Source organism: Rhipicephalus sanguineus, chromosome 11 (genome assembly GCF_013339695.2).
Source record: "Rhipicephalus sanguineus isolate Rsan-2018 chromosome 11, BIME_Rsan_1.4, whole genome shotgun sequence".
NCBI lineage: Eukaryota > Metazoa > Arthropoda > Arachnida > Ixodida > Ixodidae > Rhipicephalus > Rhipicephalus sanguineus.
This window is the reverse complement of record NC_051186.1, coordinates 89,822,979-89,883,926: the sequence shown is the minus strand read 5'-3', so window position 1 is coordinate 89,883,926 and position 60,948 is coordinate 89,822,979. Positions and strand designations below refer to the sequence as shown.

Here is a 60,948-nt window from a genome sequence, read left to right as displayed (position 1 = left end):
GACCGGATGCCTACATCCTTTGACATTTGAACCCTGCTCTATGAACCTGTTGTTAGTACAGCGACTGGTCTGGCGGCGTGCATGTAGCTTTTGCCACATGCAGGTGAAAGAAATATCATCTTTTGTGCAGCCTGTCTGCCTCATTCCTTTTAAGGTAGCACACACACGGAATACATATTTTAGAAAATATGGTAGGGGAATATAACGACCGAGTTTGTCTAGGAAAAATAAAGACTACTTTATTTGTTACAGCATGGCGACTATGTCCCGTCTTTTATTCATGATGGGCGAGAGAATTTTCGACTTTCCATATGCGACATGACGTCCGTCGGGGCTATTTGTCTGGAGCTGCACACCTGTGAAACCAACGCGACAATAGGCAGGGAACGCTCTTTGTCATTCGCAATATCTAAATAGGTTCACCATCGTGTGGGCTGTTTGCTTAGGTTTTGTGCGTTATCTGGTTTCGCTGCATAAATTAGTACCTCAAAAAGATGGCTAGAACACTTCTCGCTATTCTTCTGCTCGCCTCATCAATGATGATGTTTGAGTGCGCATTTAGCTTCTTCAAGAGGAGGACCTACAAAATTCACAAGGTAAGATTTTGATTCCGAAACTCCTTCGAATTTAGGGATGCCGCTAGAAATTTCAATAACGTCACTTTCAGTACTTGACGTTGTCACCATTACGCCTGTAGTAGGCACTCCCAAACCACACTGTAATATTATTGTAGAAACAGAGCGACCATTCGAGCATTTCAGTGCCAGTGTTTCATATTTGCGACACACTGTTACAACATAAATACCGTTATCATACCTGAGAATAATATTTTCAGGGTTCACGTTCCACGAAAGGAAATTTTTGCCCAGGCTTTCATATTCACTCGTTCAGTGAATATGCAGACGTGACTGCAGGAGGGAGCGATTCGCGCCTGAAATACACTCCAGACAGTTTTCAAGAAACACTCTAACGAAGTGGTATATGTGAGCTGTTGCAGCAATTCCTAGGTGTCATTTCGTGGCTATGAAGGTACATATTTACAACATTAGGATTTTACGAGGCTTGACAAGGTGCGAAAATTTAAACTACCAATCGCCCGAGAGTGCAAGTAAGCCCACTCCCTATGCACAAGATAATTCCGTTTGTCTATACTCTGTGGGTTGAAGTTTTACTGCGTCTTGCCAGAAGAGTCGTCGCTGCAGATGGCGAGTTGATATTTAGCATTTTTATCGCACAATGGAGCAATGAACTATTCGAGCTTCTACAATGCTCGTCTGTATTCTTAGCTGCATTTATCGAGTGACGCTGAATAATACTGTCGCACCTATTTTAAGTCCACTGGGACTTGTAGTCGGCATGAAAAATAATGCTCCCTACACAATACAAATGAGAAATTGAACTTTTTTTTGAATCCACGTGATTCTGACTGAACTAAGAAAGTTTTTACCTGAACGTATTCCACTTTGCGTACCCAGTGAGCAATGAAGTAATGCATTATGAGAATGCCTTGCTGCGAGTAGGTTGAATATTCTAGGCTTCAAGAAAGACATAAACAATATATAATAAACATACACATATTCTTGATCTACCAAAGTACGGCCCCCACTGGAACTGCTCAGATGTCCATTGCTTTAATCCAATACAGTAGCGTGGTTGGGCAAAACGGCACATCTGCATGCTTACCCACAGCGCAAAGGAAATAACAAGGACACTTGGAGAATAAATAGACGCGACTTCTCTTCGGGCCATTTAGGGACACAGACTCGGCAGAATCACAGCACGAAGATATATACTGCCTTTTTGGGGGACCGTAAATTTAATACGAATCATTCAATGCAGAACAATCTTTTCTGCAAGCTGTACAGAGCTGCCTAAATAAGGGGGCGGTATTTGAGGCAACGCTTTAGGACCCTTATTCGCCTTAAAATTTCACGCGAAATTTCACGAAAATTACATTACTTTAGAAAAGATAACAAACATTATAAGGAAACCTCACATTCGCTTTGTTTATTCGCTTGGTTTATCGAGGCTCTTGCCACACCCTTCTATGCATGTTTCAGCGCTGAGCTTGTTTTGCTTTCGGCATTGTGTCTTCCTCCTTACTGGGAAACTTCTAATGCAATGTTTTGTTGAACATTCTAGCTTGCCTTATTTTATTCAGATTACTGCACACATAAACTAGGGTGCACATTGAGTATGGTGTTTTAATATGGGTGTACCACACACACACCCTGTTCTCTGATTACAGTTCTGCAAGGCGAGACACCGGCAGCTAGCGCACGCAAAATGAGTAATGACCAAATGAAAGATTTGATACATCGAGGTGTGCATATTTTATGAACGTATACGGAGCAACCAGCGTAGACGATGAGATGACTACAGGATAACTGAACTAGACGAAATAATCAGCAGGACATGGCGAACTGTCTAGCCGCAGATGTGATTTTGTTTTCTCGAGAGAGAATGGTATACTTCGAGTTGTGTTCTTTGCAGCCCGCGTTGTATTAATTTGTGCTCGCTGGAAACCAAATCAGCGCTTCTACAGTGTCGCAATTAATATGTTACCTTACAGACGTATATGTTTACCACAATATGCATCTATTTTATACATTTTATCGGGGACATTTGTTTATTTTAACAAGAATATACGAGTACAACACGATTCTTAAGCGCTTTATACCAATAAGGCCACTTTTTCTATCGCTTTAGTTTCTAGATGTTAAAGAACCCATTTGGACGCACACAACAAGCAGGCGCACGGATGTTTTATGCGAAGTGGATGTAATCATTAATATCTCCACCAGTGCAATATTTTTCACTCGAGCGTCTTACGACCGCAAAGGAAGGTAAGTGCTCATGTCTGATTATAAGCTATGTGCTGGGATTTGTCTAGTACACATAATAGCAGCGTGAGTGACATAGTAATAAATATCGCAAGAGCGATCGCAAGGCGCTAAACTCCTGTGTTCTTATTCTATTCACAATTAGAGTGCGCAACCATGACTTGCATCGAAAGCAGGCACGCACACACACAGTACAAAGTTCTTGTTTTCTATCTCACCCTCACAGAACATCTGCCATACTGCATGGCGAATTTCACGAACGCCGAAAGAGGCACATGCTTGTGCACACACAAGGTACGTGGAGTAGTGAAGCTCAAAATTGTATAGGTCTTCCGATTTTACACTTGTTATGATGTTCTGCATTTGCCGAGGTGTTTTGTTGTTTACTGAATACGCAGCGAGTTTTTTTTTTCTTTTTTTGGGGGGAACGTACGCTTCACTGACAGGGCGCTTTGAAAGCTAGGCTCACGTTTGACTCCTCTAGCATACTACTTTCGGCAATGTAAAAAGAGGAGAAAACGAGGTTCCAAATAGACCCGCAGTAGAACTATAGAAGAATAGACCCTCGATAAAGTGTTCCCAGAACTGAGAGAGGAACCAAGTGACCTGTGCAGGATTGCTGCAAAACGGATCTGTCATGGTCGTTCTCCATTAGGCGGGGGGGAGGGGTGTTGTAGGTGAAGTTTCACCGCAGTGCCCTCGCCTCTCGCTGCAACTCCCTGTGACTGAGGTCCTTAGGAACAAAATGCAGTGCAAAGACGATGTATTACGAGGGACGATGGTGGAGGCTAGGTTGGCATGAAACGCCAGCTTGTGAACGTGCTCATCCCCTTTCAAACGACTGTGCAGAGCGTATTGCGACATGTCAATGCACTATGACGACACTGCCAATGAGGTCCATATTAAGTGGCGTTTGCTCACCCAGGCCACCTACAAGACCGCACTCGCCGCCTCGCAACAGGCGTCTTTTCTGATTTGCCGGACGCGCTTGTCGTTTAGTGCTCTATCCTCCTCGGCCCTGGACTACCCAAATGGGTACCGTTGTTATAAAGGCTACAGATCGCGGCCATTCGGTATTCGCGTGTTCAAATTCGCCTTGCCACTATAGACATATGTTGCTTTTCCTAAAGCACGAGAAGTGGCGCCGTGTGTCCAGTCATCTTCGTCATCTTCGAAAAACGAGTAAACAAAGATGGCTACGTGCTGCACGAGCGCACGGCTGCGTCCTCGCGGTAAATAAAAGTGCTCTTTCTTAGTTGTAGCCAAAACGACACCATCTATAGTACATTCCTTACCCTATAGACGTCCGAAACAACATATTGGATGTCACTTCGGTCTTATGGTTTTGTTGCACGCAGTCATACAGACTTCAAAAGTTCAGGACACCCATTTGGGTACTGTGGGTCTCAGTTGTGTTTCTAACGCCTTTGAGCTAGGTACCTGACTAGCTGACTAATCACGCTAGGCACTAGTATTTGACTACTAGTACCAGTCAATGGCGTAGCCAGGGGGTGGCACACCGGGCCCGTGCCCCCCCCCCCCACCTTTGCAGAAATGATTGTTCTCCTATGGGATACGGAGCACAAAAGGACACTCAAACACACTTACCTGCCCGTACTCCATGACGCATCAAGGGTGCGCCCCCTCCAAAAAGAAGAACAACAAATTTCTGCCTACGCCACGTGCTGGTACCAGTAGCTACTAGTACCTGACATCGCTAGCTGACTACCAGTAGTTACCCGTACCTGACATCACTGGTAACCAGTACCTGACTAGTCACGCAGCCTCACGTGGTGAGCAAGTGCAATACAAACATGAATGGAGTGCACACAATTGATCACTGCATCTCGTACTACACAATTTCCTTCCGGACGCGCAAATCGACACTACAAATTTTGCACGTTTTTTTGTCTTGCTTGCTGGAACAACTAGGATGAATACCACAGAGAATTCTAAATGCCCCTGGCTCCCAAGACAGACAGACAGACAGACAGACAGACAGACAGACAGACAGACAGACAGACAGACAGACAGACAGACAGACAGACAGACAGACAGACCAAATCTTCTGGATTTCAAATCTGACAGCGAATGTGCTCTTCAAAGTTGACACTGAACAGGGGGTAAGATCAAGCCTCAGTTGAAAGACCGATGAGCAGCCATCACCGAGCGCTGTGAAGCGGAACAGTTTAATCCCAGTTCTACCTGATGAGGTGCGATACGACCAGGTTGGACACTTCCGCAGCATGAAAAGCTCACATCTCAAATGAAGTGCCACCACCAAGGTAGCGGTCGCAAATCAACAGTGACATACTTGAAATGCGCTGTTTCTCTAAGTTCGTAGATCCGCCACTGCTTCCTCACAGTTCACACTCGCTGAGACCCAGAGTACCCAAATGGGTACCATCAAAGTTTGATACAACCTTTTAATTTTTCAGGTTCGCAATTTTTCTCCGTTTGTTTCGATGGGCATGAAGCCAATTAAAACAGTTTGACAATTTTTTTTTTCATTATTGCATTCTTGGGACCGAGGAAGCTTGAGTTTCCACGCAGTGTCTTGCTTGACTGCAAGACACTGGCTTATAAGCAGCGGCAATATAAGCTGTTTTATAACAAAATATGAATGCCCTAGGACAGTTTCATTAAATATTTCATTGTTTGCCGTTGTCGCGATCCCTGCGTGTGTTCGGGCAGAGCGCGTACGCGGCAGCTGCTGGCGTCATTTTGTCGTGCTACATCGTCTACTGCTATGGCCATCTAGGGAGCCTTTACAAGCTAGACTTTTTGAGATGTGCAATAGTTATATTTATACACGGTCACTGCAATATGCAAAATAATCCGTATATATTGAAAAGAAAAAAAAAACTACAGGTTTTCGTTTTTGCATGAAACGCTTTTTTTCTGCAGAGCGGAATAATGTCCATTTGCTGCGATTATTAATGCGTCATGGCTGCGCTTGAAATTTAGACCTATTATTTGTTGTGAACAAATGCCCATAATAATTGCAACTTATTTGCTTACCTTTAATCACTCTGGTCTCTACCATATTGCCCACAAAGCAAGAAAACTTAGAGGATGCTTGAGCTTCGCCATGGAAAGCGATAGCATAGTTTGGCGCCGTTCGAATCCACTCCCCAATCGCTAGCCTGGCTACCTATCCTACAAAGCCTACGGCAGAAAAAGTTGCGGAGTGCCCGCTACGCCATAACTCTTCCTTGTGCGAATGGGCGAAATACCCACTACACGTCCGTAGGGCAATCAACAAAATGTGCAGCTGCGCCCATTGTTGATGCTGTTGCTGATGATGATGAATAATTACGCCGGTGCGCTTTGCAAGTTGCGGGCCTTTAAACCAACCTCTATTTGCGTATTTCACGCGTTTTCTTGCCTGGGGCGATTCTACGCTTCTGCCACGCAATAATACACGAGTTTAGCTGATTCCTCGCACAACATGACATCCTTATAAATCATTTAGGAGCTGGCTCGCCAGCTTCTTAAGCTGAAGCGAAGTCCCGCGCCGTAACCAGAGGAGACCGCTACAGGCGCAGCTATGCAATAGTTCATAGCCATATCTCTCATAGTTCATAGCGGGGGACCTATGAACTATCAGGCAGTGGCTTATGAGGCAGTGGCCAGGTGCGGGACGGACCTGCAGAAAATTCGGAGCACGTGATAATCGCCGGAGACTCGAATTTAGTTAGATGCGCAGAAGCAGTCAAGGAAAGGGTGAGAGGCGACAAACGAGTTTTAATAGGGAAGTGATGAGACAAGGTAGCGCAAAACTCGCAACTAAGGCTAATGGACGTAACGTCGTGATAATCGCGGGAGGTCTAAACGACGTCTTGAATGAAGAATCAGCCGAACTAGCGACCACATTTGCGAAAGGGGTCGATGACATGCGCGCCATTTCCCCTCAGGTGCAGATAGTGGTATGCACAATACCAGAGGTACCGGTGCGTGAGACGGAGACGGAATACACTTCGATAGGAGGCTTGGTAATGAGGTGGGTTGGCGACTTGCAGGACGCGCAGTAGCTTTTTGGGGGGCACGCGGGCCCTTCGGTGCGCAGGGTAGCTTGTAATGAGGAAAACAACCACGGGGACTCTTTGACAGGCAGTATATCGAACACATAGTGTAGGGTTGCGCGAAAGAACAAGGACGAAGGTAAGTGGACAGGACGGGCGCAAAACTTCAACTGAATAAACGGAAGGCCAAAGCCGTTAAAAAGTTTGAATCAACATATTTCGCGCAACCCTACACTATGTGTTCACCTGTGCACCAACTAGCCCAAATGTGAGCTTTACAGTATATCGAAAAACCAGAGAAAAGGTACAAGAAGGGAGAAGGCGCGTGCTGCAATTGGTTACATTAACATGCAGGGTGGTAGAAAAAAAGGCAAAATGGTTAGAGATTGAGGAACAGTTAAACAAGGAACAGATAGGTGTTTATGCGGTTACAGAAAGACACCTTAGAGACTTGGAAGAGCCACCACATATTGACAATTATATTTGGGAAGGATGTAACAGGATCACATCAGAAAGGAGAGGGGGTGTTCGAATGCTAATTCATAGCAGAACAAAATGGCATAGAGTGAAACAAACGTGTTCAGAGCACATATGGGTTTCGGGCACAGCAGGTGGAAAGAAAACGTGGCTAGGTGTAGCTTACTTGTGGACGGGGAATAACTGCAGAGAAAAGAATCTGAAGATAGTGAAATGCATAAGCACCGATATTAAAGTATTTGTTCATGACGCCGAAATAATCCTTCTAGGGGACATGAACGCTCATATTCATGACCTTGACGGTTATTCAGACACCAGTGGCAAGTTATTGCTAGATCTCTGCGAGCAACATAGTCTTGAGATAGTTAACGTGGGGCCTAAGTGTGAGGGGCAGATCACGTGAAAAGCCGGAAACAGGCAATCGAGCATTGATTATTGTCTCATGGCAGAAGGAATATATGACAAACTTAGAGATATGAGAATAGACGAGGAAGGCATCAACAGCTTGGGTAGTGATCATAAAGGCATATTATTACAAATGGGATATAAAACTGAACATAAGAACATATAATCAAAGTTTGGCAGCTTGTATCTAAATGACAAACAAATAAAAAATACAGCCGCAAGAGCCGAGGAAAAAGTAGACGAACTACCAGGCAAAGACTGGAAGTATAGAGAGCTGCTACATGTAATCACGAAAGAAATGCAAAAAGAGAAGGAAACTATTCGTTGGAAAGGAAAGAGAAAGCCAAAAAGTTGGTGGAACAATGATTTATCCGGGAGGCGATCGAGAAGCGACGTGAGGCATCACGGGAGCACAGACAGGCAAAAAAGGAGAAGCGGCCACAGGACGAAGTCAACCAAATATGGGAAATATATTTAGAGCAAAAATCCATTGTGCAGAAATTACTCGAGGCAAAAATTAAAGGTGAAAGTGAACGCTGGATGACAGAGATTCGCGAAAAGAAGAAGGCCGCGCCCTGGATATTTTGGAGCCACCTAAAAGCGCTGGGTAGGAAGTCTGTCACAATGCAACAACGTTTGGTAGATGAAGGAGGAAATCAATTGGAAGGGTATGAAGCGCTAGGTTACATCCGAAAAATAACAGCCGATTCGTTTAAAAAGGTCGCCCAGGGGATGCCCCCGGTGAGTAAAAGTACGCAAAGGAGTGCAACCGACGAAGATGTAGTACTAGAAAATTTCAATTGGAAGAAGGCCGAAGGGAAAATTCCTAAGCGCACTACTCCGGGCTTAGATGGGGTTCCCGTCAGCCTCATTAACGAACTCGGACATAAAACTAAAGAAGCACTGCTGAAAGCCGTAGAAAAGTGCTTACAGGAGAGGGAAATACCAGACAGTTGGCGTGAATGTAGAACGAACTTAATCTATATAGGCAGGGGAGAAAAGCATAACATTCGCTCGTATAGACCGCTAACCATTACATTGGTGCTATACAGGTTGGCGATGCAGGCAGTAAAATTAAAATTGAAGCGTGGGTAGAACAAAATGGTATTTTGGGAGAACTTTAGAATGAATTTCGAATCGACAGGCGGTTGGACGATAATCTGTTTGTTCTTACCCAGTGTATAGAAATATCGAAAATAGAAAACAGGCCCTTATGCGTAGCTTATCTAGATATCACCGGCGCGTATGACAACGTTAATGAGGAAATTTTGTGGGATATATTGAAAGAAGTGGGCATAGGGGACGAGTGTATACAGCTTTTGAGGGAAATATACCGAGAAAATACAGTTTGTATAGAATGTGAAGGAATAAGTAGCAAGGACAGCGTTGAAATTAGCAATGGGCTGAGTCAGGGATGTCCTTTGGCCCCGCTGTTATTCATGTTGTACATGGTGAGGATGGAAAAAGCGCTAGAAGGTAGCGACATTGGTTTTAATTTGTCACACAAACAGGTCGGCACGATGGTTGAGCAGAAGCTTCCAGGTCTATTTTATGCTGATGATATTGTGGAAGGGAATTATGCTGATGATAGACTGAAGGGAATGTGAGGCTCTAGGACTAGGATTTAGTGCCACAAAAATGTGGATTGATGGTATTCAATGATCACGAAGACCATGCGGTCATAATACAGGGCCAAAAAAAACGCCAGTCCTGCGGTGAAACCACAGCACAGTCACAGCGAAAGCTGGAAGAGCGGCGTTTCTAGAGCCCGTTAAGCTCTCTTGGGGCTACAATACAAGTACGCCAGAAAGGCACCCACTACGCCATAAATCACAATTTTTGTGAAGTTGGGAAGCACCTACTAAGCCATTATTCGTCATTCTGCGGAGAAGCGAGGCACCAGCTACACGTCTGTAATTCATTATGCGCACTTTGTTGACGCGACGACTGATGACCATGAAGAATTATGGCTCAGCCCTTTGTAATGGGTTGGAATTTTTAAACGGCCCACCAGCTATGTAATTTGCATTGGGTGACGCCCGGTCGCTATTTCCATCTCCTGTCATGCTGTATAACATACATTGACGTGGGAGAGAGACGGGCGGGAGGCGAAGAACTTTACTGACACCCCGAGGAAATGGATCATGCGCTTATGGGCTTCCTTGGCAACCATCAAGTGCACTTGCGAGGAACCCACTACGCTATAAATCATTGTAATTTTACTGAGACCCCGAGAAAGTGGATCGTGTGCTTATGGGCTTCCTTGGCAACCAATACAAGTGCACTTGCGAGGAACCCACTACGCTATAAATCATTGTAATTTTTGAGAAGTAGGGCAGCAGGCACTGTGCCATTTTTCGTCATTCTACGGAGAGCGTTGGTACCTGCTAAACGCATGTAAGGCATTATGCGCACTTTTTGATGCTGTGCCTGATGACGATCCAGAAGTATGGCAGAGCCCTTTGTAATGGGTTGGAAGCATTCAACAACCTACTCGTTGCGCAATTCGCATTTTGTGACGCCTGGTTACAGAATTCGCGTTGTGCGACGATTGGTGCTTATTTTACTCTTCTACCACGCCATATGGCATATGCTAATGTGGTTCCTTCCCTACATGAAGCCTGTATAGGAGCTTTTTGCAAAGCAGTTTCAAGCACCGGCATGGCTCAGAGGTTGAATACTGGGCTCCCACGCAGAGGGCCCAGGTTCTAACCTCGTTCCATCCTGGAATTTTTAGGGGCGTAGCTCCTCTTAGTCTAACCTTGTCAAGCGTCCGTCATCTCCCGGCAGCCGGCAGTAAACGGCAGTATCTGTCCGGTGGTGGTGGTGGTGGTGGTGGTGTGCGGCGTGACCACCCTTACTGCGCATGCGGATACCCTCTCCACACACCTCGTCTCCACTCCCCCTCACCATTCCCCATGTCCTCTACCGCTCCCGCTTTCCCTCTCTACTCACCTTCTCACCTTCCCCTCTCCTATACCCCTCTGCACTTCCCCTCTCCCCTCCCCCTTTCCACTCTTCCTGTGAAACGCGGGCTAGACATGCCGAAATCGTCTCCTGCGAAACGCCGCGATGAGCACGAGCGCGTCCCCTCCCCTTCTTTCTCCTCTCCTACGCTGCCCCCCTCTCGCCCGCCAGTCGACCGCGTTCCCCGCTCGCCCTGTGAGAATTAACGGCCAGGCTAGATGGAAGATAAGACGCGCGTAGCGTCCCTCTTCGCGTTCCACGACGCGAGGTCGGTAGTATGCCCAACGAACGCCAACGGAACGCGATCGTGGAGGTGCTCCGGGTTCGCATCGCCTCATGGTCCTCCTACGCCCCCCCCCCCCGCCCCTATCTTGCCTCGCGGCGCTGCGGCGCCGACGCAGGCAGCGTCGCGAGGCAGCGTCGCGGCAGCGTCTTGATTGAAAAAACCGACCGCTCGCGCTGCACAACCGTTCACTGACCACCCCGTATATATAGGCACTGGATTTTGACCTCCAAGGTAGTGCGTGTGTGCGATTGCTCCTGTGCGTGATTAAACAATGAAAATTCACAGCGTACATGTAAAATTAAAGTGAGCTGCAAGTCGTCATAACTCTCATCGAACCTTTAGTATAAACGCGCCCGATCTCACGTCGGTGATGATGTACTGGGCAGAATTCACGGAAGATTCACGGTTTACCGATGAACCTCCGCAGCTTCGCCCACTCATCATAATTCACTCCGTGGATATGCTGTGATTTTTTTTATTTCGTGTTTTTTTCTTATTTCGAGCGATACTGGTTACGGACACCGGCGGCAGCGGCGGCGGCGGACAACTACGGCGCTAAAAACGGCCGGTGAAATGATCTCATAACAGCTTTCGCTGTAAAACACCGAGGGTAAGCGAGTATAAGTACCTCGGAGTATGGGTAAATGAGGGGGACAGATATACGGAGGTACAAGAGAAAGCATCGGTAGCAAAGGGAAAGAGGAATGCTGCAATTATGAAGCACAGAGCTTTATGGGGATACAATAGGTACGAGGTGCTTCGAGGGCTGTGGAAGGGTGTGATGGTCCCGGGCTTACATTTTGTAACTCAGTGGTGTGCATGAAGTCAGAGGTACAATCAGGGATGGATGTAAATCAAAGGACGGTGGGCCGCCTTGCGTTGGGTGCTCACGAGAGACGACAAATGATGCTGTAAAGGGTGATATGGGATGGACAGGCTTTGAAGTGAGGGAAGCTCAGAACAAAATGAGATTCGAAGAGAGGCTCAGGAAAATGAAGAAGAGTAGATGGGCAGTGAAGGTTCTCAGGTATCTGTATAGAAAAAGCGTTGACACGCAGTGGAGGAAAAGAACTAGGAGGCTCACCAGTAAATATACGGCTAGCAGTGCGGGCGATATGGCAACAGGGAGCATTAAGCGGAATGTCAGAGAGGCGGAGAGGACTTATTGGATGACAGCGATGGAAAAGAAGCCGGCTCTGAGTGACTACCGAAAGGGAGAAAAGCGAAATAAGGAGGGAAAGATTTTATGATAATTCAGAGGAATGCGCTTTACTGTTTGAAGCAAGGTCGGGCTGCCTTAGAACGCGTAGATATAAAGCGAGATTCAGTAACGAAGAAGAACAATGTACATGCTGCGGGGCAACTAAGGAAACGATGCAACATGTACTGATTGAATATGGCGATATTCACCCAGGTATACGTGTGGGAACGAGTCTACATGAAGCCTTACGTTTTAGGGACAATAATGGAAAGCTGAACACGTCCGCGATAAAAATAAGAGACGGTTAAAGTATTGGTGGCAGTAAAGTAGAGATAAAGTACAAAAATAAATAATGGGGAAAAATAAGGTCATTGTCCCTTAAGAGGCAGAGAGATCGACCGTCAATTTATATTTTTTGTATAATAACATAGATTTATTCAGTGTAGATAAGGTATTAAGGCAACTTGAAACAAGGAAGTTTTTTTTTTTCTTTTTTTTACTTCGAGCCTGGTTGCAGACATGTCACCGCCCCGTTATAAAGGGGACGCTCATAACATCCATCCATCCACACACCTGCTATCCTCCGATTCCGCATATTTCTCTGCACACTCGACGGGCACGCTGTTCAGCGCAGCCACCTCTCATGAATACCTAGGAGGCGATGCAAGCGGCTGCTACAGCTCGTAGGGCAGCAGCAGCGCGGGCCCGCCGGCAAGACCTTGCGGTGCGAGCTCGCGAGGTCGAAGGAAGACGCCAGCTTCGTGCGGACCCCGAGAAGAAGGCTCGCGAAGCGCAGTCGGCACGGAAGCTGCGGCAAAATAACCTCGAAGCGGAGCTGGCGCGGGAAGCGGCGGTCAAGTGCCGAAAGCGGTCGTACGCCGAAGCTAGCGGCGCCAACGTGCGCTTGAAGCGCAAATTCTTGATGGATCGTTCGGCCACAGCTGCAAGGTATGCGACCGCTTGTGGTCCGAAAGATTCACGGCTTTTCCCGATCTTCTCCAAGCCAGCTCCTCAATCATCATTTCCTTCGTGGATATGGCGTGATTTTTTCCGAAATATTCGAAAGCACAGGCGTGTCTCTGTAGCGGAACACGTCCTTGGCACGCAGAAGTTCTGGGCTGAATTTTCACTCGAACAAACATTTTTTATTATTCTTAATTTGAATTTATCTCTAATTTTCGCTCACGAACCGCACTGATTTTTCGTTTCGAACCAACGACCCCGTTACCGACGCCGACGCTGGAATTTCTGCGAAACGAGCTGTTTAACGCTGTTGCGCTAGTGAACAGGGGAGCCAATCAACCAGCGACTTGAGGGGTCACACAGTCGGTATGCATGACTACCCGCTAGGACCCTGCAGATGTTGCTGCGATCGACAGTAGCAGTGGCCAGCTACTGCACCAGGGTGGTTAATACTGTCCTCGTGAGGAAGTGCGTCACCGGCACTGGTCACCAAGATTATGCCGCGGCTTCCCGGCTTGCTCAACCCTTTCAGTCCCAAATTATTTCTGTTATGTCCTTATGTCCGCTCGGTGAGGCCATTGGTCTGTGGGTGGTAGGCTGTGGTCCGGCGGTGGCTTGTTTCGCTGTATTGCAAGATAGCCTGAGTAAGGTCAGCAGTAAAGGCCGTACCTCTGTCGGTAATGAGGACTTCTGGAGCACCATGACGCAGGACGATGTTGTCGACGAAAAACTTGTCTACCTCGGCGGCACTGCCTCTGAGCAGGGTCCTCGTTTCGGCGTAGCGGGTGAGGTAGTCGGTGGCTACGACGATTCACTTGTTTCCGACAGTCGACGTCAGGAACGACCCCAGTAGGTGCATAACTATTTGCTGGAACGGTCGGCGAGGTGGTTCGATGGGCTGCAGAAGTCCTTTTGGCCTTGTCGGCGGTGTCTTACGTCGCTGACAGTCCTGGCATGTCCTCACGTAGCGAGCAACGTCGGCAGTAAGGCGTGGCCAGTAACGCTTTTCCTGTATCCTCGCGAGCGTGCGGGAAAAGCCGAGGTGGCCACCCGTCAGGTCGTTCTGCACGGCCTCCAAAGCTTCTGGCCGCAGTGCCGAAGGTACAACGATAAGGTAGTTGGCCTGGGCAGGAAAGAAGTTCTTCTTTACGAGGACGTCGTTTTTCAAGAAAAATGACGCCAATCCTCACCTGAATACTTTCGGAACAACGACGGTCCTGCCCTTGAGTTATTCGACAAGGCCTCTGAGTTCCGAGTCGGCTTGCTGTCGTTCAGTGAAGTCGTCGGCACTTATGTTTCCAAGAAGCAGTCATCATCGTGGTCCTCCTGCGGCGGTGCGTCGACGGTGGCACGAGACAGGCAGTCGGCGGCGGAGTGTTTTCTTCCGGACTTGTAAACAACGGTAATGTAGAATTCTTGAAGTCTTAGGCACCACCGTGCGAGGCGATCTGAAGGACCCTTCAAATTGGCTAGCCAGCACAAGGCGTGGTGGTCGCTCACAACATTGAAGAACCTGCCGTAGAGGTAGGGGCGAAACTTGGACATAGCCGAGATGATGGCAAGACACTCCTTTTTCGTTGTGGAATTGTTACCTTCTGCTTTGGATAGGGACCGGCTAGCATAACTGATGACCCTTTCTAGTCCGTCGGTCTTCTGCACAAGGACGGCGCCGAGTCCTACGCTGCTTGCGTCGGTGTGGATTTCCGTATCGGTGTATTCGTCGAAATGCGCAAGTATCGGAGGCGTCTGCAGGCGTCGTTTCATTTCTTGAAATGCCTCGACTTGCGCAGTTCCCCACTTGAACTCCACGTTGCTCTTCGTGAGGTGCGTTAGTGGCTCTGCGATCCGTGAAAATTCCTTGACGAAGCGTCTGCAATAGGCGCACAAGCCGAGAAATCGGCCTACGGCCTTCTTGTCGGTGGACAGGGGAAGGCAGCAATGGCAGCTGTTTTCCGCGAGTCCGGGCCAACTTCAGACTTCTTAATGGCATTGCCAAAGAAGAAGAGTTCGTCGTACGCGAAGCGGCACTTTTCTTGTTTTAGGCTGAGTCTGGAGGTCATGATTGCTTGAAGTACAGCATGGAGGCGCCGGAGGTGTTCGTCGAAGTTTGATGCAATCACAATGACGTCATCCCAGTACACAAGGAACGTCTGCCAATTCAAACCAGCCAGCACTGTATCCATAACTCGTTGGAAAGTCGCAGGTGTCGAGCAAAGGCCAAAAGGCATGACCTTGAACACGAACAGGCCGTCCGGTGTTATAAAGGCAGTCTTTTCTCGGTCTTTCTTGTCGACCTCAACTTGCCAGTAGCCGGTTTTGTGGTCCATCGAAGAAAAGTACTTCGCGTTGTGGAGTCGATCTAGGGCGTCGTCTATCCGTGGGAGAGGGTAAACGTCCTTCTTTGTGATCTTGTTCAGGCGACGATAATCGACGGAAAAACAAAGGGTCGCATCCTTCGTCTTCACTAACATCAAGGAGATGTCCACGGACTCTTGGACGGCGGCATGACATCGTCGCGTAGCATTTCGTCGACTTGTTTCTTAACGGCCTCCCGTTCTCGCGTTGAAACCCGCTAGGGACTCTGACGGAGAGGTCGAGCGTTTTCTTCTGTTATTATGCGGCGCTTAGCAAAGGGCGTTTGTCGTACCCGCGATGACAACGACAAACACTCCGTGTATTCCTCCAGAAGGCATCGAAGCTGTTACTGTTGGCGAGCGGGAAGACGGGCTTACGTCGAAGCGTGGCTCAGGTACTAGGGTCTTCGTCGTAGCTTCGTCAGAATGTGAAAAGGCAAACGCATCGCTGGCGCACTGCAAAAGAAAACTAGCCAAATTTGGCGTTTTAGGTGCCACAATCCTCCTTAATACTACCTGCATCTAGACAGTAGTCCCTTAGGGTGTAATGAGGTTGGTGTAATAAGGTTCTGCGTCCTGAATTTTACTTCGTTACAAAATTATGTGGGATATAGGAGGTAAATTCACCATCTGACGCCATTCGTCGAATGCAGTTCTCGAACAAATAACTCAAATGTCACGTCTCTGGCATGTTTTTTTTCTATTTTTTCCGAAGCTTTCTGTAATGCCTTCAGTGCTGTCGGGCATGTACGCCGCTGCGAGGGGGCGAGGGGGGAGTAAAAGATAGAAAAAAATAAAGGAACAAACTAAAAGGAAAAGCCTGCGAACCCTCGATATGGCCAATCGGCACTGCACGCACACTCAGTATACTTTTGTGTACAACAAAATGGCTAGAAACGGTATGCTTCAGAGCACTGACTAAAATACTGTGCACAGATAGCCCAAAGAAAAAGATATACGCTACTCTCCTCGAGGCGGCTCCTCTCAACGCGTTCTGTATGCGTTCCGAGAGGAAGCGAGGGAGCGCCCTTTGATCTTGGCGGCTGCGGCCCATTCCGGCCCCCCAGCCGCGCTAGCCGCGAGCTCAAGAGCAACCCAGACGAGGCGCTACCGACAGGCCTCGGAAAGTTTGAAGTACCAGCCATCGCCGAAGGGGGGCGAAAAAATCGACCCCGTCGCAGCTAAAAAAACAAACCATAGTGGCTCCGTTCAAATCTGCCCTCGGCGACGCCGAAAAATCCGCCAGGGACGCCGTAATAAAAGCAATATTTAAGAGAAATACAGCTATCATTGCCGCATAAAACTGCTTTTTCTTGTGTAACTGAAAGTAATGTTTCAATGATGAGTAAATTTGTTTTTAGTGATTGAAAACATCTCTGCCTTGTCGCCCACCGCTGACGGCCGGCGCGCGGTAACGAGCAAGCGGAACGTCGCTGTGACCAATGACGAAGCGTAAAAAGTGCGCTGCTGCGTCTCGGGTGCCGCAGATAAAGCGCAGAATATGCGCAGTTACCATCCGATGGTTGGCAGCTGGTTTGTTGCTCCCCGGTTTCTTGCGAATTCTATTGTTAATGTTGTCTAAAATACGCATGAAAGTTTTTTAATTCACCGATTAATCATACTGCAATTATGGTGAGCAGTCGGTGTGCTACTGTATGGTGCCGCAGGAGCTGCGATACCAGCGAAGACGTCAGTTTCCACAGGTTCCTCGACGATGGCAGGTACACGTACTTTCAAGCTCAGCGTTTTCCTTTCTGCTTTGTGACCTCGTTAACATATCACGCTTCACTGTTCTCGCTTTTGAGTTGTATGATAACACGTGTGGACAAAGCTGCTATTTCACTTGTACTTGCAAGGTCTGGTGGGCTAAAATGAACGAGTGAATCATGCGATGGCATGAGCACGACTTGGCCAGAAAGTTGATGAAGCCTACTTTCCAGTGTAGATGTCACAATAAGAGAATGACCAGGATAGAAAATCGTTTCTGCCTTCTCTGTATTTCTGCGCCTCTTTGAGGCCTTGCATATATCCCATTTATGGGTTGTTTCATCGGTATCACGTGTTAAAATGCTCATGTTTTCTGCCATTCTGTAGGCATCCACTATAATGTGATTTCTTTGCGTTAACCCGCTTGGTATTCTCAGCCTGACCGCAATATGTTGTAATAACATCAAACCCGGGGATCTTCAGGCGTACTCGTTGAAAGCAAGTACTGAAACTGTAGCAAAAAAAATGCTCATGCTTTACGCCTGTCCTACAATTCAAGTTGGTTATTGTGAGCGCTAACTGACGGTGGAAACGGGCAACAAACGTCATCTAATTTGTTTTGTCTCTTTGAAGTACCGCGAGGGCTAGTCGTTTACGAGCTCACGATGTCTGAGCAAGGGCCTTTTAACGCTTGCTCACTGTCAATAAAGATTATCGTTCCTTCTACTCACTCGTGAATTATTCTTACTGGTACCAGTTGCCAATGAATGCCTTTCGGTTCCATGTGACCTTCGTACGCACAGGTACTACGTTCCGAAGGGCGCTTTGGCGTGCTTCTGGGCGTATCGACGCGCTCAAAACAAGTGGGCGAAAGATAACGAGACCCCCGTAGCCCTACGCGAGTCCCGGCCTCTTTCGTCCACTCCTGTTTAAAAAGGATAGAATAGAAAACCAGCCGAGGCACCCGCGTATGCGCATACGCACCAGGTACGGAATACAAAAGGGCAGCCATTTGCTTTTTTTACCTACAAAAACAACAAATTTTGTTTTCCGCTTCCTGTTTACGCAGCGCCATCTCTTGGGTGCCTTCGGTAGTTCCATGCGCTACCGCTGCTTATCTTTCGTACCGTTGTCAAGGCTACAGTTTCCCTTCTCTAAACTGGTTCTTTATTCTATGCTACTGAAGCGAAGCTTCACGACGCATGCGCGCGCGAAGAAAAAAAAAAGAAAATAAAGAAACGCGAGGACAGAGTCATTGAAGTTCCTAATTGCACGCAGCGGCGTGATTTCGAAGCGGAGCCGTCGCGGTATTCGCCATATCGTACGTTGGCTGACGCCACTTGTCAAGTGATCAGCTGTGTCGGCCGTGTGTGCGCGTTTTGTGCCTGCAGCCTCACTGTTTTCTCGCCGCTGGATGTGAAATGTGTGGTTTGACGACAGTGCAACATGCCGCACTGCGAGTGGGATAATCGCGACGGCCCATCGACTCAAGCGAGCGTGCCGCTGTGTATTACCAAGCAGATGATAGGCACCCTGCGTCCGCGGCAGTCAGAAACAAAAAATAATGGTAAGTAATACTTATGTTCTCTCTGTTTGCGCGTCTTATCGTCACTCAGGCACCTGTAGGTGTCGTTAAGCTCACTTCGTCGCGTGAAACGTGCAGTGAGGAGCAAAAAAAAAAAAAGCTAACATAGCGACGATGTGTGATGCGTGTTTTGAAAACGTTGTGAATGTAGCTCGTGCTTCGCACTACCAGTCAATCGACACACGAATTCTCTCTGAAAAAGTCGTTTGCACAATATAATTTTTTTGCTTAACGAAAGCATGAATGAAGCAGAATGCTTTCGGGGAATATACACTAAAGCAAAAAGAAGGCTGCGGGCATCACGTTACCTTGTGGTGAAATGTGCATAAAGGCCAACTTTGTTTCCTGTTTATTCTGTTCTCAAACTACATTTGTTTCTCTTGATCCTTCGTCTCGGTATCGATTTGTGCGCATTGACGTGTGACATATGCGTGCGCTCTCGTTTTGCAGCATCTACCTTGGATACTGGGAACTACCCTGAACATCCTTCTGCGGCTATGCAACTGTGAGAACCCACCGACGCGCAGATTATCAGCAAGTGAGGAGTCTTCTCGACAACAAGTTGGATTGCGCACTCTGCCTATCTCCTGAAATACCATACTAAGGTACAGTAAAATAGAATATGTAGGCACATAAATGTCATTATCTGGATTCATTTAGCTAGAAAGAATAAATCACGTTAAAGCGATATAATGAAGGCCATATTATGTGACAGAAATCTGCTAAGTGACAGTGTGTATTGTGAAGCGCATGCATTTTATGATATCGAATGAATGAACGTTTATCCCAGCAAAATACAAGAAATGCGCCTCGAGCAAAAGTCTACAATGGTAGCTTAAGAAGTGCTTTAGGCACTGTTGAGCAAAGAAATAAAAGACATAGCAGCAGAAACATGTGCGCATTCAAAGGCAAAACACATACGCAAACTGCAAAGTGACAAAAAGAAAAAAGGTGAACATTTGCGCTAGTTAAAACAATGAAAACCAGAAAACAGTGAAAAGAGAAAACAATGAACAGCCGTTGAACGGCATGGAATGAATGCAATTTCATTAGTGACATATAAGCAGTGGAACTTGCCAAGGTTACACGTGCATATTCTTCGCCATTAGGAGATGTGCAAGGCTAATTTAATTGCATTGCTACAAGTCAGTTGAATATGTTTTGAACCACGTTGTTGAATCCCCTTGTTTTTTCCCTCTGTATTTTGCTGTTTTGCATTATGTTGCCATGGTTTTTATGATCAATACACAGTATTATGACTGTTGACACTTATGGCGGTCGACTGCTGACCCGAAGGTCGCGGGATCAAATCCCGGCCGCGGCGGCTGCATTTTTGATGGAAGTGAAAATGTTTGAGGCCCGTGTACCCAATTTAGGTGCACGTTAAAGAACCCAAGGTGCTCGAAATTTTCGCGGCACTCCACTATGGCGTCTCGCTTAACCATATCGTGGTTTTGGGACGCTAAACCGCAGATATTATTATTATTGCTGTTGGCACACTTTGACAAGGCGAAAGTGCTGTTCTTGTGTCCAGGCCTTAGTTTATCCTCATTAGAAGTGTGCTGCTTTTTTTGCCATGAATCAATACCAAGTTGCCCAATCTTCATTCCTAACCAGAGTAGCTGCCGTTGATCCAGAAGACCTTAGCAACATTCACACCCCTTTTAAAGTGTATTTGTAATGATTACTTCACTTACATCAAAAACTACGCAAATGATGGTAAATATGAGAAGAGTGCACTTCTGGTGTTGTTCCGTATTTTTTTTACCCGCGTGTATTTTCGACCTGTGTACACTAAGAAAAAAGCTCACAAGGAAATATTAGCAGCATCTCAATTTTGTGTTTATCTTGTGTTTTGTCAAAAAGTCTGCAATAGGATAGCCAAGTGCGTGTCTGGTTAAGACATTCATGGTTAAGACATTCATTTTATGGATGCAGAAAACTTTATGGGCTTCTTTTTTGTGTCATTTTCGGCAATACACGTCTGCAAAAGCAGCAGTAGTTGCTCACCCACCTGTTTGTGCTCAAGAGTCTATTGTGAGTATGAGTGTCGGCAGGATTTTGTCTTGGGGGGTTCAATCTGGTGTAACAGCAGCCGGGTAAGCGGGAGACCACTGGCGTATCCTGGGAGAGGCCAAGTGCTGGCGTGTCTTTAGAGGGGGCAAGTGCCTGTTTTGAAACCTCTTCCAATGCCCATGATTGCGAGAACACTCCACGGTGCCGCACTACACACTATGCAGAACATCTCGTACATCTTACTACATTTGAGCAAACAGTGGGATTGAGGCTGAGTGTTATGCACAATACTGCGTGCAACCTTTCCGATATCGTGTGCATTTTAAAATTTCGCATTGGGCTAAAAAGAGACTTAGTGGGGCCAGCGTTATTCAGCAAACTTAAGTCCTAACGGGACAGTTGCGTGAATTGGTGTATTGTCGTCGTTAAACATGGTGTGAGAAAACCACAACACAGAGAAATGAACGGGACAGGACGATGTGCTACTAGCAACTGAAGTTTAACCGAAACCACAGAAAGATATAAACACACACTACGAAAAAATTACAAGAATAAATAATCACACATCCACAGAAAGAGCACAAACATGATTAAAAAAGCCAAACATGTGCTAAACTGCATTTGTTAGCAGTGCGTCGTCCTGTCCCCTTCGTTTCTATGTGTTGTGGTTTTGTTTTTGCGTTTTGTTTAACTATGAACTTATGTCCCAGCTGTGTTACAGCCTCTATACGTGTGTGGCCTATTTTTATTCAACCTCATGACGTACCAAGTCCTAGGATTCAATGTGCAAAGCCACCAGTAACTATATAAGGAAATTTTTTTCACTCACACAACATTACAGACTAAACAGACGCAAATACCCTCCACCACACGACAAATTAAACAAAAGACAGGCCGTAACTTGGAGATTACTACAAACAGACACTTACCCCAGCCCGGGGATCCTACGCATCTGTTATCCGAGCTTGTACCCGACGGACGCGTGTAAAGCGTGCGGGGAAAGAGCCACACTGCGGCACATGCTTTGGGAATGTGCCGGGAGAGTTAATGTCGCTGCCGCCGCTCACTTCGCGACGCATGTTAGACAGGGGCGAATTGCTACCACCGCGCGAGGGCAGGGGCCGACCGCCGCCGCGGCTGTGGTCACTGCTGAGGATCGGCTGCGTCGGCGTCGCTGCCGCTGGGAGGCGGCACTCACCAGCGACAAGCTGACCGACCAACTTTGGGCCGTCCGGCAAGCCGAGGATGCCGCCCGGGTGCAAGGGCTTCAAGCCGTCACCTGACGCCATCATCGACGGAGAGTGGGACGGGACAGGGGTTAATCCCCTCTTCCCCCCGCCTCGTCCGGACTTTTAATAAAGTTTATTCACTCACTCACTCAATGTGATAGCGAAATTCCAAGTTGACTTCGCAGCTATGATACTTGTAATAATTTTCACTGGGGTAATTATGCATAAGTCACAAAGTGAGGAATAAAGATGCAGAACTTTTGAGTTGCAGATGGCATTGGCTGGCATGAAAACATTGAAACATAGCTGTACTAATTATGCATAATAGAAGTACTGGTACACTGCAGTCATGTGATTATGCCGACAAGTTCGCAAGTACATGTCTAGGTTAGTGGGTTAGTGGGGCTCTTCTTAGAGCATAAAATTGGTTCTAGTCTTGAATAGCTGCCACTGCTGCCCGGTGTTTAGTATATGTAATTTTTATGTGATTTTCTTCGTGTTGTCGGTAGTAACTAACATGAACAAGGAAGTTGCGAGACTGATCAATGATTTCAAAGATGAAATCAGAAATGAGTGGAAGCAAATGAAAGAAGCGCTAGAGCGAGGCATCCGATCAGAAGAAAGAAATTTGCGCGCGGAAATTGATGAAATGAAGAAGAGCATGGATTTCTTCAGCAAGACCCTAGATGACACCAATGAAAAACTGGTGGCAACTTTAGCGGAAAATAATGCGCGGAAGAAAGAAAACTGTGTGCTACAGCACAAAGTTTCTTCTTTGGAAAAGAAACTGGCGGACTGCTAATCAGGCCTCTTGCAGTCTGAGCAGTACTCCCGAAATCGAAATTTGGAAATTAAAGGCGTAACCGACAAACCGAATGAAAAGCTTGTTGAAGTACTCCAAAAAATCGGAGAGGTAGTTGGCGAGACTGTAACACCTGAGGACATAGACGTCTGCCACAGGGTTCGAACAAAGCAGGCAGGTCAAACCAATATAACTGTTCAATTTCAACGGAGGTACAAACGCGATCAACTGCTTCAGAAGTCGCGCAAGAAAAGGCTAACAAATGCATCCCTCGGTTTACCTACTGAATCTCCTGTGTTTGTAAATGAACACCTTTGCCCCGAAGTGAAGAAAACGCTGGGAATGGCAATAGCGCGCAAACGGGAACACAGCTGGAAATTTGTGTGGACGAAAAATGGCACTATTCAAGCACGCCGCACAGAGACTTCGCCTGTTGTCCGCATAATGCGTGAAAGCTATTTGAACAAGATAACGAGCACATAATTTACAGAAACTCCAATATATTCATGCCCAGAATAGAGATGGCGCCTTCAGGCTATGTAAGTCCAGGCGACATCATTATGAAGCACAACATTACTAACAAAGAAAAACTGCTAAAAAATTATGCATCTAAATGCAAGGTCACTGTTGAACAAAACGGATGAGGTCACTGTGCTAATAGAATCATGTAACGTCAATTTTGAAGTTTTGATGTTTACTGAAACCTGGTATAATGATGACTCAGAGTACTATGCACTTCAAGGATACGAACACTTCAATGTAAATCGTAAGGAGGGCAGAGGTGGCGGCGTTGCGATTTTAACTTCTTTAAAAGGTTATGATATTCTTCGAGAATATAGCGTCGCTACCGAAAATTACGAAGTTCTATGCATTAAAAAAGAAAAGACGGTATTTGCGGTTTTATATCGACCCCCTAATGCCAACCACTCTGACTTTTTTCAGTTTTTAGACAATCTGCTGTTATTTGTAAATGAAAATGGCTACCTGCTTACACTTGGTGGGGACTTTAATATCGACATGACGACCAGTTCAGCAGCTACTACACAGTTTTTGTCAATCTTGGAGTGCAATGACTTCTACAGAGTAATCAAATCACCTACGCGTGTAACTGCTACTACGTCATCGTTACTAGATACTTTCATAATAAACTCGATTATCGATAACTCAAAATCGGGAATCATAAGCCATGACATCAGTGATAACATGCCCATATATCTTTTCCTCGAAAGAAAGATGTCAACTAAAAGCACGTTCACTGGTAATGCAACGTGCCGCAAGATATCGGCTCAGTTACTTGACAAATTCCGAGAAGCTGTGCGCGAAACAGACTGGACTGACATATTTTCCATTAAGGATGCCAATGAGGCATATGACAAGTTTATGAACAAACTAAAAATGCTTTACTTTAAATCATTTCCGATTCAGAGCTACCGAAATCAAAAGCCATCGCGCAAGCCCTGAATTTCTAAAGAATTCGTAAGACAAATCAACAAAAAGAATAAACTTTACCAGTGTTTTGTCGAGTCAAAGGACTTGTCGAAGTGGAAAGAATATAAACAGCTTAGAAATAAATTAAACAAAGAAAAAAAAGGCAAAAGATGACTACTACACGCCTATATTTAATAATGATTGCATGCGCAAAACTAAGAAAGTATGGGAAAAAATAAACGATACACTAAATCGCAGGCCAGCCACTACACGAATAGGTACACTGAATATCGATGGTACTTCTATAGGCGGCACAGAACTTGCGGACCTATTCAATGATTTCTTTGTGAAAGTGGGATGCGTAGATCATGATATTCAGCCCACACTGCACCTAACCTCGTTAAGGGAGTCTCTATTTCTAAAGCCTACTAACACTTCTGAGGTGATTTCGACATTTTTATGTCTGAAAAATAGCCGCAGTAGGGATATGGATGATTTAGAAATCAGACCATGTAGGTATGCCATAGACCTTCTAGCTCCTGTTATAACGCACATTTTTAACGCGTCCCTGTCGACTGGAGTTTTCCCTCGCAATATGCAAGTAGCGCGAGTAATAGTTATACATAAAGGGGGTGATAAAAGCCATATTGGCAACTATAGACCAGTTTCTATTCTTCCTATATTATTGAAGGGCCTTGAAAAAATTATCAACGTCCGTATTGATAATTTTTCGCAGAAACGTGACTTGCTAACTGAATGTCAGCACGGTTTTCGAAAAGAACGGTCTACGGAAAGTGCATTAAATATGCAAAAGGATCTCATTCTTCGGAACATTGAAAAAAAGCTTCTAACGTTAGGGTTATACTTAGATTTTAGCCAAGCTTTTGATAGAGTCAACCACCAACTGTTGCTTACGAAACTAGAAAGATACGGTTTCCGAGGAATAACACATGAACTTATTCGCTCTTATTTAAAAAGTCGACATCAGTTTGTTGAAATTAACGACAACAGGTCACAAACAAAACCTATAACAGCGGGTTTGCCTCAAGGTAGCATCCTTGGCCCGATATTTTTTTCTTTATTACATTAATGATATTGTAGAAATTAGTGATATGTGTAAGTTTGTCGCATATGCAGATGACTGCTCCATTTTGTTTACAGGAAAAGACTTAGAAGAAATAACGCCTATAGCTAGCACTGTCTGTAAGAAAATACAACGCTGGTCAAAGGCAAACTGCTTGATTCTCAATGAAGCCAAAACAAAATGTGTCATTTTCCGTGCCCAAGGAAGTTCTACTACATTCCCAGATAACATTGTTCTAGGTCCGTATACGATTACCATTACGTCCTCTATAAAAACACTCGGAGTTATATTCACAGCGCACATGTCCTGGAATGATCATGTTGGCAATGTTTGTGCAAAAGTGCGAAAAGTTGTTGGTCTTTTAAATCGCTATCGAAATACATTACCCTATAAAAATAAGCGCCTCAATTATCATGCTCTCTTCCACTCACACCTCACTTACTGCTCACTCATATGGGGTAACACCACCGCACAAAATATTCGGATGCTGGAAACACTTCAAAAGAAAGCAGTTCGAGCCATTGCAAATGTTTCTTTCTCCGAACATACGGAAGAGCTTTTCCGGCAAATTAAAATAATAAAAGCTGGTGACATTTGGAAACTGAAAACTCTGCAATGCTACAAGAGTGCTATGCTAGGAAAAATAGATTCATTTCTAACCCTCGCAGATCTACAAGAAAATAAAAGTACATATTCATATCGCCGTCAGGCCCCATCGCAAATCCCTTTTTCGCGTACTAATTATGGACAACAGCGCCTTTGCCATACACTGCCTTCCCTGCTTAATCATTTCAACAAACAAAGTGTTGATGTGTTACCGATAAACAAAAATAAAATGTTGGACCTGTTCCTGTAGCGGCTCAATGACAGCATGTGTTCGGAAGGAAAAAATCAAAGCGGTTTTTTTTGACATGCTGCTGCTATCGTACATTTCTTTCTTTGTTATAAAAAAGTGTTTGTCGGTTGTACTTTGTAGTTGCTGTATACTTGTTTTCATTTATACACTTCCCTTCCTTTCATCCCAATGTTCATGTTATATTCAGTTGAAATGTTATTATTTCTTTAATGCTTTATACTTTGTAACATGCTTTCTTCCATTGTTTTGAAACCAACATCACCACTGTCTGCCTGGGGGACCGGAGCTTTGTCAAGCCGAAGAACTTTCAGCTTTTTCTCCGGTTCTCCCTTTTTCACCTTATGTATGAAATGGTGAAAATAAAAGATTTTGATTGATTGATTGATTGAAATTTACGATTGTTTTCAGATATCTGTGAGTAAATATTTTTGTTTATTTATTTTATTTAACAATACTGCCAATCTCTTCAGAGATAATAGCAGGGAAGGCACATGAAAAATACTATATGTTTGCACAAGATAATATATCGTTATACTCACAAAAAAGTCAAAATTACACACAAAATATGTACTGCAATATATGGAGACAACCTTGTCGCTTTATGGGCATTGTTGAATGCTTTTATGAATTTTGGTAAGTGGACCTACAGTCAACAGTACAGATCTATTTTGAACTTTTCTGCAGGAAACTTAACTGCACAATCATGTGTGACATATTTTGACGCCGTATGGCAATCTAACGCAACAAAAACCGTACAACCTGCCTGCCATCATGGTTGCATATGTCTCGAAAGTGATGCTAGCCTTTTGTACTAAATTAGTTGCCTTGAAGTGTAGGCTGACACCAAGTTTCTCGGGTATCTGATTGCTTTGGATTGTACTTGCACGCTGGCATGCTGAAGTGCACATGTCAGTGTGCATTATGATACGATTTTACACCCTGCTTTCATGTTGCTTTACTGCTGTGAATTATGTATAGTGCTCAGGTTCTACTGTGTATGTTGTTCCACGTATTCAGTATTGGGAATATGTTGCGTGTACCTCGATAGAAATATATACATCCTTACATTGACAAGAGACGGCTACTGTTTTGATTCCAATAAAATATTGCAACCACTGGTTCTTGTATCAATTGAAATATCACTACTTCTCGCGCATATAAATGAAAGCACTGAACTTGTGCATGTAAAACAAATTGCTGAAACACTGTCTGCTGAATATAACTGGTTGTGTTTTATTACCAAACAAGTTGAACAGATGTTTCACACATTATGACACATTGTAGAGGACAGATAGGCAACGGAATGTTAGGCAGAAATCACAGTGTTCTAAGATAGATTGGGTGAACTTTTATCCATAGTAGCATAATTCAAGGTACCTGTTGTATAAATAAAGTTCAACATAATGAGCAGGTGGTCGAAGGAAAACACATATGATAAAGATTTCCCGTTTTTGTGCATATTTGCTACAGCCCTCATGTTTCTGTGTTATGAGTGCGAACTTCATAATTGCGAACAGGCCAACCTGTCTGCTGCTGTGAAAATACCACACTATTAATTGAAGATAACCATTATTTTCTGAATAACCACTGTTTCATTGAGGAAGGCGGCAATACCTAATTCTTAATTCGTACAACATCATCTGTGCTAGAGGAGGGCCAAGTACGCATGGACAATCACAAGAAAGAAGTGCAAGCATATTAACTTTTTTATTTTGCAGGGGACCTGTCCCTGGTAAACTTGGGGAAGGTTGTGCTTGACCTTGGGGCAAGCGTCGGGTATTCGCTTTAATGCGGAGGCGTGGTGCCTAACAAAAAGATTAATGAGTAAGATAGTAGGTAGTCTTCGAGTATGAAAGCAACTAAATACTGAATATGAGTTATAGAGTAGAGCTATGCACGGGCCGTATTTCCGAGCCCGAGCCCGGCCCGGGCCCGTTGACTTTGTCGAAGGCCCGCCCGAGCCCGACGGCAAAGGGCTGCGAGCCCGCCCGGCCCGGCCCGACGTAAGAAAACACAATCCCGAACCCGGCCCGGCCCGGCTTTTTGACGGTTCGTTGCGAAAACAAAACATCGTTTTCCGGTAATTTGGCATTTTATTGAGCATATCAAATATGATGAAACGACATACGACGAACAGTCTCTATTACACAGATTACAAAATACAAGTAGACGGCCTCATGCCAGCAACAATGGAGTTCGCTCGCCAAAGCCGTCACGTGTATGGGGTATGCCCATGCAAGCGTCAGCTTGCACGTAGGCGATCTACGTCGGCTCGCTCGTCGCTGTCGCGTGCATTTTCACTCATATGGGATTTGGCCTTAAATCTAACGCGAACAGTCGCGTGGCGCCGTCACCAGCTCAGGTGGTGTTGCTTCTGTTTGTCGGAGTGCAACAGAGGCAGTGCTTTACCTGCTCCCCTTTTGTGTAAAGTAGCGAATGGATAGGAGAAGCGGTAAAGGGTGGTCGCGGAAAAGGCGCTGTGTGTGTGCTGGAAAACAATTCCCGCTCATTCTCTATATTTCGGGCTTGAGTCGGGGTTTGCGCCGGGCCCGAGCCCGCCCCGATAAAACTCCAAGTAGCCCGAGCCCGGCCCGGGCCCGAGGTGAGAACATGTCGGCCCTCCCGAGCCCGGCCCGCGGGCCGGGTCGGGCTCGGGCTTTCGGGCTAGCCGGAGCCCGTGCACACTTCTATTATAGAGAACCACTGTATGCAGCGCTAAAGCGAGCATTGCGAATAAGCGCGAATTGCGGAAACAGATTATCGTTCAGCTGCTCAGAGCGAGCTGCTGCCCCTGCGTGCAGCTCGCGACAGTACGCGCGCATTACATACACTTAATGTAGGCGCGTTACAATGTTCTTGTAAGTCGGGCATCTGTGTGTGTAACTTTCATATGAGAACGCAGGCGGCCTTCCAACCGCTCAGAACACGCTGCCGCATCTGGACGCGCGCAGTTAGCGGCTGCAGAAATAAAGACAATTGCACCACAGCATACGCTCATGGAATGCACATACGTTCGCTCATCTGAAGATACCTTTGCCACACTGGTATTCACGAATTTAGCGCGAGCGAAGCATTTGCGATACATGGAGAAGCACTCAAGAGGGGACACGTTTATAATTTTTCTAGCGGCATGACACGGTGAACCGAAGAATTCGTAGCCGAGGGTGTTTACGTCAGCTCGGCCGGCATGACGCCCCACAAATTATGTATTCACCGTACGCAAGCGCAAACACACGCCGATGGTACAAGAACAGAAGTTCGATGTTGCGCCGACGGGTTAGACCCTTTGTACATACATTGGTACTTATGTAAGCCCACAAAGAAAGCACGCAAACAAGTGGTGGCGCTGTGGAGTAATGGTTATAGTGTTTGCTTTCGGTGCGTGTGGTCGCGCGTTCGATTCGTGTGTCGTGCGTACTTGTATGAAAATGTCATGATTGTGCATAAATACTTTGATGTCTATTTTATATGTCCTAGTGATGAATAGTAACGGAAAATGTGCGGTAAACGTAATATAGTGCCCAACATACATTTTTTTTTCATTTTGCAACCGCTCTAGGGCCTCGTAAAAAGGAGGCTTTAAAAGCTCTCAAAATAAGCAGAAAAAACTCTCAATGCGCTCTGTTCAAGCCCCCAAAATGTGGGCATGTTGACATGGATTCGTATCCGGCGGTGTCGTTTTGTCCGATGATAGGCTTATCGACTTGGTTCTTAAGTCGATGACGGCGCCGTGATGGTTTAAGAAGTCCATGCCAAGTATGACGCTCCTGGAGCACTGTTGCAGGATTACGAAACTCGCAGGATACGCGCGATTATTGATTGTGACTCTGGCTGTGGAGACTCCAGACGGCGTTATTAAACGGCCTCCAGAGGTGGATTTCGGGGCCTTCCTAAATTCCCAACTTTCTTCAACTTCGGGGCGAAGGGCCCACTGACGGCAGAATAATCAGCTCCAGTATCGACGAGAGATGTAACGCTGTGGCCGTCGACAATAACGTCGGGGTCGCTAGTTTGTCGTATTGCGTTGCTGTCAGGTCGTGGCATCGGATCACGGCTGCGTCGGTTTGTTACGCTGCTTCCATGTCGCGTCGTCAGATCTTCTTCGGTGCGCGATGTTTCGTCGTCAGGAGTCTGTCTGGTTCGCGTCGTGTGCTGAAGGTTTCGTCGCGGCGTCGTCGTCGTCGGCGGAGGGTCTTTGGTAGTTCGTCGTACAGCAACCGCACCTCCATCCGTTGCTGCTCTTAGTTTTCCGGATACGGGCTAGGTGACCAGACCCGAGTTGGGCAAGTGTAAAGTTGTCAGGGTGTCCACTGCGCTCCTGCGAGGTAGTCAGCGATGTCACGTGGCCGTTCACCTCGTTCTGGACGTGGCGCGTTGATGGCAAATCCACTCAGGCCCATCTCACGGTAGCGGCAGCGGCGGTAGTTGTGACCAGCCTCTCCACAATGGTAGCAGAGTGGTTGGTGGTCGGGAGCGCGCTAAACGTCGATCTTCCTCGGCGTGTATGCCTGGCCGGCTGGCGGGCCGCTGGTGGCGGCGGCGTTGGTGTCTGGCGGCGGAACTGCCACGGTGGCGCAGCGTCTTGACGTGGACGAGGCGGATGGGCGTTGCGTCGGGCTGTAGCAGCGTAGCTCATGCCTTCCGGCTGACGCTACGGCGCTTCGGGAAACGATGGCCGAATTTCCTCACGGACCATGTCGGCCGTCGAATCCACATGAGGCTGCGCCGAAGGTAACAGCTTGCACAGCTCCTTCTGCACGACCGCTCTGATGGTTTCCCGTAGGTCGTCGGTGCCTAGCGAGTGCGCTTCGGTGTAGCCTGTAGAAAGGGTTGAGCGGCTGTATTGCTTCGTCCGCATTTCGAGTGATTTTTCAATGGCTAGCATCCGTTAGGAATTCGGTGACTGTCTTCGGTGGGTTCCACAAAAGTCCTGCAAAGAGGTCTTGTTTCACTCCCCACATAAGGAAGCGAACTTCTTTCTCCTCAGGCATCGCAGCATCGGCCCAGCGGAACAGTCGCGTCGTCTCTTCCGTGTAGACGGTGACGGTCTCATTCGGTAGATGGGTTCTTGCTCCCAGCAAAGCCCCGGCCTTTTCTTTGCGGACGATCCTCGTGAAGGTATTCAGGAACGTCGTCCGAAAGAGGTCCCAGGTTTGAAGTGTTGATTCTCGGTTCTCAAACCACGTCTTTTCGGCGTCTTCTAAGTAGAAGTAGGCGTGGAGCAGCTTCTATACAGAGTACCAGTGGCTGAAAGTGGCAGCTCGTCGTAAGTCTCCAGCCAGCCCTCCGGGTCTTGAAACGATGATCCACGGAAAGTCGGTGGCTCCATTAGCTGCTGCATCACGACCGTTGTAGGCGACACCGCGGCCGCCATTGTGGCTGTCGTCTTCATCGTTGTCCTCCTGATCTTGTCGGGTAAGGGTCCGTATTCCGGTGGGAGACCTTGCTGCCTGCGGCTGGCTCGCTGGTCAGTGTTGGAGTCGATGTCGCCTTGAAGGTGTAGGCTTGGGCCACGGCTGGAGAGAGGTGTTCGGTACATGGACCGGGAAACACAAGGCAGCAATCGGCGTGTCGAAGACGAAACTCCTTTATTTGGCCGAACTTGTGACCAGGAAAAGAAAAGTCAAAGGACAGCATACACACTGCACACTGACAGCGCCGAACAGAGCGTCGGCCGTTGATAAACTGCTGTGCGATAATGTGCGTCGGCATTTATACATGTAGCATCGTACATTCGAGCCTTATCGCTGGTGGCCGTGTTAGTTCGGCTTGCGCAAGGCGGTGGCTACGCGTGCAACGGACTAGTTGCATGAAAATGAGAAAAAGAAGCTCGCGTGGCAATATATCGATTATTTTTATTACTTTATAGTTTAAAAATTATTTTGAGAGGATAGAATAATACCTCACTGAAAATATTTTCGATAAAGAACAAAAACAAATGTCCTGCCTCCGCTCAGAGAAACATGAAGCCGCCTAAGCGATCTAAATACGCCTTTATCATGACCCAGACTCCTTCTTTCTGACTCGTTGGCCATGATTTCAGACTCTCCAGTAAGTTTTGTTCAAGAGAAACGTGACAATATAAATGTAGACATTAGAAAGCTAATAGAAACTCATGGCTCAAATCAGAATATTAGGATAGAATAGGATGAGATTTTCCCACCAAAACCTAAATTGCAATCTTTCATATTCTTAAATGACAGGTTACGGGATTTCCTGGCACATGCACAAACAAATGCCATAACAGCCACGGATGCGCCATTGATGAAAAGGCAGGCTTAGGAACTGCCGCCCATTCGCTTGGCTGGTCATTATCTTTGAGGCTCCCAGATTTCACGGCAGTTTCTGAAGCTGGGCTTGTTGCTATCATTCTGGCGCTTCGTAAACTTCTACCGAATGAAATCAGTGCGATCATAACAACAGCCTCTTTTTCAATATGTACCGCTTTTAGAGCTTCAGATAACTCATGAACCCTAATGACGTCCCGCACATTAGTACCGCCACAGCTGTAGTTCCGAAAATTATTGTGGGTTCCAAATAAATGAAATGGCCGATTGCTTAGCGCGACCGTCCCTGGATGGCCTTGTAATGTTGGTACTGGCGGTAGTGGAATATGTAACAGCGATCACTTATAGAAAATTAGCAATTCGTACAGATATGATGGAAAGATTACGAAATGGACGGACTGTCAGCATTTAAAATTGCTATAGAAAATTCAATGGAGTCAATTTAAACGATATGAAGTTACAACCACATTTCAATGTCATGTCCCCCCATTAAACTTATATTTACTCAGGGCTGGACTGGCGATAACGCCACTCTGTCATTTCTACCAAAAAATAGAAAATATTGAACATTATTCTTTATCATTTCCCAGGTATTGAATACATACAAAAGGATATATAGTTATTCCATTTTCGAAAATGGGTTTCTGTTTTACTGCAGAAATATCACTAAGCTTTGGTGCCTCCGTTTTGGGACATTGCCGCAGGGGTATAATCGATGCGGTTTGTAATTTTAATCCAGCCACAAAACGTATTCCATTTTAATCCCTACTTTAATAGTTTTGTTTCCAGCATTTAAAAATACTTAGTGTTGAAATGTAACAGTCTAAATTGAAATCATTTCCAAATTGTTCTATTCATCGGAACACAGCTGTCTGGTCTGCTCGAAATTGCACAATTTTTTAAACATGTTGTCTGTAATTTCTTTTTTCGGTATTTTTCTTAATGTAGTTTTTCTTTTTTTAATGTAATACGCACTTTTGAACTATCAGAGACAACTTACCATACGTAGACTTGGTCAATCCCCTATAGCGGGTATATGCCATCATTTTGAGGAAACAAACAAGGAAATCATGGGAACAGCGCGCCCGCTTCTATAGTTTCTTGGATCACACGTGACCTGACTGTTGTGTTTGCCAAGTTGGCAGCACATGTAGAGCGGATGTTAAGTATAAGTTCTAGCGGAAGGCAAACCCAATTTATTTTACTAGAGGTTCATTGACTGACCTACAAAACTGACAATTGCAATTGCATTCGCTGGGCCACAGAGGTTAAGCGATTCTATCAACGCGTGGACTGTTTCAATCTGGTGGAGAATTCTGCGGCACTGAGATTGCAACCACAACCACCTTGCACGCGATGGGTATGCTCTACATCTACACTTTCGAATTACAAAAATAAGCATTTTGGCGTGCAACTCACGGGCGCCTATAAAATTAATGTTATCAGTGAATTTGGCGTTAAAGGCTGCGGAGGCCTGAAAGTTAACCAAGTGGTTTTTGTTGTACCGCGCCCTAATATTCGCAACGAATTAAACTATGCTGTTCCGCGTGGCTGCGTTGTCCTACTGGTAATGTCATTCGCTGGGAGAAAGCTCCTTTTCAATGAAACAGTTTTGCTGCCGTTGAATATGTGTTCCGATCAGATATCATGACGACAAGGGCTGATGACCCCAGCTGTGGGCTTTAGCGTGTGACTGCTCACAGTTCCCGATAGAAAGGTTGAATCTTTCCGGCAAATCTTGACGAAGTATTCATAGGTTTATAGCACAGCTGGTGAAAGTGCGGTTTCCGAGTCTAAACGCTTCATTAAGCTCCAGCCTGGGGTATTTCTTGTGGAGCTGCACACTAGCAAAAATGCTAGCTGTGCCATTTTCTCGCTCACAAAACTGAGTATATGTGGAAAACTCCACAGTAAACGCATTTTGTAATATTTCATGTCATCGTTGAAGTTGCATGTTACAAATCATAAATTAAATCAGAAATCAGAAGTTTATTTGCATGAGTATGCTACTTAGAACTTGTTATCGGCAATGTTGATGTCACAGTAAAGAAAAAAATGCTGTGAATTTCTGCAATTTATCTTGCTAAGATGTGAGCTGAGTGCGTTGCAAATATATACAAGAAGATGCAGCCTAACTAATACGCTTATTTAGATGATTCTAATTGTGTTGTGTTTCTGAAATTTCAGGAGGTGTTTATGACCTGCACGAGGAGATGCTTTACATGAGTTCTGATCACAGCTGCGCAATATTTATGGTCACAAGATTGTTCGGTGGTCAGTCCTTTTATTTTGCTTTTTTTGTTTTCAATATTCGTCTTCGTACGGTTTAAGGAAGTCAGCTACAAGGATTTCGTAAAATTATTGGCATATGCATGCTGGGGCAAATGTTTTCTATTAGCCCAAGATGAAGGTTTGCGAGAGTGCTGGCGTCAACCACTGGTGACTGAAGGGGGCTAAAAGGCGCACTTAGTGCGCATTTCGATTGAGGTACACAAACTAAAGCTAACATTGCTTTGATCAAAATTGCAAATTTGGTACAAGGTTCCCGGGCCTTACAGCCAGGATGATTCCCTTTCGAGAGGCTGTCGACCCCGCTATGTATATGTTCGTGTATGTGTGTTTGTACGTGTCTGTACGCACGAAATGAAAAAAAAATTGGGCTGTTTTATCCAACAATATCTGCCCTCTGGCTACGCGTATTCAAGGTGCTTTCCAGCATTATAATACTAGCATGGAACAACATGGAGCCGCTAATTAGTACTCCTAAAATATACAGCCCAGATGGGACCAGGCTTCCGTGGACAAGTTCATGGATGCTATTGTAAGGGTTACGTAGAGGATTATGTCGATAAAAGAGAAATGAAATGTTAATCGCAGAAGTCCAAGCCTCTATGCAACCGACTGCTGTGCAAGAATAATAAAGTAACCGATGATTTATATATAAAGTTCGTCGCGCACGGCTCTTCAGTACCCGGGATAATGTCCACATTAAGACTGCGACGGTGCAGTATCCTTTTATTGAAGAGACAATGGCATTTCTCGAAAATGGCGTGCAACAGACGATGCGAATAATATATGGAGCAGCGAACTGCACAGGCAACGCGGAAGTGCCTGAAGAATCGGATCTAACATTGGCCGTGGCTTTTACGCAATGAAAAAGTATGATCGGTGACTTCAAAGCATGAGTAAAATATTTTGGGAGAAGCCGAATTCCCGGAGGCGCGACAAACGTTCACCAACCTAAAAGCCCAAAGAACATTTTGTGTAATACAAGCACCTGTCCACATCCCTCTCCCTGGCAATTAAGAGCCTCACACCGTCGCTCTAGCACACACACTGAGACTCGGAGTCTTCTATGCTGGCGTCGAAGGAAGAGGATGAGAAAATATTCTACAGTTAATTTGAGACAACATCGTAAGTCACAAAGCAATGGCAACAAGTTATAAATGGCAAAGGGCTTCTCTCTCTTCGCCAACCCTTTTTCAAACATGCAACAAGGAATGCTCTCGCGCACAACAGGCACAAGCGAGGAAATAGACCAACCGATGTACGCTATGTATGAACAAGCTGGACATATCGTACACACTGGGGGCATGCAGGAAGGTGATTCTTCGGAGTCACGCTATATCTATGAGCGGTGGAAGACCGTACTGCTCGTTCCAGCTCAAGGAGATCAACGCTGGGCCGTCCAGCTGACCCAGAATGCCACCAAGAACCGTGGGTTAGTGACCCCCGTCTAGGTGGCGACTAGTGCCTTGAAGTGGCAATATACAATGACTTTACTTGATTCTTGAATGCAAGATGTCAATTCGCGCTATAGTGATTAAAAATGAACATAACGTTTCCAAGGAGGAATCACGTCTACCTGCCCAGCAGTGGCGTGAATTCGCCATACATGCAGCTTCTCAAGAACGAACATCCAGACATCCGTCTTGCCAGGATTACTGCGTTTAACCTTGGCACAGAAAGAGAATAACAAGGTCACACTAGGGCATTATGTATGGTTCCAGCTTGCACCTAGTTAATAATGCTGAAAAATTGTAGTGTCATCTCTTGACTCGGTATGCTTATGTAACAATAAGAGTGTCTAATATTGCAATAATAGCAGCTGTGAAAGCGTAGCAATCACCGTGTCAAGAGTGAACACCACCAATTACAAAACATCAATATGATTCTTACTTGCGTCAGCATAAAAAAGCCGTATTCTCCAATTATGTGCACCTATTTGGTTTCTATATGTGCAGGTGCAGTACCCTTGACTGGTTCTCGCTTAATTTTACAGATATGAGTAGAGAAGCAGAGACACTCGTGCGTTTCAGTAACTCCGCCAAAAGCAAATCATTTTTTTAATATTACCTATCAGGAAGAAAGACGTGAATAGAGTAATAAGCATGATGGGTTTTCGATGATCAGTTGCGATATTATTCACCGTTTTGCAGTTTCTGACCTTGTTTGCAGATACACTAGTGAAGCGCACCTGTCTCTTCTTCTAGGTACATTCCGCAGCTACGATTTGCGAGTGAGAAATTCGTCTATAGCAAGAGGCCCTCGAAGAGACTGCGTTCGAAAATTCAAGAGGCGTGATCTTAGAGGGCAGGTGATTTACAGACCGATGTGTCAAGACATACTCCACAGCAAGGCGGAAAGAACCATGCTAAATTCGACACTGAAGGGGTAACCGTTGACCAACTTGAGCGCTAATGTATTTCTTGTGAACATATCTACATACATGAAGGCAATCTATAAAGTGAATTTGAGCACGTTATTCTGACATCACTTCCTGATTCTAAGATTTACGACTAAGTACTTGTACTTTCGTAAGCTCGCACGGTATTTTCTTTAATTATTCTTCTGCTGCTACTTGGGTGCTTTGCCTAATAAAAGAAGCTGTCAGGCCTTCATTTCATCAGATCCTCAATGCAGTAAAAAAGCAGAAAGAACATACATTGATGCTTGCTACTTAATAGAAAATTCTTACAATTTAGGTACATTATATTTCCACACGCGACGGAAATCTTGTTGCAGGCTTTGTTACATCTAATTGTATTGCGGTATTATGAACGAAATCCGCAACAGTGCAAATATATTGCGTAATATTTTATTGTACTGGAAGTTAATTCATATCAAATACCCTCCATTTCTTGAGGTCCTCTGCCGTCCTTAAATGATTTAAAGATGTGTGAATAGATTACCGATATATGAGAGAACTTCACAGCTACCTGGCGTCTCCAGAAGAAACGAATGACAATTGCGAAGGAACTGGGTAAGTCCAAGAGAGGTGCGATCTCCAAGTTTGTTCACTGCATACATAGAAGTACTCAAACGACTAAATGGAGAAAAAGTGGAGCTGAATACTCACGGGCAATATCTCAGCAACTGACGCCATGTACACTGAATTGTGCGCTTTGGAAATAAAGACGACAAAGAGCTCCATGTTTTGCAGACCACAGCCCCAAATATGGCAATTACTTTCGGTGTAAGAGCGCCACACGAAATAGTAAATAATGATGCCCAAAAATTTACACTCAGAGCTCACAGACAGTTGTTCGCAATTAACATTAACAAAATGATCCGGTTGTCTTGATACGCGACAGGGCAGCAGGGCATGCAATAGGGATGCGCAGCAGGTAGGTGCAGCCACGAAGAATGCTTGTCAGTCTCGTTACGGCGGTTGCAGCTAGCGGTGAATTTGGGCAGCTGTGAACGGCAGTCTGAAATGGGACAGAAAGACAGTTGAGCCTTTTCTGACGTTTCGACTGGGTCTGGGCTGTGCGGATTGCTCAAAATCTTAAAGACGGAACACAATGACGCCGTCACCATTTGAGCGATCCGCATAGCCCAGACCCAGTCAAACGGCAGAAAAGGCTGAACCTTCTTTCTGCCCATTCCAGATACGCACTGCTGACTTTGTTATATTGTTACTCGAGCATAAAGGGCTACCGCGAATCGTTCGTGTGGTATTCACTAGGTCAACAAATGTAGAGCTCGAAAAAGAAATTAAACCCCTAAAGGCGTCACTTAAAGAGTTCACGCATGAGCTTCACATGAGTATGACAGCATTAAAGCTGAACGAAACGCAGTTCTTGCTGAGAGCAACGCTACCAAATGCTAAAGACGAAAACCTTGTACAACTAGTAGTTGATATTGGCGCAAAAGTAGAATGCCCAATTGCCCTAGCAGAATTGACACCTTTCACTGAGTGCCCACTGCTAATAACCCGACAGCAAATAATATTGTTCGGTTTGTCTCGAGATACAACAAGAACGATTTCCAGAAAAGAGCTATGAAAGCTCGACTAACTGCGAAAGATCTCGACAAAAGCAAAGATCCGAGCGAAGTGTTCTTTAACAACCACCTAAGTCCGCAAAACAAGACACTCTTTTTTGAAGCGCTTAAGTTGAAAAAAAAACAAGCAATGGCAGTTCCTGTGGACGGATCCAATGTGTCATAAAAGCCAAGAAAGGAACAACCAGTCCAATCCACAAGATCAGATAACCAGATGACCTACACGTCATTGCATAAGAAGCTCCAGTAACAGACGAGAAAAAAATTGCCAAGATGGCTTTCGAGCTTCTAGAACCGCGAGAATTTAGTAACCAGTTATCTGGTTCATCCGGTTTATCATTACTACACCTGAACATAAGGAGCATAGAGAGACGTTATGACGAATTCGTTATTATTTGTACTACACTACACCACAAGTTTTACTTCATTGCTTTATCAGAAACCTGGTTATCTGAAAACACGTGTCAAGCTCACCCACTCCCCGGCTATTATTTTGAACTCGCTTGTAGACGAAGCTTATCAAGCACCAACGGTGGAGAAACTTTGCATGGGGGTGTAGGTCTTTACTTAAGAAACGACGTGATATACAGAGTTAGAACAGATATAACTTTCAAAACTACATGGGGCGAAATGCTTGTTATCGAAGTACTTTCGGATAAAACAGCCAAAGGCCTTGTACCGCATAACAATAAACGCACATTAGTAGGTGTGGTTTACAGGTCTCCGCAAAACAATAAAAATGAGTTTCTTGCAGACATAGATCAGTGGCTTAATAAGAACATACAGAACACTCAAATAGTTTTAATCGGTGATGTCAACAATGACGTTAATGGAACCGATATATATGACTGCACAGTCTTGCTAACGAGTTACGGGTTACAACAGTTAATCAAATCACCAACACGCATTACTAACTCAAGACAGAGCACACTAGATAACATAATCACAAACATATCTGTCATGAAGTTCTCTAGTGGAACACTGGCATCTGACATTACTGATCATCTGCCTGTCTTCGCAGCCATGCTATCAAGTAATCAGTCACGTATTCCACAGAAGCGAATAACATACAATCATGGCATTATTTTTAATGCCCTAATGATGGAACACTGGCACTCTGTATATTCAGCAGATACCTGCGACAAAAAATATGAACAGTTCATGAAGATTTATAATAGCTGTAAAAAACTACGTGAACGTGTTTCTGTAGTATCGAAAAGAAACAGAGTGAGAACCGTGGCTAACAACTCGCATTTTAAATTCAAGAAATCACAAGAATAACATGTATAAAAAATTAAAACGGAAACCACACAATATCAGTTTATAAACATTTACAGGACATACAAAAAAACTTGAAAGTCTAATCATGATTTCTAAACAAAATTATTTTCTCGCTAAATTTACACCAGCTCACGGTGACTGAAATGCTACATGGAAAGTGATAAACACCGTCCGAGACACGGCCAACACAAACACTATATGTGGAATGCTGGTAAATGACACAATAGTGAGTGACCCCTGTATCATTGCTGAAAGCTTCAACAGTTCACGACATTGATAAATGTCGTGAATTACTATCACATATCATTATTGAGATTTGTACTTGGAAGGGTAGCGCTAGTAGACACGGACTAGATGAAGACACACGGACACACAGACGGAAGCGCTCTAGCAACTGGTTTTTTATTGAAAATCCGCCCTACATATATACATCGCTTTTATGGCCACGTGACAATTTCAGCGCAGTGACGAATTGAGGAACATAATTTCTTTTTTCTGACAACACTATCGACGGTGTGCTGACACATTTCTCCCCTTCTTTGATTATGGTCTTTGCTTCGATGATTTCTCGAGTGCACTTATCTTTGTGGCGGCTGATTATGATACAATTTGAATAAACAGGTGAACAACCACAATCATTGCAATGTGTGGACAGGTGCCCATCCCTGTATCGAGCAACGTTTTGTTTGTGCTCCCGTAGCCGATCATTGATACAACGGCCCGTTTGGCCGATGTATATCCCACCACATGTCAGTGGTAAACTGTATACCACGCCTGCTGCGCATGGCACGAAAGGACTTTGGTGCTTTTTCTGGCACCCTTCCGGCTTTTCAGTGGCAGGATCGGTGAGCTTACACAGGCGGCTTAGCTTATCGGGTGCTGAAAAAAACCACCTTTACGCCCACCTGACTCGCTACTTTTTTCAGCCTGTGCGAGATCTTGTGTATGTAGGGGATCACTGCCACCTCCTTTTTCCTGGATGCGGAGGCAGGTTCACCATCCGGGTGGCGAACTTTTGAGAGCACTTTGCTCGCAACTGAGACGAGCACCTGTGTCGGGTATCCTGCCAAGTCCAGCCGCGCCGCTTGTTCTTGCCGCGCCGCTTGCTCACCGATCCTGCCACTGAAAACCCGGAAGGGTGCCAGAAAAAGCACCAAAGTCCTTTCGTGCCATGAGCAGCAGGCGTGGTATACAGTTGGCAGGCGTGGCGCAGCAGGCGTGGTATACTGCTGCAAAAGCTTGAAAGGTGTGGCATTCGTAGAGCACCGTTAAGCCTAATTAGCACGTATCTCAGAAACCGGAAACACTATGTGATGGTCAACAACATCACCTCATCTGAAAGAGTAACTAACATTAGAATACCCCAGGGATCCATTTTGGGCGCTTTCTTTTTCTGTCATAGATAAATTATTTACCTGACTATCTCTCGGAAGACTGCATTTTATCCGCAGACGATACCAATATCATCCTGACAGCTGAAACAGAAACTGAGCATTACACGAAAGGTAATAACGTCCTGCAAAAGCTATCTAGGTGGCTGCAAACTAATTGTCTTCTCGCAAACACAAAGAAAAATACTATAAAGTCATCATCGCCAAAATCTCCGACTAATGTAGACTACGTCGTTGAACTTCAACGGCTTTCCTTTGGAACGAGTTAATGCAACGAAATTTTTCGGCGTCTACTTTGACAGGCAACTAAAGCGGCATAAAACATTCATGAAACAACACTATCTAAACATAGGAAAATCCGAATGTTATATAAACACGTTACATTTTTCTTTGCACACCCTTCGAACTCTTTATATCAGCTTTATACATTCACACATTACATATGCAATTACCATATACGGCCTCACATACCCCGTCACATTACTGCCAATTATTGCTGCACAAAACGCAGCGCTTCGAGCGATTCTCTTTCTAAAAAGAACGGATTCAATGACATTCGCATACCCATTACTTATTATTCTTCCTGTGAAATGCTGTATTGATTACCACGTTCTCATTTTACTATATAAAATCATGCACAAAATCATATGGTGTCCCTGAGTAAAAATTGTTTACCATAATACCCCATACCCAATATAATCAGTCACCCCCAATAGTTTAACCATTCGAAAATCTCGCACTAATTATGGATCACTTACATTCACGCATACCGCATCACATCTTTGGAACAACCTACCCACAGACCTAGCAGAACCACACTCATTTGCTTGTTACAAAACTAACGTACGCTCTTTTATAATCTCGTCTCTTCTTTGATGAAAATGTCCAGTATTCATAGCGGCATACACTTTTCTTACGCGATCTGTGTTTGTATACCAGAATATGACATAAGGGCCCCCTTCACAACTCCTACGCGAGTTACGGAGCCCTGCCTTCATAACATAACTGATGTGTCATTTTCATGTGAATAATCAAGTTTATTGATTGATTTTTTATTGATTGATTAAAATACATTTCCTCGTTTTGAAGAAGAAAAAGAACAAAGGTATGTACATTTCAGAGCGTTTAACCTGAGTCTGTTTTAATCTCATCACCTCGAAAATAGGTGACAGCAAGCTGTACTTGCCTTTCACATATGAAAATGTGTGATTTAAAGCCGATTTGCACATCGCACGCACATACAGAGTAGAACATTGTGACCGGTATAAAAAGTCACAGTTTCGCCGCAAGGGCGAAGCAATGAATGCGATAGCAAGAAATTAGTGCTATACGATGTGACGCTGGCCAATGGATACTCTCAGTTTGAACAGCGCTCCTGTTGCAAAGGCGGCCGAATCAGCGAAGGAAACTAGCGTGCTTCAAGTGTCGAGCTGTGACACTTGATAGTTCGTGCTCATCTTCTGTTTGTCCGTTTAGCGGCGTCCCTGAGCTCGAGTGACATTCGTACGCGCCGTAACATGAGCGCGGACATCACGGTGAAAGCTCGAAACATCCACCTTCCCCTCACCACGAGAAAACCGCGCGAGCAGACAGCGGAAGGATAAGGTTCTCCCATGCGCAAATATAAGAAGAGAGCGAGCTCGCCGACGACTTTTAAGTGCGCCCGTCGGGCTCCTAGCGCCATCTCGCTGGTAATGAAGAAACGCTTATTATCGCCTGCCGTCTCTGAGTCCGTCCAGTGGTAAACGGTGTGCATATAACGCTCGCCGTTAGCTACGTGGAGGTTCTGCGTTTCGTGGCGTAGTGGATAGCGCCACGCGCTGCGGAGCAAGAGGTCCCTGGTTCGATTCCGTGCATCGGAAGCATTTTTCTGAATTATTTTTCTTTGGGGCTTATATATATATATATATATATATATACGGTGCATGACGGCGGCGACGGTGACGGCAAAATCCAGCCGAGACTGTCCATATAATTGCTATCGCAATAAAATTATATATAGCTCCTTTTTATTACAAAGAGAGCAGAACTCAGTACTACACCCTGCAGCACATCTGTCTCTTGCGTGAATGGTCGAGACAGAACGTCACCTACTCTCAGACGAAATAGGCATCGTCCACTGACCAGAGGGCGCTGCGTCGCACTGGAAAACTCGACTGTACGGTGCGTACACCATGTTGTACGGAGAGCTCTCAATAATTCTCATCAACGTCTCGCGGATACTCATTTCAGAGATCACGTATATCACGAAAGCACCTTGCGGTATAGTACGCCTTTTGCCCATCCATAAATACGGACAGACAATATTTTTAGAGCGCAGCTCTTAAGCGCCCGTTCCTGTGTTTAGCGGCGTTGCCGTCGCTGTTGTCGGCGTAACCGATAGAGCGAACGCGGAGCGCAGCGAGCCGCTGTTAGCGTGTGCAATGCCTCGTGCCTACTCGCGCTTCTTGTGACAGCGCCACACATGCCTCTCTTGCATGTGCACGAGAAAGTGGGTTGACCCAACGTTGGGTTGACCTGCGTAGTTTGGTAAAAGAAGAAGACGGCCACAAGACTCCATGCAACGCTCCGATTGACGCGTCGCTAAGGGCTGCAAATAAAAGCAAATAGACCCTCAGCGATCCACACGCATAATAACAGACGTATAACGGCGTTTGTTTGTTTCTAAAGCATAAAACATCTTTAATTACATAATTTAAAACAAGAAAATTCTGTTCTGGGTGGTAAGAACATTTAACCACTACTTCATGCGAAGGCATCTACTGCAAAAAGTCTCTCGCTAGCTTCCACAGCGTTGCACGTGATCTGTGATGCGGAGCCTGCAATGTACAGAGTGGTGTGCGTAGCCCTGGAGCTATTCCAGCTTCTGTGGCAATGTGCAATCAATGTTACGTTGCTACACCTGTGGATAGGCAAAACTTCAAACACAGTTGGTGCTGCCCCCACGCGAAGCTGCGCTCCTCATAACTCTTATTATGAAGTACCGTAGTCGTCGATTATTTTTCCGTACAAAATCATCGCAGATGTTTGCATAGAAGCGAACAAGGTGACCTGCTATGGATCAACCTTCCCAAAAAGCACACTGTTAGGGGCCGATACGTTTTAAGACAAAATCCTTAGCTAGCTCATGAAACATGGAAATGCACTGTCGGCGTCCCGCGTCGTTAGCGTCAACATGAGTGATGAAAAATTAAAACTCCCGTGAAGGACGTAAGCATGTGACGTCATCATGATGAAACAAATCGCAAAAATTGGTGACCTCACGTAATAACGTCATCGCATGACATGGTCGCTTGGTCAAACGTGGGCCGATCAGGGAGGCAGAGCAGAAACGTGAAGCGCAGAAAGCTTGCAACGCATCCGATCTTTGAGGTAGTTCGAGACCACGTGAGGTGCAGAAGGCTTTCAGAGAATAGTGCAAGGGCATCACTGCATCGACCATAGAGTTTGATACCATAACCTAAACGGGAATCTGGCGGTGCGATCGTTCGACCACCATGGGAATGATTGTACGTATAGGCTTCAGAACCAATTGCGTTAGCTAGCGAACGGTTTACAAATCTTTTTTTTTTCAGTTTAGGTTTCGTTCCGCGCGCAGCAAGTGTAGGCAGCCGCAATACCTACGGCGTTTCTGGCATGCGTTCGTGTTGGGGTGCGGAGCGAAGCACTGTAGCGGTGTCTTCGTTGTGCAAAGTGGCTGCAACGCGTTAGGTATCTCGGTTTGCGGCGACGTTACAGGTTTACAAGATCCATTTGACAGCTTTAGCAAATTGTCGTTCACTCCCGGTCCGCACTGATGTAGCGTCCCGAAATCTACGCAGGGTGTTACATATATATATATATATATATATATATATATATATATATATATATATATATATATATATATATATATATATATATATATATATATATACGAGAGATGCGTTGTATGTACCGCTGCTCTCGTGATCGTACAGCGCACGAGAAGTCACGCCTGGCCTCGCAGCAACAAATACGTTTAGTGTTTCTCGCGTGATACACAATTTTTATTTCCATAAATAAATGATACCTACTTCCCAGAGAAAAAACACGCATGTTTGTTTTCAATGTTGTTATTTATAAGGTCACGTCCGGAACCCAATTGAAAAGCAATGCATAGGGCCAAACAACGAAACGTTCCTTTCCTTCGACCGCGTCCTCACCTTACGTCAGGCCTCCTTAGAGCCAAGTCCCGACGGAGAACGCAAGCGTACTCTGAAAGCTCCCTTCACCCGTCCTCGCGGGAGGAATGGTTGCCACGCTCCTGCGTTCGAGATTATCGAATATAAGCGTCGCTGAGAAGCGTTTCTTCTGAAAACAAAAAGCTGGGTCACCACATAACATCCAAATTGATGTGTTCATACGGAGACGCGTGTACGCTTTCTTCCAACTGCGATCAGTAAATGTGAAAAGCCACCGTAGTCGAGCGCAAAACGTGGTGCGTTCTAGCAACACTGAAACGTCCGCCTCTTTAAACGCTGTCAGTCTTCACCGTGCACGCACGCTCGCGTCTCCCCGCAGAGGTGGGGTGGGAGAGATGCCTCGGAAATAAGCATCACGTGGGCTAGCTCATCACGTGGGCTAGCTGTGAGGTGAAGCGCTCGTTCAGGGCCAGGAGCGGACCTAAGGGCGCACGAAGGTAGGCCCAAAGCAACCTTAAGCGGAGGAAGCGCCAAGGAAGCCTTCACCGAGGGCTCCTCAATGAGGAAGCTTTCAGAGTGACATAAGGCGGCCTCACCAAAATGAAGGCTTCCTTACTGAGGAAAGGAACGTTTCGTTGTTTGGCCCATAATGTCCTGGTGGGTACAGTTGTATCGGTTTCGCTCTATACTCACGGTCACGCAAACTCTCTGCAATAATTTACATATACGGAAAAATGAAGAAAATTGTAATTGAATTTAACTGCATGTCATTTTGTTCAATGCTCGGAAAACAAGCGTCGCCAATCTCACGAACGAAATCCATCCGAAGCAGGTCCGAAGCCTGTAGTTTTCATCATTTCCATGATGGTTGAAGCGCCGCTGTACGAGCCCGCATAGATGTTAGCGCTATATTCCCCTCGATGCATTGTAGATTACGAAACTCTATGGCGTCGACTCACTAGAAAAAGATGGCTTTCGGCTTCGAGTTGTCATAGGCGGCTGCATGAGGGACCCTGTTTTTTGTGCTTTTATGAATGTTGAGCAATCGCACGTTACCCGATTTTCTGAAGCGTTTCCGAACAGATCACGTCAGTGCTATGGGCCTGAAACTGCTTACCGGAAATGGCTCCTTAACCTCTGTCTACCGTACACTCCCGAGCAAGCGCCTCAACCCCCCCCCCCCCTGCGGTGAAAGATAATGTATTATCTGGGGTGTAACGTCCCAAAGCCACGATATGATTATGAAGGACGCCGTAGTGGAGGGCTCCAGAAATTAGCGTGCGCCTATATCTAAGTACATGGGCCTAAAGCATTTTTCGCTTCCATAGAAAATGCAGCCGCAGCGGGCGGTGAAAGATAATCGCACAAGATTTCGAGGGGTGGCCCTTGCACAGTCGCGGACCAAAATTCAAGCAGGCGACGGAATAACTTCTCAGAAGAATGCACACTTGTGCTCTAATCAAATACTTTATAGAATACTGATGCATTTACTGCTTTTACACTGTAGGGGATGCTCGTGTGAAATTTCATGCGTTTTTACAATACAGAAAGACGTTCTTCAAATGTACCCAAAATTTGCTACAGCTTAGAATGCCACTCCGAGACATCGTGCACTTATCTAAAGACTATCAGAACTTGGGTTCCTACGAACCTCTGCTGCAGGATTGTGTAGCGCAGAGCAGGTACAAGAAAAACTGGCGGTAGGGGAGGGGGGCGCTTGCTTAGTCTTTGGCGCATATTTCATATCTCAAGAAAATGGCAAAGGGGCGCTTGCTCAAGTAGGGGCGACGGGATATGTCCAGAATACCTGGTCGCGTCGTTGAATAAAGAAGGGTCTTTGGCGCCCGAGAAGGTATAAATCCTTTGACATTTCTTATGCCGTGAACTATCGCTAATTTTGGTTTCACGGGACCGGTAAAAATGTACCAATTACAGAACGTCGAGTTATCAAATGTGCGAAGGAAAGAATAAAGAAATATCTATTACATTAATGAATTTCCTTATTTTCGTTGAATACGTAAGAACTATGCTTCTTTTGCATCTGCATAAAAGCCACAATTATCGTTCACAGTGTGATCGCGGGTTTTGGGTTTAGAGCCGGAAACGTAATCTGCACCCTACCTTTTTTATCCTACCGTCCTCACCAACACCACCACGCGCATGTGACAATAGGTTTTTCGCAGGTAAAATGGGCGGCAGCTGATTGTTCTGGCACCGCGGCGCACCAAGCTAGTTTTATGGAAGCATCCGTACCGAGGCTGAAAGTTTTTCATCTTCAACAGCTTTCGCCGTGTTCTATTTTTGTCACATTCCGCTCGCACAGCACGAAGTGTACCGACTGTCGCATCCACTGTGGATGAAGCCGTGATCGCTAACTACGCGATTCTAAGGAGCGTCCACGCAGTTCTGATGGCATGGGCGAGGCCTACGCATACAGAGTCGAAACGAAACTACTATGTGCCGCAGCTGCTGCGAAAGACACCTAGCTCGCTAATGCAGATTCATGGATGGCGTCTACGCAATCACGAAGGCACGCAGAAAAATCGAAGCTACTTCCTGTTGCAACCGCTGCGGATGATACCGCAGTTCCCATCGACGCGATCATGCAATCTAGAACAATTCATACGATCGACGCCATCAGGTTCGATGGGGAAATAAAATTCCCAGAGGGCCCCTGCCGCACGGGAAGGTGCAAAGCGAAATCCGGGAACACCGCTGTCCGCTGCTCTTGCACCACTCTCGATTCCGCCCGGCCGCACTGCGCTACGCCGCTCAGTCTCGGCTCAGTAGCCGCCTGAGGAGGAGGTGCCCATTGGTGCTTCGGACAAGTGCGAGATTCGTTCCGTTTTCGCTTTTAGGTGCCAAGCACCTTATGCGATCGGACCGTCGGCGTCTCCTGTCGTCGCCCGTCACGGTAAAGGAAGTGGCAAATAAGACGGCCCGTTCTCTCAGGAAAAGCTCGCGACAATGCGCGCTCGCCCGCGAGAGACAACGCGACATGCGCTTCTCCGAGTGATTCACCTAAGACGATTCGAAGGCAAAAGCCGTCTTTTTTTCTCCTGATTTGATGTGTTGATCCTGCCCCACTATCCTCCGAATGCTTCGTGCACCTAGCGTGGTTTCGCACTGCCTCCAAAATAGGAGACACCTCACCTGATTTTACACTGCCTCCGTGATCGGCCCACCTTTGATAAATGTACGATGTCATGCCATGGCGTCCCCATATGACGTTGTGTCACGTGACGTGGCGTCAAGCCAAAATTTGAGTATGCTGACGATACAAATGTTGGCGATCTGTGACCTCATCTTGACGTCATCACGTGGTGATCATTTTTTGCATCACTCGTTCCCGGCGCAGGACGCGAGACAGCGACGGTCAAATCTCATGTTTGATGGGGATCTAAGGCTTTCGCCCTATTTAGACGGGACGGCGCGTTGGCTTAGGAAAAGTACTGTTTCTGCGATGGACGCTGGACGCTTGCTGCGACGCTGTCTGCAGTAATGAGAGTACGCTCCTCTTATTGCTATTGACGTGTCCCTATGGGAAACACCGGTGCCTCGCACCTCCCCAGGAATCACTTTAGTGGAGCTGTTTTTTTTCTTTTTTTTGGGCCAGAGTGGTGAGTAGTGGGATTTGCCGAATTTCTGTCGCACGTACACGCTGTAGGAGTCTTACAGCAGAACTGTTATGGTCGCGGTTTGCCTACAGGCATAGAGAGAAAGAGATGGAAAGGCACACACACTGCAGAAAAAAAGATTAAAAAGCGAGCATGCCAAGCCATATATAATATAGTATAGCAAGGGGTATAAATAGAAAGGTGAGAGAGTGAAAACCTGGCCAAGTCACGACGAGCTAGGTGCCCACCAGCCCTTCTGTGAGCCAGCCTTACGCGACTTCGCGCAAGCTCCTGTGCCTCTTTTGCCTCCTGTGTCCTGTGCCTTCTTTTACTTCGTCGTCGTCTAGTGAGCGCTGTTTCTACAAAGATGCTCGCGCAAGCTGTGCTGTTATTTTGTTCATGTTTTTTTGCATGCCAAAGGGACTGCACCCATGGATATTCATGGTCACTTTACAGAGCTGTATGGCGAGAAGCGTCTGTCTATTGAACACGCCCGAATATTACGCTGGGAATTTAGTGTTGTTCGGGAGGACGTCCGTGATGGAGGAGGAAGAGGAGGAGAGGTTGAGGAAAGGAAAAGGCGCAACTTCTGCAACCCTAAATGGGAGCGCGGCTCAGCGCCTGTAGGGGAAAGGGAGATAAAGATTAGAAGAGGGAGGAGAAGGAGAGGAGGAATGCTGTCCATGACCGAGGACGCGGGCTACTATAGCCGGTTGGCCAGTCCAGTGTCCTCAAGGAAGCGAAGAACCACCTTGAAAACCTGGGTGTGGTGCTGTGCAGGGAATAGGAGGTCCCTCTGTGTAGCCGCGGGAATACCCTGGTGACGGAGTGCGGCGAGCAAGGTGGCTCGTTGTGCTTGAAGCGCTGGGCACACACACAACAGGTGAGCAATAGTTTCGTCTGCCCCACACGCACTGCACACAGATGACGAAGCTCTGCCTAGGCGATGACGTCGTGCCGCAGGCCAGGAGCAGCCGATGCGTAGTCGCAGTAAAAGTGACCGCTCTCTCCTGGAGAGGCCCCTTTCAGGCAGCCGGGTCGGAGGCTCCAGCCTGGCCACAGGTTCGTCGGGGTGGTAGCGTAGCAACAGCCGCCTCAAAGTCAGCCTCGAATAGTCTGAGGCGACCACAGCACGACAGACAGTGACGGTAGAGCGATGCGCCTCCTTCGCCAGTGCGTCTGCTTGCTCATTTCCCTGAATTCCCACATGACATGGAACCCAATGCAGGAAGACAATGAGAATAAACAATTTTTTTTATTTGTAACATCGATGGGAACATCATTTCTGGTTCAACCTCGTAGATAGCTTCCACGCAGTTCTCGTGCGCCAAGTAAACACGAAAACGACACATGTTTGCCACAGATTGCAAACTCCGTCATTGTGAACGGCGACCACACGTTCTGAAGGCCCGCGGCCGCTTTTCCGATGGCGCAGGCATAAAGCGATCTGGTTTTTATGTCGTCACCGCAAGCTAAGGTAGTGTAGTTCCTAGAATATATAACCGCACGGTTCTCGCTGATGACGATGGCGATACAGACTACGCTGCCTTACTTCGATTGTGCGCAAACACTGCGCTATTTCGTGTCTTATATTTTGCAGCTATTCGCGCTTGGTGCGTTCCAGGGATCGTCTGAGGTTGCTGCCAAATATGACCGAATTAACGAGAGTTTGACACCATTTAAACAGTGCGTATGTTTTTCGCGACCGCAGAACACGTCCAGCTTATCCGACTTTCCGAATTAGAGAGTTTTTACTGTATTCATGGTCCGGACCAGGTGGAGATTTGTTACAACAGTTCGGTGCTGCCTGAAGATCTGGTAAGCAGAATGCCTGTTGTAGGCCTCGCTTCAGTTTCAGTTTCTTCTGAACGTCTTTATTCTATTTCTAATGCCATTGTTCGCTTGATTTTCGAAGATATCTCGCTGGATATTTATAAAATCAGTGAATATAGTTGTTTGCTTCTTACTACACTGACGCTACTGGAGACCTTGGCGTCACGTGTATAGGACTTGGTACTTGATATGAATGTCTGCAAACTCTCTCCTCTATCTTTCTGGCGCATTCTCCTCCCTTGAGATGTTAAATACTTAAATATATAAGATTCTTTGGAGTGATAGAGTTACGAAGCTATGTACGTGATTTTTTCTGTTGCTTATGTAGATTTATACTCGCGTCGTTCGTATCACAACGTTACACCATGAAACACGCCGATTGTCAGAACATTCATTGGTTTGAGAAACAAATTGATGCGGCGTCAATCATAACGACGGTAAAGTACCGAAGAGCAGCGTATACGCTTGAATCACGCATATGAGCCAAAATAGGAGAGCAGCGTTTCAATACTGTGGGCAGTCTGCCGAACCAACCTTTCAAGCAGGAACCTGTGGAAGATATTCATTTGATGACGAGTAATGACGAGTAATGACCACTGTCACACACATTTCTAATTATCTCCCATTTAGGTGCATCAAAAGTGGTTCGGGAAACAATCCTGAAATGGGTGGACCAATATTTTGTTTGCGTGCGTATGTCATTAGGAGTGTAATGAAGGAACGAAGACAATGACAGGGGATCAACGATCATCATCACGAGCGGAGGCACCACGACACCTGCGTTGGAACACCACCATCTTCCTCGCACTGTGTTCATTTCCGAGCTACAGCCTGTTTCTTAGGCTTGCCCAATAAACCTCATTACATTACGCAAGCGACCTTGCCTCGTGTAGCACAAGAGGTTTTAGCGATGACGAGCACCACAGAGGGCGGATGAACCTTTTTCGATCATGGAACTGCTTGGAGCATTGGCACTGGTGAACAAGGCGTCATCTCCCGGACCTCACTGCGTTAGCTACGCTGAGTTAACGCATTTAGGCGACAAGGCGAAGATGCACCTTCTTGCCATATTCAATGCCAGCTGGGAGAGTGGGCGTCTTGAATCTTGCTGGAAACGCGCTCGTGTCATCCCTATTCTCAAGCCTGGCAAGTCTCCAACGGACCTTAACTCCTATCGTCCCATTGCTCTTCTCACTTGCGTAGGAAAGCTTATGGAGAAGATGGTATTGATGCGCCTGGACTGGTTGCTGATGAACATGAATGCATACCCTCCACAAATGTCAGAGTTTCGAAAGGGCCGCAGTAGCATCGACAATGTGATTCGTCTCATTAACTGCGTAAAACTCAACAAAGCTACGGGCAACATCACTATCGGCGTATTCCTCGACATCAAGGGAGCGTTCGATAACGTGACTCACGAATCCATCCTATACGCCCTGAAGTCTGTCAGAGTTGGCGGTCGTATGTACCGCTGGATCTTGGACTACCTCACTGATCGGTCAGTCTACATGTCCACAAGAGAAGGTGACACAGCCCCGCACACAGTGCATCGAGGAGTTCCCCAGGGCGGTGTTCTAAGTCCAACCTTATTCAACATCTCTCTCATTGGACTGGAGAAGTGTATCCCTGCGTCGGTCGAAATCTCTCTCTATGCAGATGACATTTGTATATGGAGCAGTGGTCGCAACAGACGTGTCCTACGAGCAAGACTACAAAAAGCTCTTAATTCAATCGAAAAATTCTTACTCGGGCGAGGTCTAATGATGTCACCAGAAAAATGCGCCGCCGTTGCTTTTACGAGGCGTGATGTTTCGCGCTATACGTTAAAGGTAGCGAATTCTCCCATTCGGTATGTGCAAAGTCATAAGTTTCTGGGCGTGACAATGGACAGGCTAATGACATGGACGCCCCAAGTTCGAATACTAAAGGAAAAAGTTGCATCATATGCGAGCATCTTCCGCATGTTATCAAGCAACGCCGGGGGCTGCTCCGTAAGTGCCCTGCTGCGAATGTATACGGCTCTGTGTGAAAGTCTAAGATACAGCCTTCCTGCGTTACATGGCATTTCACAAACCAACATACAAGCGCTGACTGGAGCTCAAGCGAAAGCCCTGAGAGTGTGCCTTGGCCTACCAAAAAACACATCAAGTATTGGAACCCTTGCCGAAAGCAGACGCCTATCAGCTGCAGTGCTTCTGCAGCAGGAGTTTCTTCGAGTTCACTTGCGTTATGCCACCAGAATGCCGGGTCATCCGCTTGCTTCAGACAGCAGTCTTGTGGTGCGGAGCTTGCTTCCGCTGCATTATCAAAGCGCATCAATGCCTACGGAGCCATCGTGGAAAATTCCTTCGTGGTCAATAATCACTTTTGTGCCTGGATTCTAGAACAAGAGACGTACACCCGGACCAGCACTAACATATTTCACCCTACAGCACGTGGAAAATAATTACAGGGCTCACCGTCATATTTACACTGATGGCTTTGTTACACCTACATCGTCTGCAATTGGTGTCTGGATTCCATCTGCCAATGTCACCATCTCTGCCACTCTTAGTCACCGCACTTCATCTACAGCGACTGAACTGGCTGCACTACGGGCTGCTTTTAATTACATTGTAGATCAGACAGCTGAGTCTTGGGTCATCTTCACCGACTCAAGAGCGGCGCTGCAGTCTCTGAAGTCTCCACGCACGCAAGACCAACTCGTCATGGACATCAAATATCTATGCAACAAAGCCTGTGACCTCCATCACCGCATTGCTCTGCAGTGGATACCTGCCCACTGTGGAATACAAGGCAACGTCCATGCTGATGACGCTGCCAAAGCTGGACATGACGCCTCGAGAGAAATCATCAAGATACCTTTCTCGAGGAAAGATGCCGCGACAGTCGTATCGGCACACGCTTGGCGGCTCCAGCGATCCCTCTGGACAGATGCTAATCACCAGTATGGACCACTTTACAAGATTGACCCATCGTGTAACTTTGATATGCCGCGAGACCTAAACAGGCAAGATGAAACATGCTTGCACCGCATCAGACTGAACGTCGCATACACCAACTACTTCAGGAGCAAGATTAAGCTGTCGGACTCACCAATGTGCGTCCAATGCAACGTCCAAGAAGATTTACATTATGTTCTTTGTGAATGCTCTTTGTGAATTATGTTCTTTGTGAATGCAAGCGATACGCATCAGAGAGACAGTCTCTGAAGGCAGCCTTGCATCTTCACGGGGATCGTGCTTAGAGTTGCGACATGTTCTGGGCCCATGGCAAAGCAGCACCTGTGCGCTACGTGCCACGAAAGCGCTGTTGAATTTCTTGCGGGCCACGAGCCTGAACCAAACTTTGTAAACTTGTGTGACTGTATGTATTATGTGGTTATCACTGTATATATCGTAATCGTCACCCAGCACCTGGAGTAGCATGTCAGGCGAACAGCCAGGCAAACATATCCAGCTTCATTAAAATGTTTATCTCTCTCTGAGTGCACGACCGTGTCAGAAGGCGCCCGTCACGCTGAACAATGCCGCCAACTAGCCCAGCAGCTTACTACAACAAACCAACAGTGCCAGAAAAGGCCCGCGATGACCACCCTCCTGCCACAAATTTGGCATCTGGAACTGGAAGACTTGTACGGCTGCATGTACCATCCTGTGCACCAGGTTTGTCTACCAAGCTACTTCAAGATTACCATGGTCTCTACCGCGTGGTCGAACACGCATCACCCGTCAATTACGCCATTGAACCGCTTACGCAGCTCGGCGACCGTCGTCGGCGTGGACATGCTATTTTTTACGTAGACCGCTTCAGCCGTACTTTGACCCGCTTGTGCCCACCTGTTAGAGCGCCAGCATGGCTTCATCTTTCTCGACGGAGGCAATTATAACGAAGGAACTAAGGGAATGACGGGATCAACGATCGTCATCATGAGCGGCGGCACCACGACACCTGAAGATGATGACCTCTATCTGATGGCGCTCACCCAGAAAGGGGGATGGGCCAAGAACCAGGCGGCATGATCTTTGAGTTAAATACTTATGAAACTAAAGACGAACGCTGTTATTTTTGGCTAAATGAGAACAAAAACATAGCTAATACTTCAAAATTCCCTACAGCAAACAGTCACGCTATCAGATGTGATGTTTGATGGATGTAACAACGTGTTGTAAATATTATGAAAATAAGCCAATATACACTAGCATGGTAATTTTCTTCTTTCCTGTATGTAATCACACACTGCAGAGTGGACGTCCCTGTGGCTATAACCTAATGTGATGCCGCCAAATGATAAAACTTGCGCAGCATTAATTTGCAATCCTAACTTTTGAAGGAGAGCGACGAGGCATCTCTTTCTCTGATTAGAATACCGGTGACATAATAAAAAGAAATGCTCTATTGTCTCTATTTCACCGCATAACTGTCATAACGGTGAGGCGCTGTGTCCAGCGTTATGTAAGTAATAATTCAACTTCGGAATTCTGCAGCGTAGCCTGGTGAATGTAACTTCTAATTGCCGTGATACACACAACTCCTTATTCCAGCATAATCTTAGATGTGCGAAGTCGCTGAATTGATCCAATGAAAAGTTGCCTATTTCATCATGGAGACACGCGTTTCGAAATCTTATTGCTGTCGCGTAAGCAGTTTCGGGTATAATCGGGGTGATTGGTCCGCATAGAGATATAGTGGCTAATGAGTCCGCCATCTAATTTAAATATATTCCGCGGTGGCCTGGTACACATAACAGCTGAATTGTCGCAAGTTCGCCGGTATAAATGATGGAACATTTTAATGAGCGGTGAGTTTGTCGCTGAAGAGAGCGCCGAGCATACTGAGAAAGCATCTGTAATTACAACTGCTTCTGATTAGCATGAAGGAAGTTTTTGTAGAGCCAGAACACTATCAAATAATTCTGCAATGAAGATAGGTGTGTAATCTGGAAGTCGAACAGAAAAAGACCAGTCAAGAGAAGTAGAGAAGATGCCTACCCCAGCCTTTTCGTTTAATACGGATGCATCAGTCGCAATTATATTGTTAATTGTCAGGTGCGGAATATAACCTTGCAACTGATCATATAAATACTCTATGGTATTTGTTTCACATTCGGAGTAAAAATATTATCAAAATCTATGTGCAGTTTTGAATGAACTGTACGTGTTGAGCGAATACGTTTATATTTTTACTTTCAATGGTTCTAGCAGCGCCTGAACGAGTATTATCTGTGAAGTGTGTAATCACGACCACTGTTTTCTTTAAAAAAGTAGTCTCAGAGTTTTCATAAAAACGTAAATTAACTGATTCTGAGACCTGCGTTCGAACACCACCATCTTGTTTGCCCTGTGTTCATTTCCGAGCTACCGCCTGTTTCTTAGGCTTGCCCAGTAAACCTCCTTACAAGAGTTTTTTTTTTTTAATTCAATAGAGAAACCCCAAACGGGAAATGAAATTGTTCTTCTTAGCGATTATGTGCGTCGCAGCCGGAGTCACCCCATAGGATGTTCTGGGTATCGAAATCTTCATGAAGAAAATGATTTTCAGGCAAGTCATCTATTAGTATTTGGATTGCGTGTTCGTGAAGTTCATAATGTGGGGCCATGTAAGGGGAGCCGATGCTAATTAGTTTATTGAAAAATACGGCTCTTATCTCCGCTGCCCAGAGATGGGTTTGGAGATTTAAGTGCTGGACGCTACACTTTTGTGCCGTATAATGGCTTTGGACGTTATCGAGGACGTAGAAAAGTAGTAAACACCGACGAGAATAAAACACTTCAAAAGCAAAGAAGCTTGTTTTTTTTTTAAATGTTTTTAATGTGGTCGGCGTTTATTCCTTTTCTACAATGCCTCCTCCCGACCAGACGGTATTCCGTCAAACCCTGGATTTCAGGTTATAGAGAAGCTCACCAAGCCCGGAACTGTGCCGACATTGAAGCTGCTGTAACCGCCAACGCCGTTGAGCACCACGAAACACAAGGAGAAGAAGAAGGCTATCTTCACTGGAGCGCTGTGCGCATGCTCTTTGGAAAATATGTTAAACATACTTATGCTCCTGATAACTTGATTTAGGAGAGTAAAGCCTTACGCGCTATTTTCTGATGTACTTTCAAGCACTATCGTGGCTCTCCGGTACAACACTTGCTTGTCACGGAAATTTTCTTTATTCGAATACGGTTCGGAGGCTGACTTATTCTTTGGACCCATCGGGATGTTCCTCTCACGGACAAGGCCGCCGACGTTGCATTTCTTGCGAAAGTGGTTTGTTAACGTTATTGTGTTGGTAAGGTCAGCCCCTGGCTCACTGCCTTGCATAAAATCGTTTCCCGCAGTGCGTGCTTTCTGTCGCATTTTAGGCAATTAAATACGTTCACGCGCACTACCGATCCATCATGGAAGCCTCTGAGACTTAAAAAAAGTGCCGCTAGGTCACGGATACCACCTCATACACGTGATACCAAAGCAACTATAGAAATGTCTACAGAATTTATTGTCACGCCTGATATTGAACCGTTGCAGCTGTGTTGCGATGCTGAAAATTTACTAGGGAGGAAATTCAAACCAGACAAAATTGGCAGTGTTTTACAGCGAAATCTATTCAGAGAACACAACAACGGCCGTTTTTTGGCGCCGTAGTTGTCTGTCGCCGTCGCCGCCGGTGTTCGTAACCGCAATCGCGCGATATAAAAAGTACCCAGGATGGAATAGGGTTCGAACCAGTGCCTTCAGCGTGGGAGCCCAGTATTCTGCCACAGAGCCATGCCAGCGCGTCACACACTTTTGCAAAAAGACACTATACAGGCTTCATGTCGGGAATGAACCTCATTACCATATGTAATACCTTGTGGCCGAAGTGTAAAATAACAACCAGGCGTTACACTGCGAGAATTCTGTAACCAGCCGTCACACAATGCGTATTGTGCAACGAGTGCGTTGAATACTTTCAACCTATTACAATGGTTCTGCCATTATCTTCATTGTCATCAGGCACACCATCAACAAAGTGCACATAGTGCCTTACAGATGTTTAGCACGGTTCTCCGAAGAATGAACTAAAATGGCATAACGGCTGCTTCCGTACATCACCAAAAATTGTGATGATTTATAGTGTAGTGGTTTCCTCGCAAGTGTACTTGTATTGGTTGCCAAGGAATTCAATAAGGCCCCCATGATCCATTTTCTCAGGGTCTCAATAAAGTTCCTTCCCCCATCTCTCTTTCTTTCTCACGTTAACGTATTTTATATAGCGTGGTGGGAGAGTGAAATAACGACCGTGCATCAGAGAATCCGATTTAAATAAATAGTGGGTCGTTTAAAGCTTCCAGTTCATTAGAAAGGGCTCAGCAATATTAATTCATCGTCATCAGCCGCAGGATCAGCAATGTGTACCTAATGGAATAACACCTTTCGAGATGGTTGTTCATACCGAGGCGAAAACAGCGCGTAGAGACGAGTATGAACAGACACAAGAAAAGGCACAGACACGGCATGAGAGGGTAAGAGGACATGACGAAAATGACCGTCGGGTCATGACGTAAATAACGCAAAAATCCTGTCGCGTACATCGTCAAACCCTTTCCACCAGGCACGTGTACCACATACCCGTATACCACAGGCCACGGTAAGCGGGTATGCGCCACAGGTGATTAACGCTTTATATCTTCCCAGGAACGGCGAGAACAGACATTGGTATTTTAAATGCGATAGCGTTAAGAATAACCAAAATCGGCAGCGTTGACCCGACGAATGGAAAGAATAAAAAATTAAGATCCCAGCAGAAACTGAAGAGCCATGCCAGATCTATAAACTGCTTTGGAAAAACAGCCTTTGCGGGCTTTATGGCGGTGCAACGTAAATTTTGCTTGTGGTGCTGGCTATTTAATACTACAAGAACGCAATAAACACTACATACGTACTCCCACCATACAGGCGTCATATCAGATAACCGTCTGTGGTTCCGCTGTCGGCTCCGCTTTTGTAGCAGTCTAAAAACATTAGATTAGCATTCCTACGATTCAGCAAGCTATATTGAAGCGTTGCTCGGCCCCGGATGTATACATGACGAAAGTTACGCATGATATTCACATGATTGCGCCATAAAGTGCACTTAGTTTCGAAAATACTGACGTATGTACTCTAACGTGAGGATTGACGATACGTCGCACCATCAGTTACCCTTTAAACGCCAGTGTTGTCCACGTGCATGGCAAGCCCACAAAGTGCACACAGATACTACACTTACAAAAACACGTCGATCATACTCGTAACGCTTGGCTCGAAGGCATAAAGTTCAGAATGGAAGTACTCACTGACTGCTTCGCATGAAACCGCTTCCCACAACGCCTAGAATCTGCGGAATCTTTCTTTGTTTTGGCGGCACTCTAGATTTTCCCCCTTGGGAACCATGTAACTTTGAAAAGAAGCTCTTACCAGCATGATGGAAAAGGGTATTGCATTTTACGAGCATTCGTAGAAAATACGCATCGTCATTTTCAGCTTTAAATTGAGGAATACACTCCTCGTACGCTTCCGCGAAGTCACGTGTTAACTTGTGTCTGCACTTGAACCCAACCGGTGTCGTTCTACTCAGTCGCTAAGTTCCTACGGTAGAGTATTCGCTAGAAGTATGGTGCAATGGCGCAACCTTTTAACTGAAATTAAAAAGAAAAACGATGTTTTTCGTATTTGTGAAATACCCTTATACAACACCAATGAAAAAGGCGCAAACTAAATATTCTGGTGGCGACGCTACCTTGAAGGTTCCCTACCTACTCGCCATGACGTCATACATACTGGGGGCTTCTGGCAAGGTTTACAGAAGTTTGAAACGCTAAAACCGAATTACCGTGTGCTCTGAAGGAGTGATACACTTAACAGACTAGGGTTCAGACACATAATAAACGTGCACATAACACGAGAAAACAAATAGAAATTCGTGGCGTCAAGCCGATAATCATTTGTACAGCATTCGGCGCAACATGTGAACTGAATCATTTGACCTTCGTTTTCCTTTGCAATAATAAATTTTAATGACGAAATGAACAACTATGCAGTTCCCAAAGGCTAATTCATCCGTTTATATAGAATTGCTGTTTCACTTATTGTATCTTCTACAAAACGTCCTGCAACGTTTCTTTGTCAGAATACACAAAATATGTCACGAAGGTATTGCCGCCATATTAAGGCTGCCATATTGTTGTTGCTTAGGTCGTCAGCCACATGCTTGCATCGCAGAAGCAGGATTGTGTGCCTTGGAAAACAAGCAGTCTTGCATTTGGTAGAGTTGTTAGGTACCTGCAACATATTTTACTTGTGGAGTGCAGGAGTCGGTATATACTTTTCAACAAGTGTCTTAGAAGTAATGCGCATACCCAATGTTTGATCTACATAACGATAAATTCATCGCGTCAAGTCATTTGTCGAAGCGAATGAATTGCTACGGCTCTAAGGAAAATTTCCAAGATCTCTAAAATTACTGTTTCGGCAAATGAAAAGTTTATTTCATCATCATGATCTAAAATTACTCTCAAGTATAGCTGTAACTAGAGCCTTCGTCATGTACAGATGCTGTAGATAGGCACCTACTGCGCATGTCTCCTTTTGTGTGTGCCCTTTATAAGCAGTGCCATATCTGACAATAAAGCTTTTGACTTCAGACACTACTCACTCCCGTAAACATTAGCAAGTCTGTGTCAACATGGAACGACTAAGAAGGAAACCAATGTATGTAATACCCTTGTTACACAGGCAAGTTAACCGCAGTTACGACCAACTGCGGTTAACCGCGTTGAACCACGGTTAGCGCCAACCACGGTTCGCCGATGTTACACGGCGCACAAGCGACCTCGGTTAAGGCGGATTTGCTTTGG

At 45.8% G+C, this 60,948-nt stretch overlaps 1 protein-coding gene across 1 annotated transcript; it reads left to right on the top strand.

Moving 5' to 3' along the window:
* The first annotated feature begins 381 nt into the window (after positions 1 to 381).
* Positions 382 to 37,416, top strand: LOC119373619 (uncharacterized). The gene is made up of 5 exons (XM_037643669.2): positions 382 to 596; positions 2,710 to 2,846; positions 3,070 to 3,137; positions 34,703 to 34,789; positions 37,009 to 37,416. Exons 1-5 carry the CDS (start codon positions 495 to 497, stop codon positions 37,191 to 37,193), a joined length of 579 nt encoding a protein of 192 aa, XP_037499597.1. The 5' UTR covers positions 382 to 494; the 3' UTR covers positions 37,194 to 37,416.
* The last annotated feature ends 23,532 nt before the right edge of the window (positions 37,417 to 60,948 follow it).

Coding starts and splice junctions, on each gene's coding strand:
- LOC119373619 (XM_037643669.2), top strand. CDS start 495: ATGGCTAGAACACTTCTCGCTATTCTTCTGCTCGCCTCATCAATGATG. Junction 2,847..3,069: donor TCTTACGACCGCAAAGGAAG/GTAAGTGCTCAT, acceptor TCACCCTCACAG/AACATCTGCCATACTGCATG. Junction 3,138..34,702: donor CATGCTTGTGCACACACAAG/GTACGTGGAGTA, acceptor CTGAAATTTCAG/GAGGTGTTTATGACCTGCAC.